Here is a 69,212-nt window from a genome sequence, read left to right on the forward strand (position 1 = left end):
CCCACCCCCGACACCAGACCGTTACCTTCATTTTTTGCATCTTCTGCAGGAATTGTCCCAAATGCAGCAGCAAGTATCCGACACCTCCGTGGTCCTGTCCATGGACAACAACCGTAACTTGGACCTCAACAGCATCATTGCAGAGGTCAAAGCGCAGTATGAGGACATCGCCAACCGGAGCCGGGCTGAGGCTGAGGCTTGGTACCAAAACAAGGTGGGGAACATGAATGACAGACTGGTTTCTGGGGTTTAAGGGGCACCACACTAACTGGTGGGAGGCAGGACTGATGGAGGAATGAATTTATCTTTCTGTGCATGTTGCAATAGACTCCTGTGTACAGATCCCCACTGAGTGCTTGTGGACTGCTACCCTTGACCACCCTTACATGTTCATGGTGGAACCAAGGGACGAGATGCTTAAATGCCTTGACTTTGGGTTCACAGTCTCTGGTAGATCTGGCCTTAAACACAGAGCACTCCTCTTTCTCTTCCAGGCTCTTAATAGTAGCAACCCCTAGGTGCTCTATGCAATGCAACAGCTGCCTTAATATATATTAAGGGCAAATGTTGTTATTCCATAGGCAGGCTGCTCAAAGGAATGTGTCCCCTTCCCCTTAACCTTCACCCAGAGCTGTACTTTGAAGCCCCCTCACCCTCCCAAGCCCCGAAGTGCCTAACCAGCACTCTCCTTTCCACACACCAGTATGAGGAGCTCCAGGTCTCCGCTGGGCGACACGGGGACGACCTGCGCAACACCAAGATGGAAATCTCAGAGATCAACCGAGTGGTCCAGAGGCTGCGGAATGAGATCGAGAGCGTGAAGAAGCAGGTAAGAGGGGGATGCTCCTGCAGAGCAGCTGCTGCGTGAGGCAGGGCAGGTGGGGGGGAGATGGTGGTGGCCAGGAACCATGAAAAGAGCCAATCCCTGGTACTGCAGCAGGGCTGGAAGGCCAGGCTTTCACCCTGCATTAAAGAGGACATGGCAAACTCTGTGTCTGCCCACCAGAGGAGGTCCCTCAGTGCAAGGATGTGCTGTGATAGCCACTTTCTTGCTGGGGAAGTAAATTGTGATCTATTAAGCTACCCCATCAAAGCAAAGAGATGTAGATGCCTCTTGTTTTCTTGGGGGACACGATTATGGCTGCCGTCACCCACCCTGTGACACCTTCCTGATGGCCCATCAGGAGCTCTCACTGCCATCTGAAGAGCCACCAGCCAGTACCAATAACACTATATTTATACTCAAGAGAGCACCTTGGGACAGCCCAAGTTGAACAATTGTCTGTTTTCCTTGCTTTCAGTGTGCCAACCTCCAAGCAGCCATCGCTGAGGCAGAGGAGCGTGGGGAGCTGGCCCTCAAGGATGCCAAGGCCAAACTGTCTGAGCTGGAGGATGCTCTGCAGAAGGCCAAGGCAGACCTGGCCCGGCAGCTCCGTGAGTACCAGGAGCTCATGAACGTCAAACTGGCCCTGGACATCGAGATCGCGACCTACAGGAAGCTGCTGGAGGGAGAGGAGAGCAGGTGAGGACAAACGCATGGACCTGTTGCTTGCTGCTCTTCAGATCAGGGCACATCTCATTGGGCTCAAATAGAGAACTCTTCGCAGGGAACTGGAGCACCAGGAGGTGTAAAACAAGGGCAGAGAGAAGGGTATTTTAGCTTTGAGCTTAGAAAAGGAGCATTTCTCCAGCTCTTGGCACCTGATGCTGTAACGAAAATGAGCATTGCCACCTTTCACCCATGACATAGACATACCCCACCAGTCTCCACTGAAGGCCACAACAGTCTAACTAGATGATCCCAGTGGCTAATGTTCTACCTTGCCTGAGTTTTGCCTTTGTTGCTTACTTTCCCCTTCCCCAACAGGCTTGCTGGAGAGGGCGTCGGAGCCGTGAGTGTCTGTAAGTATCTCCCCTCTTTCCACCCCTGCTCACTCAAGCCCTGCCATAAGGGTGATGGATAGTGCATGATCCCCCACCTTGGATGGGTGGTCCTGCGCCATCCATCACCCCTGCCACCAAGGTGGGGGTCCTGCAGCATCCATCACCCCTGCCACCAAGGAAGGGGTCCCTGCACCATTCCTTGTGGGATGGCCGGACCCTGACATTGTGTCTCCCTGCAGCCGTGGTCAGCAGCTCCAGCGGGATGGGCTACGGTGGCGGCAGCTCTCTGGGCATGGGAGGAGGTTTCGGTATGGGAGGCGGTGGTGGAGGCTACAGCATGAGCAGCGGCTTCGGAGGAAGCGGAGGCTTCGGTGGGGGGCTCAGCTATGGTGGAGGAAGCACCTTCAGCTCCGGGAGCAGCCGAGGCGTCAGCTCCAGCACGGGAGGCAGTGTGAGGATCGTTTCCAAGACCACCACTAGCAAAAAGACCATCAGATAAGGATGCTGAGCACAGGAACCCCCTCCGCGGATGCTGACGACGTGTTTCCTGCCTTCGGAAAGCAAGTGCTGCCCTATGGATCGATGGTGTAAATAGCTACGCTAGACCCTCTCCTTCCTCCGTCCTCATCCCTCCACCTACAGGGCAGTGGGGGGAGACCAGAATCCCACCACGAGAATCTGGAGCATCTTTGGCTAAGGCATAGGTTGTAACTGGTCACCGACAGGGCTTTGGGGAGCTGTGGTGGCCCTCTTTCAGCACAGTCTTTATTCTTCCCCTGCTCTCCTTCTGGAGTCGCATTTAAAGCAAAGTGGGTGCACTTTGTTGAATGGGGATAACTGCGTTTGGTTTCACTCATCCTAAAACAAGGGTGACAGCCTTGTGAATCCTCAGTCCTGGGTCCGCAGCAATGAAAACAGCTCTCAGATGCTCTGAAAGCCTCTGTCCACAACCCACGTTACAACCTCCAAATGTTGTCTGCAACTAAAGATACTTTTTTCCAGCCCCTTCTGTTTTCTCAGGCACCTGTGGGAAAGGTTATTGCTTTCTGTGTGTATGAATGATTCCTAACACTGATTCCTAACCCCTTGTCCTCATGGCTACAGCCTCTTCACTTCCACGCCTACCATACTGTATGGTCCAATAAAGAGCATTTGTAATTTTTAAAACCTGATGCTTTTTGGCTTTTCTTCTGCTCTGGGTATTCCCGTGTGCCCCAGCCACAGTGGGGACTCTCTGTGGGCAGTACCTGAGAAAGGAGCCTTGTCCTGAGGAAACAAAACTCAGTTTTGGGACTCAGGCTATGGGATAGGCTGGGGAGGGTGGAAAAGAAGGTGGACAGGAGGGTGGACAGGAGGGTGGAAAGGAGGGTGGAAAGGAGGGTGGAAAGGAGGGTGGATGGATGGAGGATTAAGGGACAGGGAGGAAATCTGCCTCAGAGCTGAGCCAAAAGCTGGATGAATCCCACTGTGGTGAACTGCAAAGCTGCTTTTTCTGCAGGAGGGAGAGAGCACAGGGGAGTGGGGAAAGGAATGAGATCACCAAAGGTTCAGCTGTGATTCCTGAGTTGACACATGGAGGGCAGAGAACCATGGAATGGTTTGGGTTGGAAAGGACCTTAAAGCTCATCCAGTTCCAACCCCTGCCATGAGCAGGGACCCCTTCCACTGGAGCAGCTGCTCCAAGCCCCTGTGTCCAATCTGGCCTTGAGCACTGCCAGGGATGGGGCAGCTACAGCTTCTCTGGGCACCCTGTGCCAGCGCCTCACCAGGTATCCTGAATGCTCCTCTATAGGGGATGTTCTGGGGCCTGAGCTTCATTTTGTATGAACCTGAGGCCTTCCAAGGTGCCCCCAGCACTCGGGTTCCCAGTCCCCATCCAGCCCCCCTGGGGAGGTTGCAATGACCTCCCTGGATGGAGGGCTCCAGCCAGGCTCCTATGATGTTCCTGGGCATCCCCATGTTCCAGCTCCCTGTGAGGCTGTAGGGCCATGGCAGCAGTGATCAGGAAGCACAGTGGGAGGTGGGAACCCAATGAAGGCAGGAGCTGGAGCACGACTCAAGAGTGAGGAAAGGGGCCAGGGTAGGAGGGGAGCAGATGAGAAAGAGCCTGCAGCCCATTGGGGATGCTGATCCTAAAAGGAGACTGGTTGGTATCCACCAACCTACCCCTAATTCCCTGCAAACTCCATATACACCCAGGTAGGACCCCAAAGGAGCAAGAGGAGAGGGGGACATCAGCCATATCTTCAAGGCAAAAGCACCTTGTGCTCAGCATGCCGGAGCTCTTCCCATATGGAAATACCTGAGCTCCTGAGTCAACCAGACCCATCCCCAGAGGTGTGCAAGCACCGGACAATCCACTATGGTGTCTCCAGCAGGTGGGGGCCCAGAGCAAGAGAAAGGGATGGAGCTGCCCTGCAAGGGCTTGAAGCCCTGATGGTGAGGTTCACCCCATGATCATCCCATCCAGCACATGGGAAGGGGCAAGGGAATTACAGCTTTGTAAAGCTGGGGGCTTACAAGAAACCTGGCTTGGAACAAGGGATGCAGGGACCGGCCAAGGGGAATGGCTTGAACCTGCACGAGGGGAGACTGAACTGAGCTCTTAGGCAGAAGCTGTTCCCTGGGAGGGTGCTGAGGCGCTGGCACAGGGTGCCCAGAGAAGCTGTGGCTGCCCCATCCCTGGGCACAGGGGCTTGGAGCAAGCTGCTCCAGTGAAAGATATCCCTGCCCATGGCAGGGGTTGGAATGGATGAGTTTTAACGTCCCTTCAAACCGTTCCATGGTTCCATGAGTGGATACACTTCCCAGGACACAGGAATAATCCTTGTTTATCTTACCGACTCTGAGAATAGCATTGGGCAGATTCAGTCTAACAAGGAGATGCTGTACTTCACACAGGTGCTATGGCTCTTCACAAGGAAACTCGAACCAGGAGCAGCACTTGGTGCAGGATGAAGCCAAGTGCAGGCACAGAGCTGGTCAAGAAGAAATGGGACTTCCCAGCAGCACCACTTCCAGGGCTTGGTTTTCCTTACCGGGAGAAAAGATGTACCCTGGGGCTGGGAGAAAGCAGGAGATAGAATCACAGAATCAAATAGGTTGGAAGAGACCTTTAAGATCATCAAGTGTAACTGTTAATGTTGCTACACATCATTAATTAAATCATTAATGATGCTACAGATGCTCTGCTGCAACAACCTTCAGTGCTGAAAGATCTTGCTTTCCACATGAAGCTTAGTGGAGATCACAGCCCCAGCAGCCCTATTCAGGGCTTCAAGGAGTTAAAGGATAGGGATTAAAGGTGATAAAGATAGGCTCAGGAAGTATTGCAACGCAATTTGGGACATTTGGCTTTCTTTGGGTATCACCAAATAAGCACCAGTGCTGCCAGCAGAATAGGATAATGGAGGTATCAGCTCATACCCACCTATGGTCAGGAGCTCTTTTGAGATGGAACAAGCCATAATGGGAAAGGAGACCTCCCTGTTCTGTATAAAGCATCTGGCAACAACAGCAATAATGAAGGCAAAGTTATTCCAAACGCCTGAGCTGCATCAGTGTCTCCGTGCTAGCCCAGAAAACAATTATCTGGAGAAAGCAGGTCACACCTACACTTCAAAGTCATCGCTAGTTATAGCTGACTGGCCTCCAGATACTGCTGGGAACAGGCTCAAAGGACTGCAACACCCATCGCGGGGCAACACCTATGGGAAAGCTTCTGAGGAGTTCATCCTAATTCATCCCTTCAGGAAATGAGATTCAGGAACACTCAGCTCCTGCTCAGGAGGTCTCCCAGAGGTGCCCATCCACACAGCACATCCATGTGGGGTGCATACAGAGTCCTGTGGTCCCCCATGGAAAAAGCTCAGGGTGACCAGCAGGGCTTCATTAACTTTGGATGAAATAGTAAATTACGGTCAAAATGAGTAGGGTTTGAATTTAGGTTAGCAGCCCAAGTTTAACCCAAAGGCTTTAATTTAAGCAATTAACCTAAATTACAGCCTTGGCTTTACTGATAATTAAGCTGAGATTAGGTAGCACAGGTGAACCAGCGCAGGTTAGTAAAACACGCTCTTCTTTTACAAATGGGTGCATTTTTGAAAACAAAACACACAGAGGCACTTCCAAAACCTTCAGCCTTGTCTGAGAAAGGGCATCATCCATCATCAGATGAAGGTAGATGCTGGAGAGGAGCAGCAGTGCAGAGAGATGGAGAGGAGGGGAGGAAGAGCTGTTGGAAGTATCCTCTGTTCAGTGTCTGAGTGCAGAAAATGGTTCACATTTCTCACTCAAGGGGCTGGAGCTGCTTTTATTGCCCTCATAGAGTCAGAAGTTACTTTTTACCTTGGTATCAGTATGATGTCAGGACCAACCTCAGCCAAGACTTTACTCCCAGGTTTACAGCATGGGGTAAAAGGGACCTCCTGCCTCTTAGTTTGGGGCTTGCACCTGCTGCTGCGTGCCCTCTTTGCTGAGCCTGGTAGGAAGAAATGACGAAGAGAAGGGAAGAAAAGGGATTCGGAGCCTGCTCAACCTTTCAGAGGTCCTCTGCTACGTCAGGGGGGTTCTCTCACGGGGGGACCTGCCCAAACACAGCTCCCTTTGTTTGGTTACGAGGAAGAACTACAGAGCAGCTTGAGTGAGCACAAGCGTTATCCTTTGATGGAGGAGAAAGTCTGTATCAGAGCAAGCTATCTGCATCAGAGCAGCAAATTCATTACATGCCTGGAGCTGCAGGGTGCATGGGAGACACTCCCCCAGGAGCTACCTGGAAACCCTGTGTTTCATCAACAGAGCAGGGTGGGGGCCCCCCTTTGCCATCACCCCATACCCCAAACCTGTAGCTACAGCTCCTTGTGCTCACAGTTCTGCCTTTTGTAATTACCTCTCAAATTCCTTCCAGATGAGTGACAACCGCATCACCTCCACCCTAGCGCAAATGTGAAATGGAAAGAAATTAATTTCTTTTTACTTGGTTGGAGGACCTGTCTTATTACTATTATTAACAATGGACTCCAAAGCACTTGGTGTATTCTTTAGCCAAAAAAGACAAGTTTCATATGTAAAAGGAGCCTGGGGGGAAAAAGGAAAGTACTGACGCATCACGCTGTTAGTAACCAAGGGTGGGTTTCAGCCTGGCCAGCTCTGCACACCCTGACTCAGCTATCTGGTCTACCTACGTAATGCTGGTGAAAGTGGAAAACCATTTTCAGGGGCCTCTCCATCCCCTGCTTTAGGATGGGAGAATCTGCGGTTTGCTGGTGACCTCCATGGACCGCACAAGAATACAGAACAGCTTTAGTCAGAAGAGTTAAGTGAGATGGGTAGCACCTGAGAGAGCAACTCCTGAAGGAGCCACATGCATTTGAGAAGCCTGGCAACTTGCATCTGCCTTTGAATATCCTGCTGTTGAGGACTTACATTGATATGAACCAAGCACACTTGAATCAATCTCAGCCTTTGAGTCATGAAATCTGCCCATTGGTGGGCAAAACCCTAAGGCTGAGCAATAATCCACTGCCTTTTGGATGCAGACCTGTTGGTTGCAATCCATTTACTCCCAGTTCCCATGGGTGCAAACATGCAGGCAGCCAGACTCAACGAGACAGCCCCGCTGGGCAAAAAATTGCAGGATTAAGCCCTTCCTTACAATAAAAGCTCAGTCTTGTAATAGACATGAAAATAAACTGACAACTGCTATTTATTCCTCCTTCATTTAAAACTCCATTGCAAATGCAATCCATCTGAAAGAAAGCAGCTGGAGAAACAGCGGGGAAACAAAGTGATGAAATTCCAATATCTGGGAGTTTCTTTTACCCTGCTACTTTGCGAGATAAGGGCAGATCAAAGCCCAACACCCCTCCACCGTGGCAATTCCTCAATGTCACGTTATTCCTGTGCTGCAGCCTGCAGACAGCACGAGAGGAAGCTGCTGGGGGGGAGATGAATTCACCTTCTCATATAAAATAAATGATGAATCATCTTTTCCTGAACAACCTGAAGCACAAAGAGGGCCAGAAGCTGGCCCTCAAAATGAATTATTCCTCACATTTTTCTACTTGACCTGTTACTCCAAGTGCTTGCCACGTGAAATGCGAAGAGCAGTGCTGAGAAAGGAAAGATCCAGGGTGTCTCACTGTGTCCCAAGCACTGCAGATCCAGGCTGAGGGAATTCTGCAGAGCACATTCCTAGTGGATTCCAGAAGGCAGGATCACACTTTCAGATGTGCAGTGCTGAGAGAGCTGATTAAATGCCTGGGAAACTACATTGTGTTTATAAACTGTGACTTGGGAACAGCCCCAGAGCACTCCATTTCCATAGAGCCAGTGGATTCAAAGCAGTTCCCATTCCCACAATCTATCCTGCTTTTTCTTTTGTTTGGTTATTTGCATCCTGCTAAAATATGAAGGTCCAAATCTTCAGACCTGAGGTACTGACACAACTGTCTGTGATTGACAGAGCTCGATGGCAGATGTCGAAATCCACAGATGAACAAAAGACCTCGTCAAAACCTTTCATTTCACTCCTGTATTTCTTTTTAGTGTATTTCTATTCAGAAGAATAAGAAGAATAAATCTGCAGAAGCAGGAGGGAGCTGAGCCTTTATAGGGACAGAAGCAAAGCTATTTCTGCAGGTAAATTGTGGTGGATGGAGGGGACCATGCAGCACACATCCCAAACCCCAGCGCAGAACCATTTACTACAGGGCTTGCTGTAAAACACTGCTCTGCCAACAGAGATCCCTTTCCTAAACCCCAAGGAACTGCAGCTTCTCACAGCCCTGCTTGGGAACAGAGAAGGGGCAAAAGCAATCCTGAGGGATGAAGTTTTCAAATGAGAGAGGTGTTGAGTGACAGGCATTTTGAACGGTGTTTTCCTCCCTGCGCCCAACATGACTCATTGCAACTTTCCAATGCTTTGATATGGCGAAGAGCCTGGCTGTCTACAAAGGCAGCAGAAGGCGACAGTTATTCCCAAACAATACCACTGTTGCTCAGAACCTGGCTATATTATTTCAGAAGGGCGTGTGTGCGGAGTGAGTTCATTCTCCAGAATGCTGTTGGACATGCCAAGCTTAATTAATCAGAAAGATGATCCACCTCATCAAACCCATCCCAGTCTCATACATACATAAAAGGGCTCTCCCGAGCCCGTGGAGAGCACAGGTTCATCTTTCTCCTTTCCCTCCTACTCCTTGCTCCAGGCCAGCACCTTTGCTCCTTTACTCTTGCTGTAGCATCCATCCCAATCCAAAAGCCAGCAATGTCTCGCCAGTCCACCGTGAGGATTCAGAGGGGAAGAAGTGGCTTCAGCGCTGCTTCAGCCGTCATCCCAAACACGACCCGCACCAGCTTCAGTTCGTGCTCTGTCACCCGGCTCGGAAGCTGCAATGCTGGCAACGGGTTTTCTAGGGTTGGTGGTGGCTTTGGAAGCAAAAGCCTCTACAATGTTGGAGGATGCAAGAGGATCTCTGTGGCTGGAAGGGGTGGTAGCTTCTATGGATCTGCAGGTTTTGGTGGTGGTAGTGTGTACGGTGGTGGCTTTGGCATGCCAGGCTATGGATATGGTGCATTTGGTGGTGGCATGGGTGGCCCTGGGGGCATCCACGAAGTCTCCGTCAACCAGAGCCTTCTGAAACCTCTCAACTTGGAGATTGATCCCAACATCCAAAGGATCCGAAAGGAGGAGAAGGAACAAATCAAAACCCTCAACAATAAATTTGCCTCCTTCATTGACAAGGTGAGACATGAGCTTCCCTAAATATCTTGTCCTGATTTTTTTATGGGGATTCTCTTCTTAGCTGCTTTATGATCAAGAAGGAATAGAAATGAGGAATGAGACTGGAAGATGCCCAATCCCTGGAAACTCCAGGGAATGGTACCTGCTACACAGTGGTTGCTATGAATTAATCATCCAGTATTAGAGGTCCTCCTCATTTGCTGCTTGACATCTCATAGGCAGTGCAAAAAGAAAGCTCTAGAAGACAATCCCATCATTCTGGAGATACTGGGCTCTCTCCACTGGGCACTATAGGAGCCTAGACAACAGTTTTTAGGTGGTTACAGTGAGATGCCAGTGACCCATCTAAAATAACCAAGACAGGAATTACATGAATTGGCATTAGGCAAAGTAAGCTCATTGCTTAAATTACCTGAAAGGCATTTAAAGGTATCACTGCAACAGTACCAGCTTGTTTGAACTGTTATGAAACATGCTTGGAGAGCATGTTTCAAAGTAGAAAAATCTGATCTGACACTGTCTGTCCACTTCATTTCCTTGTTAACTGTATTAGATGCACAAGAACACCTGCTTGATTTCTGCTCCGGTTGAGCAGCTCCTCTTTGGTTTCAAGGAAAACACTGCATCATTGTGGAGCTTTTGTGGGGTGGGGAATCTATATTGGAAGGAGGGAGAAATTGTACTTTACTATTGGGTTTTTAGCAAAAGTGCAAACCCTGTCTTGCTCCTTATCTCATTTTCCATGCAGCCTTCACACAAAGTACATGCACCTTACCTTGGTTCAGCAAGTATGGTGAAAGAAAATCAGCAGTTGTTCCATAGCTTGTTTGCAACACTGAGCAGGGTCCTGCAGCCAAACAGCAAATTCCTTCTTCTAGCAGAGGAGAATTTGGCTATGAAAATCAGCTGTGAAGAGTGTTTCAGCACCTCAGCTAATCCTGAGATCCTCCATTTGCAAGGAAAGCTCTCCGTAATCTCTGCTCTTTCAAAGCATCTTCAGGATATTTCTACTTGCAGGTCCGATTCCTTGAGCAACAAAACAAAGTGCTGGAAACCAAGTGGAGCTTGCTCCAGGAGCAGGGGATGAAAACAGTGAAGAACAACTTGGAGCCGCTTTTTGAGACGTACATCAACAACCTCAGGATGCAACTGAACAGTTTGCTGAGCGACAAGGGAAGGCTGGAGGGAGAGCTCGTCAACACACAGTACCTGGTTGAGGATTTCAAGAAGAAGTAAGTTTACTGTGCTAGCGGTCTACTTACCTGTGTAGGTGCAGCCTTTCTCCATTCAACATCCTTAAGCCAACCAGGGGATCCAGGAGAGAGAGTCCAGGACACAGGAATTCCCAACAGTGAGGGTTGTGACATTTTCTTGAGATAAATGGTAATGCAGTCACAGATCCAAATACACAAACACTTAGGGAATTGTTTCGAATATGATCAAAGAGTCATTAACTAAATTGCCTACTGAGAAAAAAAAGAGAGAAATTACATGGTAGGTCTGAGAGTTCCAGGACAGCTGAATTTGCCTGAGAGGCAGGAGGAGTCTGACTAACGGCCAGAAATAGGAGAAAAGAATAGATTCTTTCAAATTTATTTGATGTACTTGTTTTAACTAGTTTAGCCTAGGAACGTGCTCATGGTCTCTTATTCAGGTGCTCTTTAGGAGAAAAGACCATTGTATGCAAAATGCTCTTAAGGAAGTTCATTCCAGCAAACTAAAATCACCTCTGTCTGTTACTTGCCTAAACAAATGCTCCCTCTGCCTCCCTCCATCAGGTATGAAGATGAAATCAACAGGCGCACGGTTGCAGAGAATGAATTTGTGACACTCAAGAAGGTGAGAGAAAACAACAGAATACCGTCTGATTAATATTGATAGAGCTCTGATCACCTATTCAGTCACAAATCCATCCATTCAGATTTCAAAAGCCTTTCCCTGCATTGTTGCTACAGGGATGTGCTTGTTCCTGACCTGTTAATAGGAGTTTAAGGCACATAACATAAATCTCTCATCCTCCAGGATGTAGATGCTGCCTATATGAACAAGGTGGAACTACAAGCCAAGGTGGATGCGTTGACTGAAGAAATTAATTTCCTGAGAGCCCTCTATGAAGCAGTGAGTACAACCCCCTCCCAAGCCATTTCAACCCTCAGTTAAGAGTTTCCCCCTGAAACCCTGTAATTTCTTCCCCCAGGAGATGCTAACTCCTTTACCTCTTTAGAGTTACATCAACCGTCTTAGCTGGCTAGATAACAATCTGTAGCCTCTGCCAGGTCTGCACGCTCATCTGAAAGGATGAAAAGGCATCTCTCAATAGAATGAGCTCACCTAATCCTCTATGCACTTTGCAGGAGCTGTCACAGATGCAGACGCAGATCTCCGACACCTCTGTCGTTCTCACCATGGACAACAACCGAAACCTGGACCTGGACAGCATAATCTCAGAGGTCAAAGCACAGTATGAGGACATCGCCAACCGGAGCCGGGCTGAAGCAGAGTCCTGGTACCAAACCAAGGTGAAGAATCTGGGGGTTTCCGTGCTGTTATCTTCATGTCTTGTCTTGAACAGATAAAGACCGACTCTTCCAAGAAAACTATCTCAGATATTGCATCTCACACAGCTGCTAGTCTCAGCTCGAGGAGGGACCTGTGCTTTCAGGCACCTGGATGACTCCAAAAAGGATGGATTTTCCCTTGGGTAATTGTTCCTCTCTCTGTGACAGTACGAAGAGCTGCAGGCTACAGCAGGCAGGCACGGGGACGACCTCCGCACCACCAAGCAAGAGATCTCCGAGCTCAACCGCCACGTCCAGAGGCTGCGGTCTGAAATCGACAGCGTGAAGAAGCAGGTAAAAGGCAGCAAACCCCACACTTTAAACCAGTTCCTCTTGCAAGGGAGAGGGGGGGAAATGTCAGAGCAGCCTGGGCAAATTCTGTTCAGTTTGATGCTTTTTCTTGCAAAAAGAGAAGTGTCACTAAAAATAGTTAATCTGCAGGGGCTGGAATAAAACCTTGTGATTTTAGGGTAGATAAAGATCAGGTCTAGGTCTGATATGGGGAATTTGACTGGGGGTTTCTCTTCTGCAGTGTGCCAACCTGAAAGCGGCCATCGCAGACGCTGAGGAACGTGGGGAGCTGGCCCTCAAGGATGCCAAAGCCAAACTGGCCGAGCTGGAGGATGCTCTGCAACAGGCCAAAGCAGACCTGGCCCGGCAGCTCCGCGAGTACCAGGAGCTCATGAACGTCAAGCTGGCCCTGGACATCGAGATTGCGACCTACAGGAAGCTGCTGGAGGGAGAGGAGTGCAGGTGGGTAGGAAACACAATCCTTCTAGTCCTGATGATGGAGAGGCAAAGCAATGAGAGCACCGGAGATGCTCAGCATGCCTGGAAAGCTAAACAGGGCATTGTGGAAGATTGTCCTTGCTAATGGACATCACATTGCAGGAAGCATCCCTGAATTAGAGCAAGTTTTTCTTTTTCTCCCCAAGATGTCTAGGAAATATACCCTGTTTCCCTCACACACACTGTCAACAGACTTCTCATTCTCTTACCTTGCTGTTTTCTGTCCCCTAACAGGCTGGCTGGAGATGGTGTCCCAGTGAATATCTGTAAGTCTCTAAAATACGTGCAATTACCTTTTTTAAGCATTAATGTGCCCATGCCCAAAGAAACTGAGAGCTTCTCCTCCTTCTTGCAGCCGTGACCAGAACCACTGTGGGGACAGGGTACGGAGCAGGAAGCAATCTCAGCATGGGAGGGGGAATCTGCAACATGGGGAACAGCTTCAGCTGTGGAAGTGGTCCTGGGGTTACCACCACCACCCTTGGGGGTGGCAGCAGCTCCAGCATGAAGTTTGTCTCAACTTCCTCCACCAGAAGAAGTTACAGAAGCTAAAAACCTCCTTTCAGATGCCTTCATTCACCAGAAAACACCTTAACATTGGCCATAGTTGGGGTCAACAGAATGAGGGCCACCTAAACCCTATGTCTTGTCGCACAGGAGCCTCACCTTAGGAACCCTCTCTCAGCTGTGTTGTCTCGCACGCGTTGTGTAGGGCTCTGCTATTGAACATGAGTCCAAGTGTTTTAAATTGGCAGCTTGCTTTTTACAGCTCAGCACTTTTTGGCAGGATTTTGTATATAAAACGTGTCCCGTGACTGTTTGTCTCTTTTCACTTTCTGGTGTTTGTCTAATAAAAATGCATATGTAATTTATTCTATTTTGTGGGCCTTTTAATTAAAGACATGGAACAGCAAATGCAAATGCAGAAAACAAGCACTTTTCCTAGGGCTCTGCCCAGTGAAAAGCTCAGATTTTTGCTCCTCATTCACACCTCCATTAACAGCCAAAGCACACCAGCACAGCTTGGCACCAAAGGGAGGTTTGCTGGTGCTTTCAGTGTTCTCCCTGCTGGAAGCTAAACACAGGGCACGCCAAGGCAAGAGCCAGGTACAGGGGAAAAGGTCTAAGATTCATTTACTATGCAGGTCCCAGGCAATGCAACATCCAGCAGCCTGGCTCCCAGGGGGTACAAAGGGCAGTGCCAGGTGTGTGATGTACCTGCATAAACTTCTAACAATAGGGAGCTAATTACATGGGGAGTCAGAGCAACCACCCGACTTGTTTGAGTGTATCAGTGCATCTCAAAACCCCTTTTACTGTGAGCTGAGTGCAAACATCTGTGGGTTGAAAGCACACCCTTTCTGTTCAGAGCACTGGCCACGCTGGTTTAAGGTGCTCACCTTGGGTCTTGATGCAGATGCTCCTTCTCCTTTGACTATAAGCAGGTGGAGGATCTGGTCTATGTGCATTCAGACGCTACACTGAGTTACACATTACTCATCCAATAGCTGTAAAAAGTATCCAAGAACGGGGTACCTGTTGGAAAGTGAAAGTCTTCAAGATCCAATGTTTCTTCTCACTCCTAGAACACATTGGAGACAAGATTTTGCTTTGAGAAAGTGGAGGAAAACTGGAGGAGGTGTAGCAATTTTAGATGTGGTTCTGACTAATGGAGAGAAATTAATTGAGAAGCAAAAGCAGAGCATCAACAGGCTGAAAGCTACAGAGACAGATCTCACTGCTGAACAGCAGTTGGACAAGTAGATAAACAGTCCTAGCTCTCACCCCATGCTATTCAGTAAGTTCAAGTAGGAGGAAAATACTCAAAGAGATGGGCAAGTAGAGGGGAATTGGCAGGGCCTGAATGATCAAGAGTATTTGGGTTTTCCTTCAAGACCATCAGTTCCTATAATGTTCTGGGATGCTCTGATGTTCCTCTCTGTATCCCTCTGGTAATCTCCTTCCCAAGAACTTGCAGGCTTGGCTATGTGTCTGCTGAGACTCTCACTCCTGCTCCACCACCTCTCACTGCTGAATGCTCATAGCAGCCTGGGCAGCATTAAATAATGGTCTTCCTCCTTGCTGCCCAAACACACTCTTTAACCAAAGAGGATGCAATGCATATAGCCAACAGGCACATCAGACGGATGCCACCCATTGCATCAGCATCTGCGTTGTAACACAGAGATTACAAACCTCTTCATCAAGCATGGGAGAGGCCAAGGCCAGAATATTTGCTCTCCCAGGGCATCCCTGCTTAAGCAAGATACAAAGACACCCTGGCAAATGTTCTCATCTTTGGATACACAACCAATGTATAGCTGTCCTTGCTCCAGAGCAGGGCTCTGCTCACAACGTACGTATCATCTGCATCCATCCTGCTGGACAAGTTAAACAGATGTAGTAATGACCTGGGGCTTGTATTTCAGTGTGAGAGGACAGCCCTTGTTAATTCTAGCACAGCCCAGATTAAACCCTTAGTCATGATGAAATGAATGGTGTTTGCACTCAGGGGCTTGAATTTGCAGTGCATGGAAGGAACTGATTGCTAATTGTTACCCATAACATTTTTATAGAGCTCTTTACAACAGGCAGTAGCTTAATCACAGGAGCTCCCCTCTTAAAATCTGCTGCTTGTTGTAACACACAGTAGCTGAAACACTCCCAGAACAGTTATTTTAGCTTCTTTCCAGGGTATGTAATGGAAATAGTAGAAGAATAGAGAAGAAAATAATGCAAGAGGGTGGGCAAAGATGAATCTGCAACAACCTGCTCCCTACCCAGTGCCTGCAAGGGTCTTTCTAATGGCTGGGGAAAGCTGTGACTCCCCAGCAACTCTACAGCCGGCTGGTACCTCCTTTGGTGATGGTCAGCAACAAGAGAGATGTACCCTGGCAAACCTGATGGGCTGCAGGGTCCAAGAGAAGGGTGCCCATCCCTGGGCATCCAGATGAGACCCTGGGAGTGGATTCCCAGCACCTTACCTGCTCTTGGATAAGTGCCCGTGTGTGGAGTTGTGCTGGTTTCGGCTGGGATAGCATTAATTTTCTTCACAGTGGCTGGTATAGGGCAATGTTTTGGATTTGTGCTGAAAACCCAGGGCTGTTTAGTTATTGCTGAGCAGTGCCTACACTGAGTCAAGGCCTTTTCTTCCCCTCACCACAACCCATCAGCTGGAGAGAACACAGCCAGGACAGTTGATCCCAACTGACCCAAGGGCTATTCCAGACCATATGGTGCCATGATCAGCATGTAAAGCTGGGGAAGAGAAAGGAAAGGGAAAGGTGTTCAGAAGGATGGCATTTGTCTTCCCGTTATGAGCGATGGAGCCTGGGGATGGCTGAACACCTGCCTGACCATGGGAAGTGGTGGATTAATTCCTTGCTTTGCTTTCCTTGTGTCTGTAGTTTTTGCTTTACCTATTAGATTATCTCAACTCATGATTTTTCTCACTTTTACACTAAAGATTATCTTCCCCATCCCACCAAGGGGCTGTGTGGTGCTTAGCTGTTGGCTGGGGTTTAACCCTGACAACAGTGTTACCATACAGCATACACCAGGCAAGTCAAAACACCGTAGAATCATAGAATAGATTGAGTTGGAAGTGGCTTTCAAAGCTCATCTAGTCAAACCCCCCTGCAATGAGAAGGGACATGTTCAATCAGATCAGGTCACTCAGAACCACATCCAGCCTGGCCTCGAATGTCTCCATGTGTCTTTCTCCAGAGAAATGCACTGTTTGACTTTTCCTGGGTGCTATGTGGAATGAAAGGAGTTGGCTGGGAACAAGGTCATAAGCCATGATCCCAAGCAGTGAATTTCCTTGTGAGTAAGAGATATCAGAGGGAAAAGACAACAGGAATGGAGCAGGAAGCCTGGGAATAGGCTTCACACCGTGTAGAGGCAAGGTCATTCCATGAGTCAGGAAACAGCCAAAAGATATGTGAAGGTGAAGCCCTGGGAAATTGCTAACTCAGGTTTTGTGTCGTCACAGACAGTAACTCCCTCCCAGGTCATGCTCTGATATTTCATCATTCATTGTCAGTCTGAATCAGAATGAAAAGTAGGCACTTTTCACAGGAAAGCTTGAAAATACCATTCATAGAATCACCTTCCATGTGCTCCCCACTCCCCAGCTGGTTTTTGATAGTTGATGGTCCAAGACTTCCACTAATGCCCCATAACTTCCCCTCCATCACTGCTTTCTCCCATCCACATCAGTTCTGGTTGAAATCCCATTTGGGCATGAGAACAAGAGTTCAGCATTTCCAACAAGTCAAGGCCTGAGGTGCTGATGCTCCACTGGGGTTTACTCAAAACCACAGCAGCAGGAAAACATTGACCCACAGTAACAGATTCCTCAGACCACACCATGAAATACCCTGGGTTTATGCAACAGAGAGATTGATTCACCCCTGAAACAGAGATGAGCGAGCGCTTGCCCAACATTGGGAACCATTGAGGCAGAGGTGAACGGAGGGAGTGGGCTGTGAGCAGGGGTTGAGCAGGAACTATTTAGTGTTTTCTCAGATATTTCAACAGCCCCATCATGACTGTCATGAAAAAATGCAACCCCTGCACTTAGTGAGTGCTTCCTCCGTGCCTGTGCTCATGGTGAACTCACTGGCTGCATTGGGCTGGGTGTGCCGAGCCCGGTTAATCAGGGAGATGAGCACCACGCCAGACCCATCCCCAGCTAGTAAAGGGTATAAAAGGGCCAGTCCCAGCCTGGGGGAGCACAGCTTTACCTTCCTGCCTTCATCCACTTCCTCCCTGCTTAATTCTTTCTACCACTCTCACCCTGCTCACCTCAGCTGCCATGTCTCGCCAGTGTGCTGCAAGGAACCAGATCAAAACTGGCTTCAGTGCTGCGTCTGCCTTCATCCCGAATGCCAGCAGCTCCAGCTTCTGCTTGCGTTCTGCATCCCAAGGTGGAAGCTGCAGTTCCACTGCTGGCTATGGAAGATTTGCTGGAGGGTTTGGTAGCAGGAGCCTCTATAGCCTTGGTGGATGCAAGAGGATCTCCGTAGCTGGAAGAGATGGTGGCTTCTATGGACCTGCAGGTTTTGGTGCTGGCACTGGCATCCCCTGTGGTTTTGGTGGTGCAGTTGGTGGTGCCTTCGGGTTTGGCGGTGGCGTGGGTGGCCCTGGATTCCCTGCTGTCCCAGCTGGGGGCATCCATGAAGTCTCGGTCAACCAGAGCCTTCTGAAACCTCTCAACTTGGAGATTGACCCCCACATCCAGAGCATCCGCAGGGATGAGAAGGATCAGATTCAAACCCTCAACAACAAATTTGCCTCCTTCATCGACAAGGTGAGACCTAAGATTTCTTGGTTAAGCTCTGTTGATTCTTCAGTGGGGAAGCACGAACAAGGGCAAGTTGTATCTTTATCAGCAATTCTGCTACTCCTGTGCTGACACTTCTAACATCAGCAGCTTGGGAATAAGAGGTTTCAGCTTTGAGACCACCCAACCCTTGCATTAATGCTGAGAGGAGACCAGCCAGTACTGGGAAAGTGATGATACAGGATGTAAGGAAGCAGAGTTTGCAAAGACAGCAGGAATGTTAACATCAGATGTGCAATGCTTCCTTGCTTGTCTAGATTGTCAGCTGTTCCCTGAGCCCTAAGAGTCCCCACCTTTCAGCAAGCAGGATTGTACCTTTCCTCTCTAAGGAGAGCCACCCTAAAATCACTGTTTGTGAAACACCTCCTTTCTCTATCCAGGTCCGATTCCTTGAACAACAAAACAAGGTCCTGGAGACCAAATGGGCCCTTCTGCAGGAACAGGAGAACAAAACAGTCAGAAACAACATTGAGCCCCTTTTTGAGACCTACATCAACAACCTTCGGAGCCAGCTGAACAGGTTGCTGACCGACAAGGAGAACCTGGGAGGGGAGCTGAACAAGGTGCAAAGCCTTGCCGAGGACTTCAAGAACAAGTAAGTCCATTCATGGTCTGCCTAGGGAGCAGGGTGGGCTGTGACAGAAAACAGCTCACAGTTGCATGTGTGCAGTCAAACAAGGGATACGTGCTGATACGATCTTCTGAGTAAGGCCCAGGTTAAGCTCAGTATCAGACACATTCAGCCTCACTTCCCCTGGCTGAGTCACAGGCAGAAGATTTTGGGGCTAAGAACCCAAGGAACAAAACCATACTAGCCCAGACCAATCCTCCCTTTCCATCCTGCAGGTATGAAGAGGAGGTCAACAAGCACACTGCTGTAGAGAATGAATTTGTGATCCTGAAGAAGGTGAGTGCAGGCACATTGTGCCCCCCAGCCCCACACCAGTATAGCAAGATACACATTCTCCAGCTTTTCCTCTGTTTCTCCAAACCCCACGTCATTACTGTGATGTTTTCCCTCTTCTAGGAAGTGGATGCTGCCTACATGAACAAGACAGAGCTGCAAGCCAGGCTGGAGTCCCTTGTGGAGGAGATAGATTTCCTCAGAGCCCTCTATGAAGCTGTAAGCATTTACATCCTTCTCCCAGTTTCCAATGCCCAGGCCTTCCTTTCCTCCTGCAGAAGTTCAGGACTGATTGTTTTCCATTCTGTTGCACTGAATAACTCAATGCTTCTCCCATTTCACCTTCTGTCTTAGCCCTGCCTGAAACCACCTTGGAAGAATCCCTTTGTCCACCCAGATCTACCCTCTGACTTTGGGGGTCTCCTCCCTCTGAGGAACCTCACGTCTGTAACTCACCGAAATACCCACTGCTTTGCAGGAGCTGTCCCAGATGCAGTCACAGATCTCTGACACCTCTGTTATCCTGACCATGGACAACAACCGCAGCCTGGATATGGACAGCATCATTGCAGAGGTCAAAGCGCAGTACGAGGACATTGCCACCCGGAGCCGGGCAGAGGCTGAGTCCTGGTACCAGTCCAGGGTGAGTGCTAGGGAAGGCAATGGGAAAACCATGCTCCCTCCTCCAAATCCCCATGGAGATATGGGTCCCTCCTTGGTTTCTATAACACAGGATGCCTTCAGATTCAATAACCCTATAAAGTTTGGAAGTGCCAGCTTGGGATTGAGAACACAAGCAAGCTTCTGAATGCAAACACCCACCCGTTCTAAACCCAGTGTATTTTACCTTGACCGACTGCTCTCTCTTGGTGACAGTATGAAGAGCTGCAGGCTACAGCAGGCAGACATGGGGATGACCTCCGTAACACCAAGCAGGAGATCTCTGAGCTCAATCGCCACGTCCAGCGGCTGCGGTCTGAAATCGACAGCGTGAAGAAGCAGGTAAAAGGCAGTGGGAATGGCTAAGACTTACCTGCTGCTGTGGTCTAACCTCTTGGTTGCCCAGCCAACACCAGGGAATAAAACTAAACACGTCTCGGTGAGTTCTACTGGATCAGGAATGAATATCTCAGTGCAGCAACATCACTAAGAGTAACTTACTGCATCAGTAAAGGAGACATTAAGAGGTGTGTGGTTAGCTTAAATCCAGGCTGTGGCCTGTCTCAGAACATGAATTCAGTGATCATTAAGATCACACCTATAGATGTCTACCAGAAGGCTTCTGCATGTAGATCAATCATCATGACCTCAGGGCAGGAGGAACTGGTCTATGCTCTAGGTAAAGAACACCATCACCACTTCTCCTCCACAGTGTGCCAGTTTGCAGACAGCCATTGCTGATGCTGAGCAACGTGGGGAGCTGGCCCTCAAGGATGCCAGGGCCAAGCTGGAGGAGCTGGAGGCAGCTCTGCAGAAGGCCAAGACAGACCTGGCCCGGCAGCTCCGCGAGTACCAGGAGCTCATGAACGTCAAGCTGGCCCTGGACATCGAGATTGCGACCTACAGAAAGCTGCTGGAGGGAGAAGAGTGCAGGTAGGGACAATGTGATACCCCAGTTTCCAGAGGTGCAGTGGAGCTGCAGACCTTTGGCGGGTTTAGACTTCCCACATTCACAAGACCTGAAACCTGTTTAAAAGCAAGCCATTGCCCATGAGGATGAGCTGCTTGGGAAGATGTTAACTTTGCATCTTCCACCAAATATTCCATGGAAATCCTGCCTTTTTCAACCAGCTCCTGTTCATGGGTTCCACTTGAATTCTCACTGGCTCATTTTGCTCCAACAGGCTCTCTGGAGAAGGTGCTGGCACGGTGAATATCTGTAAGTAACTTCTAAAGAGAGTTAGGTAACTTTTACATTCACCTCCCTGCCACTCAGACCCCACTGCTTGTGGATGATTCTAAAGAGAGTGTTTTCCTCTTGCAGCTGTGACCAGAACCACTGTAGGATCAGGATATGGAAGTGGAAACTGTCTCAGCTTCGGAGGCAGCAATGCTGGTGTTGGAGGTGGGATCTGTGCTGGAGGAATGGGCTTCAGCTCTGGAAGTGGACAAGGAGCAGCTGGGTCATGCCAGGCGGGTGGAAGCAGTTCCAGCATCAAGTATGTCTCCACCACCTCTTCAACCAAGAGATGCTACTAAAGCCAGAGATGAGCACTGTTAGACAGTGTCTGCCTGGTGTCCTCTCATTTTGTGTGCAATCCTTTCCCTGTTACCTGAAAAGATCTGGAAGTAAAAGCTGTCCTTATTTATGAAACATGTCATGCTCCTGTTTGTTCTTTGACCCTCCAAAATCCTCATTTCCCAGTGTTTGTCTAATAAAGGCAGATGGAATTAAATCTGTCGTATATGCCTTTTAATTCCAACTACTTTGTAGAACCTTGGGGAAAAGCATGGTTGACAGAAGGTAAAAAGAAGCCATACAAGAGTTGAGACCTTTCCTTGCACTGCAACGCCATGGACACCTCTTATATCCAAAAGGAATAGAGTAGGTAGATATTCAATATCCATATGTGTGAGCAGAGTGTTGTAGCATTAGTATCTTCCGCAGGATGGGGAAATACCCACTCCTAGCAGGTACTAGAGACAACATCCCTCTATCTTCATTTCCACATTACTGCATCTCAGCTTTTTCATACCACCTCGATCGTGTCCAAACCCCTGCAATTGCTCAAGGTTTTGTGTGATGAGTCATGTAGGGATAAAAATCCAGGTTTTCCTGAGAAAGCTCATGCTGTTCTGTACATGCACCAGCTGCAGGGGCTAATAAAATACCCTCACTGCCATTACCATAATTAGAAACAAGAAAGACCCATTAAACCACCAAACTCACCTCCTTTGGGAAGAATAATGTCCACAGACCTTGGCTGTGAGATAGTTACAGACCCTGAGGGAAGGAAGGTTCAGTTCCCTTCTCTGATCTCTGACACAAACCAAAGCTTAAGAAACCAATAAAAACTGAAGGTGGTGAGATCACCCCAGCAGATTGGGCTGGTTTGGTCTCTGCCACAACCTTGCCGAGGGACTAAAGCACTACAGGTAAATGTGGTGCTCATCAGAGGCAAGCTGACTCCTAATGTAAAGAGAAGGTGGTTCAACAAACACCAGTTTGTCATTAATCCTCTAGACCTAAGCACACCACCACACTACTGGAAAGGAAACATCTCATCCTCCATCCTTTTCAATGCCTGCTCATCTTTCCCTGGCATCTCTGGACCCTATTCCCATTGACAGCAGCAGAACTGATATTTAGCTGTTATTTAAACATAACAGCATCAAACAGCCACCTGATGACCTGGACTTTTGACAAGTCACACTGTTTTCTCTCTGAGGGACCATGTACTTCTAGCTATCTCATCATCCAGCGTTTCAGCTAAGCAAAGCATCCAGGCTGCTTTTGCAACCAGCAGAAAGACAGAGGTACATCCCAAATTATCACCTCTAGGAGAAGCACCTCATTGCAGGTGAAGAGTTGCCTGCAAAGATGAGTGCAGACCAAGACATCTAAGCTTTTGCCTGCATCAGGACACATTGCTCCTATCCTAAGATGGCTGGTAACCAGGGAGCAAAGCCAGTGTTTTCTATAGGAAAGCCCATCAAACTGGCACTTCCATCATCTCCAGATTGCCTCTTGTGGCAATATCAACTTTAAATTCAATGGGCACTGACACCGTTAACCAAGTTTAAAACAAGCCCAAAGGGAACTTCCAGATGTAAATCTTCTTTCCCCCCAACAATAATTCCTGCTTTGAAAAATATAGGTTAGAAAATCTGGTTACTTTTATGAGCCTGCAGGTTGCCAGCCCGTTGCACTTGGTGATTAACGGGTTGGGGAAGGTGGCCACATGCCAGCATAGCAAACCAATGAGCTCAGCCAACAGAGCTGCGTCCTCTGTGAGCAAGCCCAGCTCTCCAAAAGGATAAAAGGCAGAGGGGACTCCTGATCCAAACTCCCAAAGCCTTCTACTCATCTGCCATCTCACCTCATTGTTCTCTGCTCTTGCCACCAGTGAACAATGGCACAGTCAGTTGTCATGAGGGCAGGAGGACTCACTGAGGGTTTCAGTGCTGCTTCTGCTGCTGTGCCTGTTGACTGAAGCAGCTTCAGCTCCATGTCCGTGTCTCACAACAGTGGTGGAGGCATGGGATGGATCAGCAGTGGTTTTGGCAGGAGGAGCCTTCATAACCTAGGGGCAAGCAAGAGGATTTCCATGAGTGGAGACCATTGTAGATCAGGACACAATTATGGGTCAGGTCAGGGTGGGTTGGCACATGGAGTTGGTGGAGCTCGGTTTGTGTTCTGAGGAGGATGTGGCCCTGGAGGCATTCAAGGGGTCACCTCTTGTACCTCTTAACTTGGAGATTGACCCCAACATAGAGCGCAGCAGGAGGAGGAGAACCAAATCAAATCCCTCAACAAGAAGTCTGCCTCCTTCATCAACAAGGTAAGACTCCTTCTATCTCATCCAGCCTGGCTTTCCTGTCATTGCCTGTAGAGTGGGATCAGGATTACCCTCAATTTAATCCCAAACCCTTGACGCACAGCTTGTTACCTCCATATCCAAACTGTCTACACAGCTCTTGGTGTCTGAGCCCTCTGGGCAGGCTGGATATGGTGCAAATGAGTTTTCCATGTTTCTTTGCAGTGACTATTGCTCCTGGTTTCCGAATCCTCCTTCCAATGATTTTTTTGTTGATGTGCCCACCTAAAGCCCACTTTAAATTACAGAAACATCCCCTACCCTCCACCCCCCCCACCCCCCCCCCCATTTAAGCCCCCATCTCATGAAATTGAGGCAGGTTTGGAGTCGATGATCCCAAATGATCTAAATTGTTCTAAGTTTCAGGTGCAGTTCCTGGAGCAACAAAATGAAGTCCTGGAGACCAAATGGAGCCACTTGAAAGACCAAAATGTTGGGAAAAACAGCCTTGAACCCATGTTTGATGCATACATCAGCAACAAGAGGAGACAGCTCGAGGCTCTGGGAGGGGATAGGCTGCAGCTCAGCTCAGAGCTGAAGACTATGCAGGATGCTGTTGAAGACCTCAAGAGCAAGTAAGCAACACAGAGAGGAAGAAACTTCCACTTCTTCTTCACTGGTTACAGCTCCTGTGTAGTCATTTTAATACAGACCAGGATGAAACTGAATCTTAATGATACGATTGAGCACTCCGAACAGATACATTTCTTACTGGTGTGGGCTCCTTTCCAGGACAGAATTGTCTAAAAAGAAAGATTAATTATAAGTGAGTGCTTTTGCTTGAGTTTTGATTTAATTTCATTATTATAGCATCCCTTAGCATCAATGCATTAGTTGAGATAGTTTTAGCGCTTCTGAAAGTCAGGAGTTGCTTCCAGCCCACTGAAAGCCACTGAAATCTTGGGTTTCAGCTCAGCTCCTGAACCCTCAAGGCTGTTGGGAGGAGGTTTTCCCTCCCTCATCCACTCTTTGCACTCTGCAAAAACATCTCAAGTGTTCTGTCTGCTACCATGCCCACGAGGGATGCACAGCTCAGTGACTGTGAATAAGTAAAGAGCTTAAATTGTCAGTCTGGAACCAGAAAAACCAGAGAGGAGAGCTCAGCACAGGCTGCAATTCAAAACAAGGACACGCGCATTCTGCCAAAATCCCTCTGCTCTCCCTTTCTTGGGAGATCATGTGTGACACTTTCTGCCTTCACAGCAGTGCCTCTAGCCCCAAAGTAGCATCGAAACAGGAACGACTGCCCTGGGGAAGGGAAATCATCATCCACAATCTGCTTTGAGATGTCTGACGGCTCTCTGTGCCTTCAGAAATGTTTGACAGAGAAGAGGACACAGATTTCGTCCTGTATCAGTTTGGCTAGGTAAGACCTCAGGGTCTGCTACAAGGGTGTGAAGGGGGCTACAAGGATGCTGCAAGGGGGACTCTTCATCAGGGTCTGTAGCGCTAGGACAAGGGGTGATGGATTCAAACTGAAACAGGGGAAGTACAGGTTGGAGATAAAGAAGCTCTTCCCTGGGAGGGTGCTGGGATACTGGAATGGGTTGAATGGAGAAGCTGTGGCTGTCCCATCCCTGGCAGTGTTCAAGGCCAGGTTGGACACAGAGGCTTGGAGCAAGCTGCTTTAGTGGAAGGTGCCCCTGCCTGTGGCAGGGGTTGGAGCTGGATGAGGTTTAATGTCCCTTCCAACCAAAACCGTTCTGGGATTCTACAAGTCATCCATCTGGACTTCCTCAGTTCATTCTAGGATGAGACAAATGGCATTCCAGAGATAAATGTAGCTGATGGAGAAAGACAAAAGAAACCCCAAAGAATAAAGCTTAACCAAAATAGTCAAGTTCCAGGTAGCTGACTTGAGATGAATCCCAGCTGTAAGCACAACACTGCTATCAGTTACCTGGGTCAGAGAGTGTCCTTCTCATCACATTGAAAACACATTAGCGCAGTCTGGACCAGCAAAGCAGCAACAGAGATGGTTCAGCTGAGAAGAAACCCTTGGGTGCACCTTGACATCAGACAAGAAATCCTTTGACAACCAAAGGCCACATCATACGAGAGGTTCAGACTTTAATACCCTGCCTCCATGTGTCAAAGTTCTGGCTCCTGAGCAGGGAATCTTTGGCTAAAAGCTCAATTACATCACACACATCCCTGGGCAGGAAGCATCAACTCACGTTGTGGCAACAATGCCTACACCAACCAAAAGGACGTCACTGCTTCTGTCCCCATTTCCTTGGAATTTCTTCTTCCTACCTTTATTTACTTTAAATTCTGTGGTTCCCAAAGCATTCCTCCTAATGCTCTGCTCTTCTGAGTCAAATACTAATCCATGTGGTAATTAAAAATTAGATATATGCCAAATTAGTTTTCCTCTTTTATGTACCTAAGAGATTAGAGATCTAAATACAGGCTAGAACTTTGCTTAATGGGAATGATTTTAAGGGTTGGTTACTCTTGAAATGAAGAAATCTTTCCCCATGAAATGGTCATGAAGGACTAATGTTTTATTAGCTGCACAGACTCCTTCCTTTGAACTCCTGTCTTTCATCTCCCCCATTTACCCTTTTCATCTGAGCAGCTATTGCTGGGTTTTACCCTCTCCCAAGAGCAGGACCACACACTGTTGATGACCCAGACCTTGGCTCTCCTTGCCCAGGCCATCCTCTTTGCTGGCCATCCCCAGCCCTCCCAAAGCCACTGCTTTTGGGAGCTGGCGTCAGAGATCCGGGCTCTTCTGAGTAACAGAGGTGTGGTGGGGATGAGCTCAGCCATGGCTCCACCCAGCCCTCCTGGCCTGGGAAAACTGGGAGAGGACAAAGCTCCTATTCACAGCAAGAACTGGGAAGGTAAAACGTGCCTTTAATGAAGGCCTTTAATGCAGCTTCTTTAGATGGCCTCCTGCCACCACCTAGCCCAAGGGTGCTGTCTTTCTATCACAGTCAGTGAGATACACCTATCTAACAACGCTACATATAACATATGCACCAACATAGCAAGGACATAGCATCATTTGGTTGTTTCCTCCAAAGATCTATGCATCGGTGGTAAATTCACTCCAGGGCTCTCCAGCTCTACCTACATGCAAAAATGCAGCCTTCATTTCCATACAAGGGCTTGGCTCTCTGTAGCCTCTAATTCCTCACCCACCCAGTACATACCATCTAAGCCAAAAGACCATGTAACCTGCAGGTTGTTAGACCTTGTCTCAGCATCGAACCATTCTATGTTCCACCTGCCAGAGTGAGCAGGAAGTAGAGATAGGGTTAAAAATAGAGGGAAAACAAAAAGGAGGAGCAGCATAAATTTTACATAACCTGGAAAAAACACCTCTGGTTTAACACCTTTTGTTCTTGGCTTTTTCGTTTTTCCTTGCTTTTTATGGAAAGAGGAGGTTTGGACAAGACGTGCCAAAAATGTAACCAGCTCATTGCCTCTCATCTTCTGCTCCCATTGAACTAGATGAGTTTTATGGTGTTTTCTTCAACAAACTGCAGTCAAATTTACCACGAGCAGTGTGGGCTTTCTGTGCCAAACACACCTCAAAGTGTAATTTTAGAGCAAGGTTTAGATTTGCCATAGGCACTCGCTGTCACTCAGAGCCTCCCATCTCCTCCTCCATGTGAGCCCTGGAGAGGAGGTGGGATATTGGAGACAGGGATCACAGAGCAGCAATACCCAAACTCCTTCTGCACAGCCAACAGGGCAAGACCAGAAGGTGGGGATGGTTTCACTTGGCCATAAACGCCTACATTTGAGCCAGTCAAAGGACAGAAACAGACTGGTGTGGGTCAGATGATTGGTTTCCCAGTAGCACCTCCTTCTGAGGGACTGAAAGCGCTCTAGGCAGTTGGCTGGAGTCATCTGCATTGCAGGAGAGCTCCAAATGGTGTTTTAAAGTCAGGAGAGGTGGATCCCACACATCAGAGCTAAGCTTCTGGAAAGGCTCGTTCCAGACCTGCAGCTTGCGCAGGGAAAACAGGAGGGATTTCTCTCCATCCCCTCCCTGGAGCAGCCAACAGAGCCACCAGGCCAAGCCCTCCACAGGGATGCGATCCCAGGGCAGTGGGATGCTCCAGAGCTGAGGTTTCTGTTGGGTCAGCAGGTCGAAGCCAGGCTGGCTCAGACAAGCTGAGCTCTGCTCAGGTCTGTAACTAAAACCCCAAGAGATAAAGTGAGAAGCCAATACAACCTCTTCCATTCCATGGGAGATGCAGCTCTCACATGGAGCAGCTGCTCTCCAGCATCCAGGGCCCAAGCATGAAAGATGCTGAGCTCTCCGAAAGCCTTTTAGGTTCAGCTGAGCTGGAAAATCCTTCCCTGCTTCCATGCCCCCCTTTGTGTACCTGTTTTCTGCTTGTAGGTACAGGCCAATAGAGCTCTAGCACCAAGAAATCCGCTTGTGCAGGTCCACTTCTGGTCCTGAGGGAGTGGAAAGTTTGGGTTTGAGGCAACCAAAATCAGAGAGGTCAAAGAAAGAAAGAAAAGAGTGAATTATTTGGCTAACAAAAGGAGCGAGTCTGGCTAAAGGCCAAACTCGTGTCAACCCAAACCAGCCCCAGTGTTTGTATCCCTAGAATACTCCCAACAGTTTAACTTGGATTCTTCTTTTCCCACATGTAAAACAAAGCAACGCTCCTTCCCCCACTCCCAGCGCCCCACAAACATCAAAAGATTGATTCTGTTTCTCTCTTTCATGCTTCCTATAAAAAAGGGAGGTTTGCAAATGCAGCTTTTATGGGGCCAGGGATTCCCTCCCCTATGCAGCCCATAACTCAATAGGTGTGTGTTTAAAAGCAGCTCAGATCCCTGTTCAGTGGTGAGTGGGATATTACCAACCAACCCACGCTCATAAACATCTTTAGAAAACAGACTTTGGGGCTGGTTGTGCAGCCAAAGCCTGTTTTCCTGGGACAGAAAGAGGGGAAAGCTCTCCCTGCAGAGGGTTTCTGGTCACACTAATGCACGTGTTCCCTCCTGCTTTCATAGGATGGGTTGGGTTGGAAAGGACCCTAAGATCATCCAGATCATTTCAGCTTCTCCCTCTGCCTCCATTCCCCTTCAAGCTGGTGTCCACATCCTGCCAATCCATCCCCATCTGCTCCAGAGCTGGGAGCATGTGGAGTTTCAGCCCTGGCTCTGCTGTGATCCCAAGACAGTGTGAGGAAGTGGTGGTGTGATGATGGCTGGGATGCTCGGGCAGCAGAAGCCTTGGTGTCATTGCAGGTTGCAAGCCCAAGCTAGTGCAGTTGTACTACAGCTAGTGTACCAAGCCATGGTACAACTACAGCCCCTCAAGCATGGTGTTGGCCTACAGTGGATCTGGCTTCTGCTGCAGGGTCAGCGGAGCCCTGGGGTCTGGACCCATTGCCAAGGTCACAGTCAATGAGCTCCAGCCCCTCCAGCTGGAGATGGACCCAAGCCTTTATTCTGGGAATTACCAGCAGAAGACCCTCAACAACAAATGTGCATCCTTCATTGATAAGAGATGCCCAGTGCAGAGCCATAGAAAGCTGCTGGACAGCACATCTGAGACAGGGAAGGCATTTGCCAAACTGCTCACCAGTAACAACAGCCAAAACTTGCAGCCTGACTTTGCAGACAGGACCCATTTGAGCTTCATGAGGACATTTACGCCACCATGAGACTAAAAGGGAGCCTTCAATGAGGGCAAGAAGGTATGTTCATGCTCCAGGAGTATTCTCGCAAATGGCAATCAAGCTTTGCTGTTACATGCAGAGAACCTGACTCTAAAGCCCCATTTTTGTACCATTTGAACCCTAACTTCAGTAGAATCACCTCTGATTTACCCCACTGGGAACACACCACATCTCCTTATCTCTACACCACGGAGATCCACAGGAAAAACACCTCCAGTGCAGACAAGTGATATCCCTGCTGCTGTGCCCAGGGAATCCCTCAGCCCCAAGCATCCATTTAGGACACCTCTATTAGCGTGCAAATGGACAAGAGCTGAAGCCTGGACATGGATGGCATCGTCAATGATGTCAAAGCTCAGTATGACACCACTGCCAGAAGCCAGGCAGATGTGGAGTGCCACAAGGTGAGTCACAATGGGCACTCACAAACACAGTTATTCCTCCTTCTAAGGGCTCTGCTTCCTCAGATTCCCAAATTTGGGTTGAATAAGCTTTGTAAGGGTCTGCTTCCTGAGCTACCTGCTCCGTGCTCCCTATGTGTGACACATCCTCTGTTCACATCTTCACACACAGAACTGCTACTGTGTGCATGAGTCATTCATGTCCCCCAGTCACAAAGGTTTGTCCTTCGAGCCCAGGATCCGGGACTGTGGCTCCAGAATCAGGGAGTAGGTTTAATTATTGACTCATCTCCTCCCTCTGGTATTTGTTTTCATGGCGTTTTCTCTCTCCTAGGTATGAGGAACAGAGAGGAACCAGGGGCAAACACAACAGCTTGCAGAGCACAAAGGATGAGATGATGGAGCTGGTGATTCAGCGACTGGAGAGCATGGAAACACCAAAGCTCAGGTGTGGATGACTCAGGAACAAGAATGTGTCAATTGCAATTCCCAGCCTGTGGCTTTCCAAAACCCCTCCACTACAGCAAGGGAGCAATAAAGCCTGTTTTGATGAAATACATGTCAGCTGCTCAGCTCCAAGATGTGCCTGTATCCAGAGCACAGAGTAGAAAGGTTTATTACACCTTAGAACTGAACTACCATCAATGAGAACACACACATCAAAGCAAAGAGACTTTGGGATAGAGAATCATCCCGGAGTTAGAGGTTTCCCTACAGAACAAAGAGCAGTGGATGAATACAGAGGCAGGGTCAAGATCTCCCAACTCTTCAAAGTGGCAGTGATGAAAATCTCCTACCTGCAGAGATCACACTGGAAGGAGCCACTGCTGACACCAAGGAGCATGAGGAAGTGGCTGTCAAGGATGCAAAACGCAAGCCTCCGAGCTGGAGGTACCACTGCAGAAGGCAAAGCAGGACATTGGGTGAGAAGCAGGAGCTCATGACCATAAGGTGCTCCTGGACAACCTACAGGAAGCTGCTGGGTGGAAAGGTGTGCGGGTGGGTGCTGGTACAACCCTGCAGGGTGCTCGCAAGGAAGAAATAGTGATGCATTAACCCCAAACCATCTTTCCCAGTCTGCTCGATGACCTCTGTGATTGCAGCAAATCCCACCAAGACCCCACATCCCAGAGAGTGGCACATTCCAAAGCACTTCCCAGCATTTATGGACCCAAATTCCTTACAAACAACAAGCAAATGTAAGTAAAGCACAGAGAAACACTAGCGCAGGGCTCAAAAGCTTTTAATGCACTCAGGCACTTGGGTCTTCCCCCAGCTGGAAGATCGTGCATGAATAAAGATGGTTCGTGTGGCTTGTAACCACTGCCTAGGGAAGGGGAAAGAAATGCAGTAAACAAAACTAAATCACTGGTTTGAAGCTTCCACCCTGCTCCTTGAGAACACAAACCACGCCGGCCTCCCACACCGCGGCGTCAGCCCCATCCCTGCGCTTCCAAGGACCGGGATGCACACATGCGTGTGCCCGAGCCCTGACACCGCAATGAGAGCAACGTAGGAGGTGAAGGGCTAAGCCTGACCCTGCCCTAAACAAGGTGGGAACCCAGTCTTCAAGCTGAGGAATGAGGGGAGGAGGAGACGCCACTTTTCAGGGGATTTGGCCAATAGACGCCTCTGCAGAAGTGTTCCAAGCATTGGTTTCAATAGCAACTAATCAGCAATTCCCCCAGCAGCAAGGGATGGCGTTGGGAAACACCATCAACCTGCAGAACAATCACCCTGAGGAGCAGATGCTGACTTGGCATTTAAACACGTTGCCTTTTTACAGGCAGAGCCAACAAAACATTGAACACTAACCTGCCTGCTTGGTTCTGTTTGTTAATTCCCAGTACATTCACATTTCTCACTGTTAGTTTTTATTAAGGAGCAGGTTGAGTCACATTCTCTCCTTTTGCAAGCAAGATTTCCTTTGATAGAGCAGCATTTTACCTTTGTCAAGTCTCATTTCCACTTCACCCAACCCAGTGAAAGTTGTATGTTCCCCTTTTTATGCCCATAATTCACCAACACAACCCCTCTATCCATGCCTGCCCTGACCTACCAACACTCTTCAGACCTTCATGGGGTAGAGCTGCTGCTGTCCCCTCTGGCAGGCACAGTGCATGCTGATCAGTTCACATGCTTTGCATCACAAGTGTGGAAGTCTCATGCAGCCTCACCCCAGTTTCCACCGAATAAAAGGAAGAAGGTTCTGCACTGTGGTCAGAGGGAACCTGCTTCCAGCACATCACTGCATCCACCTCTCTCCCACCACTGACCATGTTCCGTTGTTCCTGCAGCATCAGCTCTGGCCGTGCTGGCAGGAACTTGGGTTCTTCCTCCATAGCTCTTCCCAGGAACCGATGTAGTTTCAGCACTGCCTGGTGTCACTGGGTTGGTGGCATAGGCTACTGCAGCTTGGGTTACTCCAACAGCAGAGGTCTTGGTGCTGTGGCAAGCTCCAGGCCCAGAATGGCTGTTGGAAGGTGTCCTCCTCTAAGATATGGATGTGGCTTTGGTGCAGCTGGCGTGGGGTTTGGCTACAGAGGCTTTGGCTATGGGGTTGGTGGAGTCTCCAGACAGTGCACCATCATACCCATTGCCATCAACAAGCAACTGTTCCAACCACTCAGACTGGAACTCGATCCCAACGTGCAAACGGTGAAGAACCAAGAGAAGGAGCAGATCAAGACCCTCAACAACCAATTTGCTTCCTTCATTGACAAGGTGAGCAGAGAACCCCTCCCCGACTGAAGTCTGCAACAAGTGAGGTATCTGGCATGGGAAGGGCATGGAACCCTTGTAAGATAACTCATTCTGAAGGCAACTTGCTTTAGGGTGACAGTTGAGCACCAGGGTGGGTTTGAGCCCCTGGGGAAGCTTTAGTGCACAGGGAGCATTGCCCTGATTTCTAGGTCATCAGCATTCCAGTTACTTCCCAGTTCCTCTCCACACATCCCAGTTTAATGCGAAACTCCCATTTCTAGAAGTACTTTGGGGTTTTGTGCATTTCCACAAGGGTGGCCCAGAACAGAAGCTGCTCATTAGGAAATGCTGCAATCACGAGCGCCAAGAGCACATCTCACTGTTGTTGCATGGACAGTGGCTCAAACAGGCTCTCAATCCTCATCTCATTTCCTATTTTGCTTACTGGGATTTAGGTCCGATTCCTGGAACAGCAGAACAAGGTGCTGGAGACCAAGTGGAGCTTTCTGCAGGGTCAAAATCACAGCAAGAACACCATCACACCCATGTTAGATGCTTACATTGGGAGCTTAAAGAAGCAGCTGGAAGCACTGGGGAGCAACAGAGCCCAGTTAGAAACGGACCTGAAAGCAACCCAGCAGCTTTTAGATACCAACAAGAAAATGTAAGTAAAAACCAGAGAAATGGGAGTGGAGAGCTCAAAATGTTATTCAGGATTTGTCAACAGGCAGAGACTGAACATTTTATAGCAGTAAATGGTTCCCAGAGCACTAGCAGGTAGATGGAGAGATCTGCAAATGATCTGGGTACATAAAACAAGGTTTCAGTTTATGGAGATGGAGGAAGAGGAGGTAGAGCCTAGGGTGACATGGTCTAAGGTGAGGCATCACTGCCCATGGCAGGGGGGTTGGAACTGGATGATCTCAAGGTCCTTTCCAACCCAAACCATTCTGTGATTCTATGTTCCTCTTCCAGGTTCTCTTTGTGTCCCTCCTAATCCAAGACATTAACATTTAGAAGCATTCAACAATTATTTGCTGTTGCAGAGGTCAAACGAAAACAGCTCCACAGCAACTTTATGGAGACACAGAAACCTCTCTGAAACAAGTTTGCTTTCCCATGGGCAATGGAACGAGATCCCAAAACACCGTTAGGGAAGAAGGAAAATAACGAGGAGTTTCACTTCTTGAGAGGAGCCCTGCAGAAACCCAAACAAAGGTGTAATTGCACTGCATGCAAGTGAGATCTCCCTTTTTCCCACGCAGGTACAAGGACGAATGCAGCCAGCGGCCCTGCACCGAGAGCAAGTTTATTGCCCTGAAGAAGGTGAGCAAGGGGCTGTTTGAACTCTCCTCTCCAAGCTCAGGTCTTTGGGGTGATTTGTTTCCCAACACACAGAACAAGTACAAGCAGGAGCTGGAGCTTGGCTTCGCTTGAACTCAAATCAGCAGCAACGGTGTAATTGGGACTTGGCGCATGGTCACGGTACCAGCACGCAAAGTCCCTCAGCCCAAGGGTATCCCTGGGTCTGCTCACTGACAAACTTCCTTCTCCCATCCCCAATGCGTCTCCAGGACGTGGATGATGTTTTCTTAAACAAAGCAGAGCTGGAAGCCAAGGTGGGAAGCCTGAAAGAAGAGGCTGAACTCTTGAGGAAGATCTACAAGGAGGTAAGGTAGTGCTCAATTCCTCCAGCATCCTTTGCATCTCCCAGCTGGGTTTTGAAGCTGCTGATCCCAAAGGAAAAGGGAAGAGGGGTAGCACAGGGCAGTGGTCATCCCTTGGGTGAACAGCAATTCATCTTTGCATGGTCCAAGTGGGACCAAGTTGCACAGGGTGGGTGACACCACTTGGGGCTGGGCTGGCAGCACCAGCATCTCCTACCAGCTCAACCCCATGTCACCACCAGGAAACCCACCAGCTGCAGGCCCAGATCTCTGCTACTTCAGCAGTCATCAAGGTGAACAGAAGCCAAGATCTGGACCTGGGTGGCATCGCTGCAGATGCGAGGGCTCAGTACGAGGGCATTGCCCGCAAGAGCCGGGCAGAAGCACAAGCCTGGTATGAAAGTAAGGTGAGAAAACCTGGAGAGGGAGGGTTTGGGTGCAGCTCCTCTCTTCAGACCAACTTCAGACCCAGATAAACACCATCCCCCCTCCAGATTTACTCTGATTTAACTCAAAGCGTGTCCTGGGACATCCTTTGGGTTGTTCTAGTTCAAGGAGCTGCAAGTTACTGCAGGCAGAAACACTGACAGCCTGCGAGAGACAAAAACCAAGGCAGCTGAGCTGACACGGAAGGTCCAGAGGCTGAATGGAGAAGTCAAGAGCATCAAGGACCAGGTGAGCACCAAGACCTGGTGAGACCAAGAGCAGAGAGTGAATTGCTATTCTGCTCCCACACCTAGTTTAAATGGTGCTGTAGCACATCCCATGAGCTGGGACCCTGCTGCTCCAATTAGAGCTGCATTAAAGCCCAGCTCATGCAGTACATGAAGGCAGATGCAGTTACAGATGTTCCCCTGCAAACAACATAAGGGAGCACAGAAACTACAAGTCCAGCTCCCTCACACCCCAATAGAAGGGACTGCTGGGCTGAATCCACAAGCAGACTTTAACCCCATCTCCTGGTAATGCATTAATCACATTTGAAGGCAGCAAGAGACAGCCAAGACTCACCATGTCCTGCTCCTTGCAGTGCACCAAGCTGGAAGCAGCAATGGCCAACGCTGAGCAACGTGGGGAAACATCCATCAGGAATGCGAAGCAGAAGCTGTCCGAGCTGGAGGATGCTCTGCAGCAGACCAAGGCAGACCTGAGCTGGCAGCTCCGCAAGTACCAGGAGCTCATGAACGTCAAACTGGCCCTGGATGTTGAGATTGTCACCTACAGGAAGCTGCTGGAGGGAGAGGAGAGCAGGTGAGTGATGGGATCATGGGACCATAGTATAGTTTGGGTTGAAGGGACCTCAAAGCTCAGCCAGTTCCAAGCCCCTGCCATGGGCAGGGACCCCTTCCCCTAGAACACTTGCCTTGAACACTGCCAGGGATGAGGCATCCAAACCTTCTCCATTCAACGCATTCCAGTGTCCCAGCACCCTCACAGGGAAGAGCTTCCTTATCTCCAACCTGAACTGCCCCTGTTCCGGTCTGAACCCCTCACCCCTTGTCCCATTGCTCCAGTCCCTGATGAAGGTCCCTCTCCAACATCCTTGTAGCCCCCTTCACACATTGGAAGGCTGCAATGAGCTGTATGAGGCTAAAGGGCTTTGCATTTGAAGACAGATGGACAATGTGCCACCCTTTCCCATTCTTTCCAGGCTCTGTGCAGAAGGTGCCTTCCCCATCAGCAGCTGTAAGTTGCAATGTTCACCTCCTACCAAACTTGGGCATCTTCTGCCTTTTCCCCAGGTCATTCCCTAAGCTGAAGCCCAGCTTTGCTCTGCCTTCCACAGCACTGAGCTGCAGCGACAATGGGAGCAGCAAGAGCACGAGGAGCTGCCACACGAAGGTGATGCCCATGACCAAGTCAGCCAGGAGCAACATGTAAAGAGCTGCAGATGTGGAAACAAAGCAGCACACATCCCTTTCTGCCAACACACAGCAACAGCCAGGCCAGAGCCAGGGGACACCCAGCTCCCCAAGACTGCCCATGCTCCGTTCCATGGGGATACCAAAGGCCTTTCGGGTGCTCGAGAGTTTTGCTATTTCTGCTAAGGAATTCAGGAGCAGGAAGGGCTAAAATCCCCCTCATCACTCCCATTATGCAGTTAAACCAAGATGCCTTTGGTGCAGTTCCTGGTCTTTCCACTCCTACATTCCAGGATTAAAATGAAGTGGGAGAGAGGATACCTTCAACCTAAAGGCATTTTCATTACAGCTTTATCCATCCCAGTTGTTTCCACAGATCCCACCTTGGATCAACAGTAGCTGACCAATAGCTTCATCAGTCAGGCTTTTACATTACACACACCCTGGCAGGAGCAGAGCTCACCTAAAACAGCCTGGCCTGCAGCTTGTCTGCACACTGCATTGGTTCCATTATTTGCCCCAAAGGATAGATTTCAAGGGCTGTTGCTGCTTGAAGGCAGTTTGCTTATGTACCTGTTTTGAAACTCACCCTCAGCTTTCCTTTTTCTTCTGGGTTCTCAATGCTTTGGCTTATCTGTTGCCATAAATTCCACCGTAACCAAAGGGTCTGGGGGCTAAACTCTGCTGTCAGGTAAGAAAAGGGCTGAGCATCGATGTGCCTGTCCCTAAGAAACAAAGCTCCTCTGTGATCTTGTACAAGGGATCCAAACCCATCCTTAAGTCCACAGAACTAGCATCTCATAGTCATGCAATACCTAACCCATTGAACTGCTAGAGAAGGACACAAACCCTATTGGAAGGAAAAGGGGGAGCAGTGATTTATTTCTAATGACTACAGATTTTCTCAATGGCTTTCATTCTATCTTTAGTCTTGCATCTCTAATAAACTGGCACAGCAACTCAGTTCCCTTCATTCAACACCTGCATCTGGGGCAAGGGGGGTTAAGTCTTGTCTCTGCTCCAGGATCCCAAATGCCAAAGCTCACAGGGGTCTAAACCAGGCACAGACCAAGCCCTCCATCCACTGGGAGCTCTTCCTTCCCTTCCCAACTGCACCTCAGTGGTTGTCCATAACTCCCAACCTTTGCTCTCCATGGACATGAGCAGCTTTGCAAGGAGAGGGTCAGACCCCGTCTGCAGAGCAGCACCGAGGTGAAGGCACAGCTCTCCTCTTCCTCACACCCACATCACACAGGGAGCAGGATCCCTTCCACCTGATGCTGTTTCTGATGCTCTCGTGCCAGTGAGGCACAGAAACGGGTGCTTCCCTGGTGAAACATCTTCATTAGGACAGGGTGGAGATCCAAAGGACTTTCCCCCAGGAAAACCAAACAAACACAAGCATTTGAGGGCACTGACTAAGCAAAGATGCTCCATGGATTTGCATGAAGCTAATTGAAACTCTTTATTACTGTCACCGATTGCTAAATCCTCTTAAAACCATCCCCTGAGTGCCCCAAGCTGCCTGGGAACACCTCAAAGCCAGGGACCAGGAGCTGCTGGATGGGTTTGCAGCCCCTTGTCCTTCCTCACACCCTGGCACTCGACCAGCCCCACAGCAGAACAGACCCAACCCCAGCCCATGCTCCATCCCTCATGATCCAACCCCAGCCCATGCTCCATCCCTCATACCCATGCCCAGGCTGCAGCTCTGGTCCAAGAGCACAAACTCCCATCATCACCCATAAGGAGCAGAAAAACCTCTTCCCATCTCCAGTGCATGGGGTGTTGCCCTTTATAACCTCATCAAGGCAATCAGGCTTCCAATGAGGCTTCCCAGGTGGAAGCCTTCCCAGGAGAGAAGTTGTTCCCCCCCCCCCCCCCCGCCCAGTGCAGCTGGCCCCATACTGGTTCAATGCCATTTAATTCCCTTTAAACAGCAGATGAAAAGCTCCATCAACCTCAGAGCAGGGTTTTAGCCTTAGGAAAACTGATGCAAACGGAAGCAAACGCAGCTTAAACACTGGGGAACTGAATAAAGCTCCCCAGCATCTGCAGCCTTCTTCCCAGGCCTGCTTGCATCCAAGTCCTCACCTTCCCCTGCCTCAGTTTCCCCACGAGGAAGAGCAGAACTCACCTCCTTTGTAGAGCCCTCTGACACGAGTGGCCACAACAGCATTGCCAGTGAGCTCAGGCCTGTCATTACAATAGCATGCATCCAACCTTGCCCCCTTTGGTGGTGGTACAGAGGAGCCACAGGGGTTGATGGATGGAGCAGAGTTGATGCATCTTGCCAAGCATCCCCATAGGAAACAGCAGGGATGGTCCAGCCGGAGCACAGCATCCATCTGGGATGCTTCACTGGAGGAAACCAGGACAGGTCCTAGGAGCAGAGAAATGCAGAGGCCAGGAGCAAGCACCAGTGGCACAAACAATCAAAGTCTGATTTAAAGCATCAGATAAAAACTGATCAAGTGGAGTTGAAGAAGTATCCCAATAACCATAACAGGTTGCCTTCACATTACCCAGCTTCAGTGTGCACTTAAGCCCAGGACCCCACCGTGTGCTGGGCTGCACCCCCACAGCGTGAGCAGCAGCTCAGGGAGGGGATTCTCTCCCCACTTGCAGCACTGTGTGCAGTGCTGGTGTCCTCAATGTAAGGACATGGAGCTGCTGGAGCAAGGCCAGAGGAGGCCATGAGGATGCTCAGGGGTTGGAGCAGCTCCCATAGGAGCCAGGCTGAGAACATTGGGGCTGGAGCAGAGAAGCTGCATGGGGACCTCAGAGCAGCTTCCAGTGTCTGAAGGGGGCTACAAGGATGCTGGAGAGGGACCTGCATCAGGGACTGGAGCAATGGGATGAGGGATGATGGGTTCAAACCTCCATGGACTCACAAAGACACTTCCTGGTGTTCCCCACATTGTGCAAATCTCCTTTTCCCCAGCATATGTTGTCCTGGGAACAGGGAAAAGCTGCAGCCACCCAGCCTGCACATGCCCCTTCCTGCACACACGGATTCAAGCGATGGAGCCCTCCTCATCACTTGTTGTCCTGCATCTCCTCACTGCTGCAAGCAGCAGCAATCAGTGGCACCCACTGCCAAACCCACCCGGGCAGAGCTGCCTTTGAGCTCTTCATTTCAGGGCATTTGATTCAGTTTGATTTCCTGGCCACAACACAAAAGCTGTGAGCTGGGTGCTGATAGCAGAGCTCTGCTGGGCACCCTAATGCCTCCCTTCCTTAGTGCCATGTGTGCAGTGAAACCACACACAGGCTCAGCACAAGGGGCTGGGTGGTGCTGGGCACCAGAGGAAGGGGATCTGGGTACTGCAGAGGCAGGTAAAGCATCCTTAGAGGATGCACAAAGCAGCCTGGAGGCATCAGTGGCTCCAAACCCTCTGCCTGGCCCCACTGGGGTGATGCTTTGAGCAACACCAACCAGGGCTGGCCTCACGTCTGCACCATGGGTCTATGAGAGGGGTGGGAGCAAGCACAAACCCCCCGGAGTGAGTCCTCCTCACCCCACGGTGCCCCAAAAGGAGCAGGAAGGAGCTGTCCTCATGCAGCAGGGTCCAGGCTCTCCTTTCCAAGCTCTGGCTGTTGGCAAGGGGGTCTCCTCCAGCGCTCAGCTCCTCTGCTCAGCAGAGGAAGATGATGCTCGAGGATGGATTGGTCTCAGCTTCAGTCCTGACCAGGGGCTGGGCTGCATCCAAGTGCTTGAACAAACCAATGCCATCACCCAGATGATGCTCGAGGACAGATTGGTCCAAGTTTCAGTCCTGACCAGGGGCTGGGCTGCATCCAAGTGCTTGAACAAACCAATGCCATCACCCAGATGATGCTCGAGGACAGATTGGTCCAAGTTTCAGTCCTGACCAGGGGCTGGGCTGCATCCAAGTGCTTGAACAAACCAATGCCATCGTCCCAGTGCCCAGACTGGGAGCAAGCAGGTAAAACTCACCCAGAAACGGAAGACTGTGCAGGCAGCAAACCCTAAACCCTACCTCCAACCACAGCGTGGCACTGCTCCAGGGCAGCAGGCTCCGGAGGCAGGAGGAAGGGATAACACTGGGGGTTTTCCCAGAGCATCCAGGGCAGCACAGACAAGGAATGCGGCTGGCACGGAAGCAGCATGCAATAGGGAAACTTTATTAACAGCCTCATGACAAACTCCCAGACCACAAAGGCTTAAAACAGCAACCAAAGATGCCCTGCTAGGACATGGCTGAGCATGAAATGCAACGATTCTGTGCAGCTTCTGTGAGCTATTTATCCAAGAATCATTCCTACTGCAGTAAGAACCTGGCACAGGTCAGCTGAAGGCACATTTGGGCAGGAACAAGGAACTATTGGAATGATGCATCAACAAATCACGCTCTTCCCTACCTGTAATAGACACCTGATATCACTTTGAAAGACAGGGTGGTAAAAGAGACATTCGGAGATGGGGAATGTTTCACTTCATATCCCTTAAGCTTTGGGCTTCTTTTAAGAAGAGGGAATGGGGTGAGGAGCTTGTTTAGGAGTTACTTGGCTATAAAGAGCCTGAAAGTAATCTGCCTGCATTGCCTTCGGTGAGAAAGCAGCTTCAGGCAGGGGAGAATCACAGAGCCCCATTTCTGAGCCAAGAGAACCCCAAAGGTTTTGGTAAACGTTACCAAAACCAACCCAGGCTGCAATCCCAGCAAGGGTTGACCTGTTCTGAGGAGCCCAAGGGAATGAAATCTTCCCCATCCCAATCCAAGGCAGATAATCTCCTGGTGTCTCTTCCAAACCCACAGCACAAGCGTGGAATTCCTTGCCACTCAAATGGTTGCTTTGCCATTCCAAGGGTGAAATCCAGCCCTGAGCAGGGGGTACCAAGCACACAAGTAACAAATGTATTATCCCACCTGCTTCACCAGATGGATTTCACCCTCCAGGCTTGAACCTGCTCTCTGTGCAATGGTTCCCACCACGTTCAGGAGTGCAGGATCAAGCCTGGGGTGATGTGGCCGGGGCAGGCACTGCTGTTTCTCACCCCAATTCCTTCACCACTGCCCAAATTGTGCAGCCAGTTTGTCCTAGGAAGGCAACAAAGACTTTGCTCTCTATGGTTTCCCCCTCCCATGTAACGGGTACTGCTGCTCTCCCATCCGAGAGTTACTTCCTGAAGCTTCTCCTGCTGGATGAGGTGGTGGTGACCGTGTAGGACTTGGTGGCACCCCCGGAGGAGAAGCCGAGTGCTCCGCTGCCCATTCCTGAGCCCAGGCTGAGGCCTCCTCCCAGCAATCCACTGGACCTGGCAAAGCCACCTCCGCCGCTGGAGCTGACCACGGCTGCAGCATGGAGAGAAGGAAACCGAATGTGAGCAGCAGGAGCTTCAATCCCAGTTTGGCATCCCCAGGAAAGGGCAGGAAACTCCCTCTGATCCCTATAAAACACTCATCTCCTGCTACATTTTTGCCTGGAGCATGTTTCCCTGTGCCAAGCCAGATGCACCTGAGGGCTGAGCAGTCTCCCATCACCAGCTCTCAACCTGGCAGCATGGAGAAGCCCGCATCAAACACATTCAGCTCATCTCTTGGTGCACCAGAGAGGCTGTGGGCATGTGGTTCACCAGCTACAAACAGCAAGTAAGTGGATGGGAAGTAGAGTCACTGGTTTAGACCTGCAGACAGCACCTCCAAGACACCAGCATCTCTCCAATGTCTAGGCAAGGTGAGCACCCAATGCTTCCCAAGCTGGAAAGACACCTTCTAATGTCACCTTGGCACTAACTTCCAACCCAGGCGATTCATTTCCTCATTAGCACATATAAAAATGGGAGGAAAGAAAGAGCAATATTGCCCCAAGTTCAGTTTCCTACACAGGAGCTGGAGCTGAAGCCTGCCCCGGAGCCAACAGCACTATCAAGGTCTGTCTTGGGGGGCTCCCATTTAAGAAGGGGTTAACAGGGCACTGAGGCTCCTGCACGCAGCCCCAGCTGGTCCCCACCTGCATTTGCTATGGGTAACTACCAGAGAGTACAAAACCAACTCACAGATGTTGACGCTGCCAACTCCATCACCAGCCAACCTGTTGGAGAAGACAAAACACAAAGGCAGAAAGGAAGAGGCCAGGTTAGACTCTGCATTACTCAGTGCTCCCCCAGGGCTGAGGGTGAAGACAATGGCAATGAGTTATTGCTGTTGTAAATCATTCAAACAAGATACGTGTGCCATCCAGCGCTTTGCTCCGGCCCTACAGTTACAGCTCTGTTATCAGCTGGGGAGAGGGGGGGCTGAAAGAGCACAGCAGCTCTGTCCTAATTCCATAGGGATTTGAGCCACTTGGGAATTTCCTGCCACAGCACTGAACAAAGGATGGAAACAACTCTCTTTCCTTCTTTGGATGTTTCCTCCAAGAGCATCCTGTTTTCCCCAGGACTTGCCCCGATTTGGCTCTTCAGCCAAAGCACTTTCAGGACCAAAACCCCACTGAAACTGCCCAGTCCTCACTTCTGGAATTCCTTGCAGGAATTGGGATTGTGCCCTCGCAATGTCCCAAGCAAAGGGAACAGAGGGTTGGACCTGCCCCATGTGAAACCCACAGCTTGTCCTCACCTGCTCTCCTCTCCCTCCAGCAGCTTCCTGTAGGTCGCGATCTCAATGTCCAGGGCCAGCTTGACGTTCATGAGCTCCTGGTACTCACGGAGCTGCCTGGCCATGTCCTGCTTGGCCTTCTGCAGAGCTGCCTCCAGCTCCTCCAGCTTGGCCCTGGCATCCTTGAGGGCCAGCTCCCCACGTTCCTCAGCCTCAGCGATGGCTGCCTCCAGCTTGGCACGCTGTGGGGACAGAGCAGGGGAACATCATGGGCATCCCACCTCCTTGGTGGAGGACACTGCTGCCCATGGACTTCTGACCATCCCTAGGTGCCTGCACAGCCCTGGAGCCTTCTGCTCAACGGAGATCCCTTGGAATCCATGCCTACACACTGGTTTGGACACTGGATGGAGAGCAGCTCATCTCAGTGTGTTCTTTGCATAGGCAGACCCTATTCTCTCCACTGGCTATGATTATGGAAGACTCTTCAGGGGATGCTCAGCCCACCCACACCACACACAACAAGACAACACTTGGGGTTAATGCAAGCTCAGGGTTTCTCTCCTATTTATTATGCCCCAAGAGCTTGTTTGGTGCCAATTGGTCTCCACCAGGCTTTGATGTGAGGCAAGAGCAGACCTGCAGTTAACAACCAATGCAGACCCAAAGCATCCCTGTGGGGCCACATCAAGCTGGCAGCCCTAATGCAGCCTCAACTGTGCCCCTGCACCTCCACAAAAGCCCTGTGCTTGCCAGGGAGGCCTCACAATGAACACATGTACTTTATACTCTTCATCCATTATTCAAGGCAGCTGCCCCAGGTCAGCTCTTGGCTCCTGAGTGTGCATTGAAGCCTCCCTGCCCTGAAACCAAACAAGCAGGCGAATGGATGAATCACAATAGCTTATCTCCATCTTTGTGCACCCTGGTTATTCACCAGCAGCCTCCAGCCCTCAGCCATTCACTTGCCCCAGCCCTTGGATGAAGCGATAAGGGCCCTGCCACAAGCAAACACAGCTCCCATCCAGCTGTATCATTCCCTCCCGTGCCCAAACATGGTGCTCCCCAAGAAGGGAGTGGACAAAGATCCCAGAAGCAGCAAGGCCCAAGGAATGTGTGGGGCCGAGAGGGAGGCCACACACAGCAGTGCCCTTTGGAGACGGCTCTGCATCACTCCCCTCTGCACTACCCCCCTCTGAGCCTGTGGGCTCATCTAGAGCTATAAACATATAGACTCTCACCTATAGTTCAGCTACATAGAGACTCTCACCTATAGTTTAGCTGGAGAGAGAGAGACTCTCCCCTACAGTTCAGCTACATAGACTCTCACCAATAGTTCAGCTATATAGAGATCTACCTATAGTCCAGTTATATATATATATAGACTCCCACCTAAAGTCCAGCTGTATAGATACTCACTTATAGTTCAGCTATACAGAGACTCTCACCTATAGTCCAGCTATAGATACATATAGACTCTCACATATAGTTCAGCTATATTGAAAGACTCACCTATAGCCCAGCTATAGATACACAGACTCTCACCTATAGTCCAGCTATATAGACAGACTCTCACCTATAGTTCAGCTATAGATACATATAGACTCTCACCTATAGTCCAGCTATAGATACATATAGACTCTCACCTATAGTCCAGCTATAGATACATACAGACTCTCACCTATACTTTAGCTATATATACATATAGACTCACCTATAGTTTAGCTATAGATACAAACAGACTCTCACCTGTAGTTCAGCTATAGATACAAACAGACTCTCACCTGTAGTTCAGCTATAGATACATACAGACTCTCACCTATTGCTCACATCACATCCTCACCTGGGCCTTTGCGTTTTCAATCTCCCCCTGCAGCCTCTGGATCACACGGTTGATCTCCACGATCTCGTTCTTGGTGTTGCGCAGATCATCCCCGTGCTTCCCTGCGGTGACCTGCAGGGCCTCATACTGCCATAGGGAACACAGGAATGGGTCAGAATGGCTAAAACCCCTCCCGGCCATGCCATGCGGATGCATGGACTAACAGGAGCCTTTCTGTGTCCCAAACTCACCTTGCTCTGGTACCAGGACTCAGCCTCCGCCCGGCTCCGGTTGGCAATCTCCTCATACTGTGCTTTGACCTCTGCAATGATGCTGTCCAGGTCCAGGTTTCGGCTGTTATCCATAGACAGCACCACTGAGGTGTCAGAGATCTTGGCTTGAAGCTCTTGAAGTTCCTGGCAGTTGCATTAAAAAGAGTACCATTAATCACTGGTTTTTGGAAGCCAATTAAAGAGAGAATCCAAGAAGAAAAGGGAAAGGGAGGCAGCTAAGAAGAATTCAACCAAAACACTCATTAATCAGAAGGAAACCAACTGAATCACATCAACCTTGCAAAGCACAAAGTAAGCGGCAGCAGAAATGAAGACAGTTATCAGCCACATGCTGACAGCGAGGGTGGGTTATCCCATTCCTGAGATAAGAGCCCAGCATGGAAAGCTTCATCCAAGAAATGAGCATCAGCTCCACAGCTATGCAAGGGCCAAATTCCACCACCCCACCCAAGGATGCAATGTGTCCAGTTCAATCAGTCTCTTACCTTGCAAATAATGGGTAAGATAAAGGAATCTGGGACAAGGAGCTTTCCTTTCTGTCCCTCTCGCAGCACACAAACACACCAGCACACCCCAGCACTACAGCCCTGCCTGTAGCACATGGGTTTTCCATGTTTTCATGCTAACAGCACCAATAAATCCATTTCACATCCCAGTTAGGGAGGAATCACTGTGCCAGTTCACAGAGCACTCCACTCGCAGGGCTGGTTTTGCTCACATAAGGGAACACTCTGTGTCTCCATCACCTCCCTCATCCCTGGAAGCAGCACATTCATTCTCTCAGCCACCAGTCACTGCTCTCCCCTCACTGCTGGTGCCACACTGCAGCAGCCACCCAAAGCCCAAAGGAACTCACCGCTTCATAGAGAGACCTCAGGAAGTTAATCTCATCCGTGAGCGCATCCACCTTGGCCTCCAGCTCCACTTTGTTCATGTAGGCAGCATCCACGTCCTGCAAGAGACAGAATCACATTGAGTCCACCCAGCCTTCACAAGCAGTCATGAGCCCACCATGCTCCCCAAGCTCTCTATGTCCTCTACCCGAGGACCCACCATGTCCTAAAAAGGGCACTAAATGCTGCTGATGTGCAGGATCCCTTCTGTTCTGCAGATCCCTGGAACTATCTTTGCAAGCCCAATGCCAGCCTGCACCTAACCCTAACCCAGCCTTGGGAAGTGTTCCAAAGATACAGCCATAATCTAGGACATCCCTGGGATCTGCAGTGCTTCCCAGATAGACTGCAGTGCCTACCGAGGCAGCCTTTAGCCAGAAAGGAGAGCTCGAGTTCTTCACCTGCATGTCTCTAGGCACAGCTAAAAGATGAGGGGACAGCAAAGCAAATGCAGGGACAAAAGGGGGAGAAGGGCTATGAACACCCATGGGGAGCCCCATCAGACATCCCTGCACGCACCTTCTTGAGCACCACAAACTCATTCTCTGCTGCCGTGCGCTTGTTGATCTCATCTTCATACCTGCCAGGGAGGAAGGCATTGGTGAGATGTTAGAGCCTGGGGAAAGGGGAAGCATCACGTCAAGAGTTACCCTGAGTGGTTTTAGTCTCCCTCCACTTCTGTCTTTGTGAGCAGCCTCAGCAAAGCCTTTCTCACCCCTGCTTTCCCATATTCCTTATTATTCACTGTGTTTACAAAGGTTTCTGCTCCTCATCCTCACTCGTGGATGGCTGCAGGACTGCAGTGTGGGTCCTGAGGCTCCCGACTGTTTCACTTACCCCTTGAGAGAACAAACACAAAAGCAGGAAGGGATGCCAGCAGGTTCAACCAACTCCTCTCTGCTGGTCTAAGCAGCTGCTGATGCTGCTTTCACTGTGCACTTCCTTATTCCAGGCATTGGAGAACCCTTTGCAGGTGTCCATCACAGGCCATGGCCCTGGTACAACCGAGTGTAATGACCCTCATTCTGCACAGAGTGGCTCTGCTTCAAAGCTGCTTCTAGAGCTGGCTACAAGCCCTCTTCAGGTGGTCACCTTTAGAGGTAATGAGCTAGATGCTGAGCAGATAAAAACCATGCTCCGTTGGCTTCACAGCATCACTACTTTGCTCCTGGCTCTCGGTGCCTGCCTTACACCAGCTTATGTACAGCCACTGCTGAATCAAACAGCAGGATCCTGCTGTAGGAATCTGGAAAGTCATCCAAGGAGCAGAGCAGGAGCCACCTTCTCTGGTTGGGAATTCCTGTTCCCAAAGCCAGAGCACTGCTCTCTATTTACACAGCCCCTGCATGGCTAGAGCTGGCATTTGCCTTCCCTTGAGCCTTCATGTGCCTCCTGTTCTGCTCCGCACTGGAAGCTTGCCCATCCCACTGCCATACACGGATGTTGTCCAAGGAGAACAAGCTGCATCTATTGCTATGGCAGAGTAATATGTGACCTGGAAACGATGTGCCCGTGCTGCACAGGCACAGCCTGCAGGGCAGAATGGACAAGCAGGGATAGGGAACAGGCCTGAATCGCTCTAGAAGGGCTTATGGAATTCCTCATTTCCTGAGGGAACCCTGACTAAGCTGCCCGACCAAGTGACAAGTCATTCCACACTCTCCAGGAACTCCCAAGGTGATCCAGAAGCCTGGGGCACTCTCACACCCTGGCATGCCCTGCACCAAGCCACGTGGGCAGAGGGAATCCAGCCTGCTCCTACCTTTGCTTGCTCTAAACCACACCCTTAGGCAATGCAATTCCTGAGTAAGGGACTGAACCTCATCCCCTGGAGCCTGGTGCGGATAAATCTCCTCCTCCCTTACCCCAGATGTGAACTGAGCATCACTGAGTAAACCAGACATAGGAAAAAGAGGCAACAGGCACAGGAAGTGCATTCCCAGTTTGGGAATTCGACTTGGAACATGGCATTTCCTTCATGGAAATGGGGAGAGGCAGGTTCTGAACTCCAGGTACTACCTCGCTCTGCTGCACGAGCATCTTAGGCTCCTGATCTATAGAATCCAGAGGGGTTTGGGTTGGAAGGGACCTTAAAGCTCACCCAGCTCCAACCCAGCTCCAGGGACCCCTTCCCCTGTGTCCAACCTGGCCTTGAGCACTGCCAGGGATGGGGCAGCCACAGCTTCTCTGGGCACCCTGTGCCAATGTCCTACCACCCTCTTATAGGGAAGAGCTTCTGCTTAAGATGTAACCTAAACCCTGTTTCAGTTTTAACCCCTTTTCCTATTACTCCATCCCTGATAAAGGGAAATTCCTGTTTTACTTCTCGTAGCACAACCAGGGTCTGGTTTTACATGGACCTGTAATAAGGAATTGCAGGAATAAGAACGCTCCTCTGCACCTCACATTCGTGTGCCCTGCAAGTAAAACGAGGGCTGCAATTCCTCTGGGTGCAAACCAGCTCCTTGCAGGGATGAAACCTGGGGCTGAGCAGAGCAGGATCAGGGGAAACACCATTGCCATGAGCCTCCTTGGGAATGGCTGGGAATGACCTTCCCTAAGCACACTCCGGAGGTTACCAGTGCTGTTTGTTTGCAGTTCCTGCTGGATCCAGTTTGCCAGCTCCCTCTTTGCTTTCTTTCCTTTCCTATTCAAGGCATTCACTGGGTTGGGCCACGCTGGGACAAAGGCTGCTTTCTTCAGGGGACTCCTCCCAAGCCACACGATTGGGACTGAAAAGCAGCTTCCAGGTGGCAGGTCCCCTGCTCCATTTCCCTGCCCACAAAGCTGAGCTCCATGGGCTTCCTACAGAGCCCCAGGACAAAGGCATCCCTGAGGAGACCCCAAAGGGGATGGAGCCACTGGAATCCTGTAGGAGCAATCCAGGCAAGAAGCCAGGCACTCAGACACCTGACTCATGGCTAGAAAAGTCTCCCCCCCCCCCAGCAAAAAAGCTGGAGACATCTCTAGAAGCTTCTAACTACAGCTACAACTGTTACACCAAGCCAAGTACACCATTACACCAACTACACCATGACACCAACCCAACTACACCGTTACACCAACCCAAGTACACCGTTACACCAACTACACTATTACACTAACCTAAGTACACCATTACACCAACTACATCATTACACCAACCCAAGTACACCATTACACCAACTACACCATTACACCAACCCAACTACACCATTACACCAACTACACTTTTACACCAACCCAAGTACACCATTACACCAACTACACCATTACACCAACCCAAGTACACCATTACACCAACTACACTTTTACACCAACCCAAGTACACCATTACACCAACTACACCATTACACCACCCCAACTACACTGTTAGACAGGAAGGTGACACATTACTTGGTCTTGAAATCCTCAACCAGATCCTGCATGTTCTTGAGCTCGCCCTCCAAACGCCCCTTGTCGTTCAAGAGCCCATCGAGCTGCCGCCGCAGGTTGCTGATGTACGTCTCAAACATGGGAGCAATGTTACTGCGGGTGGTTTTCTGGTCCTGGAGGAGGCTCCATTTGGTCTCCAGCATCTTGTTCTGCTGCTCCAGGAAACGGACCTGGAAAACAACACTGGGGTCATTTGGGAAAGCAGGAGGAAGGGGGAGCTGCCTTGGAGTTGATCCTGAGGGATAGAGAGCCTGGGGATGGGAGCCACTGTGAGGGGGATAAAGACCAGGAGGGAGCAGTTATGATTCCAAGGCTTTGGATGAACTTAAGATAAGGAGATTCTGCTTGCTCGACACTTGACAGAAGCCATCCACAGACCTCAGACAATCACCCCCACTCCAGGTCTGGATTCCTTGCATGTCGAGGATGCCAGAGCTGCAGTTTACACAGGCCATAGGATCAATCAGTGCAAGAGGCTAAAGCCACAGGGTGCAGGGCAGTGCAAACACAGCAAGGTCTGACTTACATCAAGGCCTGTTCTACTGGGAGGATTCCTCTCCATGAGACCCCCTCCTCCCTGCATTAGGTAGAGGTGTGCTTGGGTGCAGACTGGATCTTTAAAGCCTGCACCTACATTATGGACAATAGCTAAATAAACCAAATAAGCTATTGCCCACCCACATGATGGGCAATAGGAGGGACACACTAAATAAAAGCTCTTTCCCATCCACATTATGGGTAATAGCTCAATAAAAGGGGTACAAAGCAGGCCTAAGCAGGGCAAAACCCTTTACAGAAGGCCATGGGTAACTCCAGAGGGCTTTAATGGGAGTTATTGTATTGCAGCAGGCAAATCACACCAGGCTCCCGAGGACCTGATCCTGAGCCCATCCGTGAACCCCCCCCCCCCCCCCCCCCCCATTGGATTAAGTGAGCTTTGGGCCAGATTTGCTCCCAAGCCCTCACCTTATCAATGAAGGAGGCGAATCTGTTGTTGAGGGTCTTGATCTGCTCCTTCTCCTCCTTGCGCACCCGCTGGATGTTGGGGTCGATCTCCAGGTTCAGGGGCGTCAGGAGGTTCTGGTTGATGGTGACCTCCTGGATGCTGCCGGTGCCGGGCACCGCACCGAGCCCCATGCCCCCATAGCCGTATCCAGAGCGGACGCTGTAGGAGCTGCTCCCCCCGACGGACACCCGCTTGCTGCCGGAGCCCAGGCTGTAGAGGCTGGAGCTGCCGAAGCCCCCGGCCCGGCTGAAGCCGGAGCCACCCCCGAGCCCACGGGTGGACGAGACGGTGCTGACCCGCACCTGGCTGATGCCGGGGCCGGCGGCGGAACGGGAGCTGAAGCTCACGGAGCGGGACATGATGGGACCCAATGCCTGGAGGCTCCGGGAGCGCAGGGAGTGAGCGGCTGCTGCGGCCGCTTCCCCTTTTATCCGTTAGGAGCGCAGGGCTTGGCCCCAGGGCAGGAGAGGAATCGGTTTACGGCGAGGAGCTGGGAGTGCCCGGCAGCGCCCACCCCCTGCCTGCGGAGAGAGAGGAGGGAAGGGACAGGGAAAGGATGGGCAAGGGACGGACAAGGAACAGGGAATGGATGGGCAAGGGACAAGGAAGGGACAGGGAAGGGACAGGGAAGGAACAGGGAATGGATAGACAAGGGCCAAGGAAGGGACAGGGAAAGGATGGGCAAGGGACAGGGAAGGGACAGGGAAGGGATGGACAAGGGACATGCAAGGGATGGACAAGGGACAGGACATGCCTGGCACTTCCCTTCACCTCCACCACAGGGGATGCGACCCTGGAGCCCATGGTAAGGGTTGTGATGGGCCAGCTCCAATCCCTCTGTTCTCAAGGCTCCTCCGTTCCTCTGCACCTGCCTAAATGAAGGTTGAAAGCAGAAGGAAGATGCACTGATCTGTAACTCTCCTGCAGTAACACAGCAGGAAAGAGGGAAGAGGCCTCAGCTTAGTGCCTGGTCCAGCTTAGTGCAATACACAGCAAAGCCAGCTTCAGCCTTGACCACCCACCCCATGCTCTGGCAGCAGCAGGGCAGATCAGAGATGCCACTGCTGGCCCTGGGGTTGCTTCCTCTCTCCTGTTCAAGTTAACATCAAGGTGGTTTAGGCAGGCAGCACCATGCAGCCAACACACTGGTCCATGCTCCAAAGGACACAGGTTTCTGCTTAAACTCCTGTGCAGGAGAGGCAGAGACCAGAATGAGCTGTATGGGCTAATGCAGAAGCCTGGAAGGGACTATCAGGTTGTAAACCCTCCATGACATTTCAAAGTCTGGCCTGGATGTGTCAGCCTTCATCTCTTCCCCTCATCAGGACAGCAAGATAGTGCTGGCTGCACGTCCTGCCCACAGCCTGTTATAGGCATGCCCTTGCTTCCTTGTGGGAGATGGAAGCTGGATGGAGACTCTGCTTACTAAAGGGAATTCTTGTTCTGAAGAACCACTGATTTTAGGTAAGGATGAGCCCGAATCCCATTCAAAGCTGAAGTCAATGCAGGAGAGCCTCATTCACCTTGCTGCTATGCACTCCCCACTCCCACTATAACAGCCAACCCAGATTCCCGGCACCCATCCTGCAAAGGCAACATTCCCCATTGAAATCCGGTTTCAAGGCAGGTTAAGTCAGAGCAGGATCCGGCCGTGCCGAGCTGTCACAAGCAGTTTGCTTGTGTTGCTGGGTGCCATGGTGACACTGCATAGTTTCACAACCCAGCAGGCTGGTAAATACTTCCAAGCCCATTGAAGTGACCTCCAGGGATTCAGGTTTGGTGGCTGCTGAAACACCCTCTTGGGGGAGTGAATGCTTTGACACTGTTGATGTGGGGCTGTTGTGTTTGGGGGCACAACAAGCCAGCCTGCACACCCAGAACAGCCCATCACTGTGCACCGATGCTCACAAAGCCAATGAAAGAGTCACAGATGCTAAACCCCTCCCTAAAGCCTTGGGGAAACAAAGCGAGGTCCCAATTCCAGCCCAGAAAGCACAGTGGGATGGAGGCAGGGAATCAAATGTGGTCCTGTCCTAAGGGAAGAGGAAGGAGGCTTTGCAGGGAGCAAACCTGTGTGTTAAGACCATGCTGAGCAGTGACAACCCACTGCTTCCACACCTGCTGTCCCTACCCCATGGCTACCTCTGGCTGTGTCTTTAGAGAGCGGTGTTTGGATTGAACCCCTCCTGGAGCAGGGAGTGCCCCTGGCTCCGGTGTTTGCACAGCGCAGCCCCGGTTTGTGATTGCTGTTCCCAAGTGCTTCGGCACTGAGTCATCTATTACTGAGTGTCCCAGCACGGAGCAGGGCTCAGGATGGGGGCATCATGATAGCACTGATGGGGGTATCACCATAGCACTGATGGGGGTATCACGATAGCACTGATGGGGGAATCACGATAGCACTGATGGGGGCATCACCATAGCACTGATGGGGGAATCACCATAGCACTGATGGGGGCATCACCATAGCACTGATGGGGGAATCACCATAGCACTGATGGGGGCATCACGATAGCACTGATGGGGGCATCACGATAGCACTGATGGGGGTATCACGATAGCACTGTTGGGGGTATCACCATAGCACTGATGGGGGAATCACCATAGCACTGATGGGGGCATCACCATAGCACTGATGGGGGTATCACCATAGCACTGATGGGGGTATCACAATAGCACTGATGGGGGAATCACGATAGCACTGATGGGGGAATCACCATAGCACTGATGGGGGCATCACAATAGCACTGATGGGGGCATCACCATAGCACTGATGGGGGCATCACGATAGCACTGATGGGGGAATCACGATAGCACTGATGGGGGAATCACCATAGCACTGATGGGGGCATCACAATAGCACTGATGGGGGTATCACCATAGCACTGATGGGGGTATCACGATAGCACTGATGGGGGTATCACCATAGGGCTGTCAGAAGGACACTCTCAAGCTGTCGCTTCCACCACCACCTGCAGCCCTACAACCTCGTATGCTGTGCTTGCAACAACCCCTTCCCGGATCTCCATAGCCTCCATACAAAACATCTCTAATTCCTGTGACTCCAGAGGGAACTTCCCAGCTGCAGGCACCATGGGCGCCAGCCTGATGAGCCCTGCTCGAGGAGGTGGTTATCTCCCAGGAGGTTTTATTGCTTTATGTACTGCTGCTGCCTGTGTCACTCGGGCTGTAAAGCTCCATATAATGACGCAGCTCTTTGGAAAGCTCTTCCGAAAGGCACCAGCAGCCTGGGCCTTTGTTCCAAAGGTTGGTACCTCTCCATAGTTATTGCCTGGCAACAGGAACCCTCCTGCTATAACTCGGGGCCTTACATCTCCCTAGGTTCACCCATTGGTGTCTTTAGTGCTCTGCCACTGCCTGCTTCCAAAACACTGCACTGGCTCATTTGAACCTGGTGTGATTCCCCTGTTAATGGGAAGTCACCCCTTTCACTGGGGAAACTGAATGGGGTGAAGGAGGGGATCCTGCCCCTCTGCTGTGCTTGCTGAGACCCCACTTGCAGCCCTGGCTGCAGTTCTGGTGTCCTCAATGTATGGACATGGAGCAGCTGGAGCAAGGCCAGAGGAGGCCATGAGGATGCTCAGGGGTTGGAGCAGCTCCCATAGGAGCCAGGGTGAGAACACTGGGACTGGAGCAGGGAAGCTGCATGGAGACCTCAGAGCAGCTGAAGGGGGATACAGGGATGCTGGGGAGGGACCTGCATCAGGGACTGGAGCGATGGGACAAGGGGTTATGGGTTCAGATTGGAACAGGGCAAGTTCAGGTTGGAGATAAGGCAGAAGAAGGTGCTGAGACGCTGGAATGGATTCAATGGAGAAGGTTTGGATGCTCCATCCCTGGCAGTGTTCAAGGCCAGATCAGACAGAGCCTCAGGTGAGGGTTGGAACCGGATGAGCTTTAGGTCCTTTCCAACCCCAGCTATTCTGTGATCCTAAATCTTCACCTATTTCATGACCAAGCAGCTTTTCTGAGCACTTGAAACCAGCCTGGGGCCTCTCTCTGCTCCAGTGCCCTTGGCACGCGCTTCAGTATTGTTCATGCTGCAGCTTCATGCACCTCCACACGTGGAAACTGCATCTGACTCTCACCCTTCCAGCCCTGCAGCTCAGAGAGCCTCAGGCCTCGATCCCATTGAACATCTCCATTCACCAGCTGGAGGCTGGTGGGACCGGTCCCACCTGAGCTGCACTGGTGTCTTCCAGCTACACCTCTCTGCAGCAAAGCAGAACAGCTTTGGTATAAAGGGAAGCATCACTGGGACCGGCAGGAAGAGCTGGACACAGCTTGCCTGGGGTGGCAGAGCCAGCTCCATGCGACTAATGCTGCTGGCACACTCCTGTCCCTCCAGGAGCTGTGTGTCACCTCTATCTGCTCTGTTGGGCTCCTTGCTGCATGGGAAGGTGCCTGCTGCTGGCCACGTATCCCAGCACCAGGAAACACCTCTTTGACACAGAACTGGCCACGCTTGTTCTGCTCCCGAAGCCCCCATAAAGCATCACTCTAACCCTCAAGGTGTTTAGATAACAGCACACACGTTCCAGTGAGGCTGTGGTGAGTGGGGTCTCTGCTCCCAAGGAACAAGGGATGGGACAAGAGGAAACGGCCTCAAGCTGCACCAGATCCTATGAACATCTCTGTGCCTGACACACGGTGGAGGCATCCCAGCTATGGCCTTTCCCCCTCCTCCAGCCTGTTTTCCATTCATCTACAGCTGGGTTGTTTCCCCTCTCCCCCAGATTACCAGACCTTACAAGAAAACACGAAGGAATAACTATAAATATCGTTCTAATTATGTATAATCATAATTACACGGATAATTTTTACATGAAAGTTGAAAGTCACTCCCACAGCTAAAGCCTGAAGGAAAAACAACCAAACAAACACCTTAAAACACCACAATTCCCAGCGCTGGGGTGGAACCACAGCCCTGGCAATGCTGGGCTCAGGTCTTCTGGAACCACATGGATCAGGAAAGAATGGAAACCCCATGTTCTGTCCCCACAGAAATCCCCCAGGATTGGGTGCTGGGGTGTTGGAACAGGCTGCCCATGGCAGTCACCATCTCCAAGTGTTCATGCACCATGTAGGTGAGACCATGGGTTAGTGGTGCCCTTGGCAGTGCTGGGGTGGTCTTAAAGGTCTTTTCCAACCCAATTCTATGACTCTATGACTTCTGAGTCCTGCCCATTGGATCTGTTGCTCTGTTCAAGTTCCTGCCAGCTGAGCTGATCTAACTCACACAACACAGAGCAGGCAAAGTCAGGTCACATCAGAGTCCAGCTATCTCAATAACAGGCTGGCCAGCCTCAAAATACAGGGCAAGCATATATCCATCCTCTGGCCATACTTCTTCAGCCTCCAGCCATCAGCTGCTTCACCCTTCCCAAGGTGGAGGCTGCATCCTGACCAGCATGTTTAACCACTGCTGATGCTCCTCTCCCCATTACTGCTCCACTCCTTGGTTAACTCAGCCCTGCTCACTGCACCCCATGGCCATGAGGTTGCACATGGTGTGAGGAGCTCTTCCACTTAACTCACTTGCAAACTGATGTGTCCCATTCGGAGAGGATGGAAGCTGTGAGGTCACCTCCCTGCAGTCAAGGGAACACCAGCTCACAGGAGCTGAAATCAAAGCAGTGCAATGAGACTCAGCACTATTGCAGGAGTCCATGGGCCTGATTCATGTCTGGGTTAAAGGATAATGCTGCCAGGTGAATGGAGCGAGGAAGGAGAGGGATGACCCAGCACAGTCATCAATGAAAAATGCTCTTATCAACCCTCTGTTTTGTCTGACACAGCTTGGGCAGAGTCAATGGCACGATGCCACCTTGCACCGACCCATCCTCCAAGCACAGGGAGGATTAAGGTCTTCCTTCCCCCAAGCATCCACCATGGCCCCCATCCCAACTCCCTGCACAAGGCAATAGTGCACAATGACTGTGTTTCTTACTAGCTGCCCCAACACAAACACCCATCTTCACCCTGGTGCCTCCACGGGAACAGAGATGCTCCACGGGAACAAAGCTCTGGCCCCACTCCCAAATTCCAAGAGCTTTTGGAAAATCAAAGCTGTCCAAACACATTTGTCACCCCAAAGAGCTCCTGAGGACGGAAAACAACCAAGGAAAACACGGAGCTGTAGGTAGTGATTTAGAGATCAAGTGTCCTGCAGGCAGGAAGTACGTGGGAGAGGCAGGAGTAAAACCCGTATCACCTCCCTCCGCTCCCTTCACACTGAGTGACACGTTGCCAAACATGGGATGGGAGTATTTCCTTGAGCCTTCAGGCCATTGGACTGTAGAAACCCCATCACACTCAGTGTAAAGTGTCCTCCTGAGGGTGCTTTGTGTTATCCAGGTGTGCCAGAGCCAGGACGAGCACTGGGGATGTCACACCAGGGATGTGCTCCATGCAGGAATCCAACACAGTGTAAAACTGGGAGCAGAAGTAAAGGGCAAATCAAATGCACACAACTGATTTGCCCCAGGGATTTGATTAACACCAGGCTCTCTGCTTGCAGAGGGTGTGATCCAGCTCGCAGGGACACAAGGGGTTTTCCTACCATTGCAAACACAGGAAACGCAGCCATAAGAGACTCAGGCTGCCAAGCCCTGGGCTTCAGTCCTTCCTACCCCCCTGCTCTCACACCAGCCTTATCTCAGCACTTGTATCTCAGCCAGCAACAGTGCTCAGCACCCAGCTTTAAACCCAAACAGCACGGAGCTGGATGCTTCCAAATGGGAGGCAAAAGGAAGGCACGAGCCCCTTTTCCTTTGGTGTTCTCCCAGCCTGGGACTTGGTATCAGGTTTTACAGTGCGAGCAAAGGGCAGGATTGCAGCCTTGGACCTGTCAGGGAGCCCAGCCCTGGGTGCTGATGGCAGCAGAGGGTGTGGTGGGTCTGGCAGGCACCAGCACAATCAATGCATTCAGCGATGACAATAATCATCATCATCATCATTATCTGCACCTTCCCACATCCCCTGTGACATGAACAGGGCCTGTGGGAGGGGAGGGAAGAGCAGGTCCAGCATCACATGGATCATCACCCCCAGCCATGCTGCTGCTTGGAGACTCCTCCTCCAGCCCCAGCACCCGTCTGCACCCAACAGCCCCTCAAAGCCACCTCCAGCAACAGGACATGGAGCTGGTGGAGCAAGGCTGGAAGAGGTCATGAGGATGCTCAGGGGGTGGAGCAGCTCCCATAGGAACCAGGCTGAGAACATTGGGGCTGGAGTGGGGAAGCTGCGTGGGGAGCTCAGAGCAGCTGAAGGGGGCTACAAGGATGCTGGAGAGGGACCTGCATCAGGGACTGGAGTGATGGGATGAGGGATGATGGGTTCACACTGGAACAGGGGGAGCTCAGGTTGGAGATAAGGGAGAAGCTCTTCCCTGTGAGGGTGCTGGGATGCTGGGATGGGTTGAATGGAGAAGGTTTAGATGCTCCATCCCTGGCTGCCCCATCAAGGCCAGGTTGGACACAGGGGCTTGGAGCAGCTGCTCCAGTGCAAGGGGTCCCGTGGCAGGGGTTGGAACTGGATGTTCTTCAGGTCCTTTCCAGCCCAAACCAGTCTGGGATTTTGATTCAGTGTGGGATGAGAGAGACCTGGCAAGGAAAGAACAGGGAAAGGAAGAGGAGAGCAGTGCCAGGAGTGAGACCAGCTCTGTGCGATGCTGAGGATGCTGCTTTACCGGGTCTGCAAAGAGGCACAAGGGCCCTTGAAGCCAGGACCAAGCTCCCGGTTCCCTGCATGCACCCAGCATGAATCAGTCGGGCAGGATTTCACCCCAGGAGGTAAAAACCAGGATGAATCAGTTCTGGTCCCAGATTTAAAAGGGATTAAGCCTCACTCCTGGGCTCAGTGCTGGCATTGCCCGAGCACACACTCACACACGTGGGGTTGTGTGGGGCCGTCGCATGGGCACACGCAGCAGCCGTGCTGCATCACACAGCTCCCTTAAAGCCAAGCTGGAGCAAAGCAAGTGGGTGATCCCTTCCCTGTGCCTTATGGGGCTGGCTTAGCCCCATGCCTGTGCCTTCTGCTCGTTCTGGACCTGCTGAGCTATGCTACAGGGCACAGTGTTTGATGCCAGCCATCCCCTCGCAGCCACGTTGGGATGGATGCGGCTCCGGATGCTGCAGTGCTGAGAGCAGTTCCCCAGCCCCAGGGGTAACCCAGCACCAAACCCACCCACTGCAACTGCCCCTCCGAGCAGAGCCCTGCTGCTCTGCACCCATGTGCAGGGGTTGGGTTCATCATGTAGGAAGCATGGAGCGAGACAAACCACCCCAGGAAGGCTGAGAGCCTGCTATGCATTCATACTGCAAGCGCTGGTGGCACAAGGCAAGAAGTGGGAGACTGAGCTCCAATTCAGCTGTGCCCATGGCAGGGGGTTGGGTCTGGGTGATCTTAATGTGCTTTCCAATGCAAATTACCCCTCGGTTACACAGCAGCTGCACCCAGCAGTGGCACCATCCCCATCTTCTCCATGCCTCTGTTCCCAGCTCATGATTCCCACCTGATGCCAAATGCAGCAGGAGCCCAAATCCCTGTTCTCACAGGGGAAAAGAAACACCCAAAGAGATCCCACCTCCAGTGCCATCCCTGCAATGCCTGGCTCATCCCATACCTTCATTTGGGGAGAGAAGCCAGTGCAGTGGGATCGCTCTGATCAACCTCCAGTGCCCACCTTGGGACCAAGTGATCTGCAGTTCCCAACGCAAACATCCACCTTCTATGACTTTGATGCCTTAGGTCTTAAAGATCCCAGTGGATTTTAGCCTCAGAACCTCGTGTTGCAAACCAGGTAGGTGCCTTCATAAATATCCACGCAGCTCAGTAAGAGCTGAAGGCTCTTGGTACCCACTGACACACAATACATCATTATAAGAGCATGTGAGAATGACAGACAATGCAGAAACAAACTGCCTAATTACAAGTGACAGAGCCAGATTGGAATCAGTGGTGGATACTGGGTGCTGTCAGAAAGGAATGAAGTCACTTGCTCAGGTGTGGATTGAGAAACACACACAGTAACTCCTCACGTTGCGGGGCTCAGTTACACTCTTTGGGATGTTGAGAAAGGAGGAGCCACTTGCCAAAGTAACAGGACAGGTTCCTTTGGGGAAGGAATTGATCCTCAGCTCCATCTAAACCTGCCCTGGTGCAGCTTGAGGCTGTTTCCTCTTGTCCCATCCCTTGGGAGCAGAGCCCAGCCCCATCCTGGCTCCATCCTCCTGCAGGCACTTGTAGGGAGCCATCAGGTCACCAATACCCAGTGCAGGGGCACAATCCTGCCCTGGCCCTGCTGCCGCACTGGTGCTGAGCCAGGCCAGGATGCTGGGGTCTGCCTGGGCACAAGCTGTTCATGCTCAGCTCCATCCATCCAGCTCCTTTCCATGAGCAGTTTCCAGCTGCTCTTCCTCAAGCCTGCAGCATCCCATGGTGTTGTTGTGGCCCAAGTGCAGGACCTGGCTCTTTGCCTTCTGGAAGCTCATCCCATTGGCACAGCCAATGGCACATCCAGGAGGATCTCACAGCCAGAGCTGCTTCCCCACAGGGCTGGCTGGTACCACTGGTATCATAGGTCCAGTGCCTAGGGAAGGAGCCTGCAGCAGGAACAGAAGCTCTCACCACGGCTCCATCACTCCAAGCCTGGCTTTTCTCCCAATCCCTGAATTTCCTGGAACCTACGAGAGCAGGAGCACAGAGGCTGGGCTGGAACCTCCCTGAGCATGAAGCCGATGTGGGCACGTCCCGGCCTGCCTCCCAAACCCTCCTGTAAATGCCTTGCAAGTGACGTCTGCTTTGGGAAGTGATTGAGGCAGAGGGTTGAGCTCCTCACTGTTGCACCCAGGAATGCAAAAGGAGGAAGGAGGGAATGGGGCTGGCAGGAGGAAGGGGATGGGGATGGGATGGGGATGGGGATAGAGATGGGGGTGCGGATGGGGAAGGGGATGGGGATGAGGATGGGGATGGGGATAGGGATGAGGATGAGAATGGGGTGGGGGTGGGGATGGGGATGAGGATGGGGTGGGGATGAGGATGGGGATGAGGATAGGGTGGGGACAGGGATGGGGATGGGGTGGGGATGGGGATGAGGATGGAAACGGGAATGGGGATGAGGATGAGGATGGGGTGGGGATGGGGATGGGGATGAGGATGGGGATGGGGATGAGGATGGGGCTGGGGATGAGGATGGGGATGAGGATGGGGGTGGGGATGGGGATGCACAGGCTTCAGTCCAATAAAGTATTGAAAGGAGGAGATGAAAACAGAGATTTGACACTAGAAGGGTGGGTGGACATGGAAAGGAGAAGTGAGAGAAGGAAGGTGGAGTGGAGCTGGGGAAGGCTGCAGAGCTCTCCCCATCCATCCCCCAAACCAGGGTCCATGCAGACCCACACCCTGGGATGCCCCTGCACCATACCCTGATCCCAGCTGCAGCACTCCCCTCCGTGCCCATCCGCTGTCCCTGGGGCTGGGGAGGATCACACAGGGAGAGCAATGGGAAGCCACATGCGTGTCATAATTACCATGCAGGCCTGTGGTCACTGGCGTGGCCCTGGCTGTCCTACCACAGCACTGGCCTGGGCTTGCCTCCAGCCCAGCCCAGCACCTTCCCTTCTCCTCCAGGCACTGCAGAGATGGGCTCAGGATGAGCTGAACCCAAGTGTTTCTGCAAGCAGAGCCCCTCACCACAAACCCAGCTCTGGGACCCCATAGAACCAACCCATCTCCAGCCTATGCCATGAGCCTCTCCCATCCCAGGATAAGGGCCAGCAGCCAAAAGAAACCCAAAGCATTTAACAAAGCAGATCCTCTCTTTACTCTGACTTAAGCCTGAAGTGAACTCAGGCTCTTTGGAACCAGGAACTGCAGCTCCCCTGCCTTGTCCTCCCTGTGGCCACAGCATCAGCCATTCCCCTGCAATGTGTCACTTGGAACAACACAGGGATGTGCCTGCAGCCGCTCCTCGCGTGCCTGCTGAGGATCAAATCCTGCTGAGCCACTGCCCCACAGCTCTCTGCAGCCTGCAGCCTGGCTCTTGCTTAACCTGAACCATTCCGATTCCTTGGGGCAAATGCTGATTCCTTGTTTATGCTTCATGCATTGCCCAGACTTAATAAACAGCAATTACTTATGGGAGCTTGATAAGCCTATTACTCTGCATATACACGCTGAGGCAATAGCCCTAAAAGGTGATTTTCCTGATGGCAGGAATAAACCTCCATGTACCAAGGGAAGGGTGACAACACTCTCTAGGTTTGCCTCCCAAAATGCACCCTGTGATGGTTTAAGTCACCTTGTGCCCATCCCCAAACAACCTACAAAGCAACCACACTGCAAACTCAAAGCCACGCATTGCTTTGGTCCAGACACGTCCAGAATGGGAGATGCTGGGACCATTCAGCATCTTTGGATGGTGAGGACTTCATCCTAATGGATCAGGAGAGAAGCTGGACCAGGCTGCAACTCTGTGGGAGCAGGACACAGCAGTGCAGCTGGAGGTGACTGGAGCCTCCATCACACCTTCCAGAGCCTTCTCCACCTTGTTGCCATCTTGTCCCCATCCTTTCTAAGCTTGTTCTTGCTGTGTGGCCAAGAAGGCTGGCGCCGAATGGCAAAGCCTGAGTTTGGAGACCAGCCCGTTCCACACTGAACCAAATACCTGGTCAAGGAGGAGCATCGAGAACATCAGCAGGAAAGGGAGAAACATCCTGACTCAGCACTGCCTCTCCCATAGGGCAGGGAAGACAGCAAGGGAGAGAAACATGCAGCAAGGCTTTGGGTGCCACCGTGTCCAGCAGCCTTCCCTTCTCCATCCTTGAGAACACAACATGGGATGACAGGTTTCTGCACCACGAGAGCAAAGAGCTGTATAGAATCACCATAGAATCATGTCAGCATCAGGTTGTTGGCCATAGCCATGAAGCAATGCCCTGGCTAGACTGGAATTAGAGTGCCCCTGGAATCCCCCTGGATCCCATCTGTGGGATAAGAGGAGCTTCAGCTTTGGCACCTAGAAAGGTTGAAGGAGGTTAACGCTCTGTGCAAGCTCTTCCCACACATCCCCACATCTGCCAGCAGAGATGACCACTTCAAACACCTTCCTTAGAGGTACTGCAAACGACACCCATCCTGCTGGAAGGAGGCAGGGCTCACCTCCGAGTAGAGGGGCACCAGTGCTCCCACTGAGAAATGGCTTTTCACCCTCCATTCCCAAACATCAAAGGCAGCTTTAACCCTAAACCATCATCCTTCTGCATCTTTCTATGGCAGAACCTCCAGCATCCGACCATAGAATCATGGAATGGTTTGTGTTGGAAGGGACCTTAAAGCTCAGGTCCCTCTCCTGCATCCTTGTAGCATCCTTCAGACACTGGAAGCTGCTCTGAGGTCTCCACACAGCTCCTCTGCTCCAGCCTGAACAGCCCCAATGTTCTCAGCCCCTGATCATGGTCTCCTCTGGACTTGCACCAACAGCTCCACATCCTTCTTACGCTGAGGATACCAGACAGGATAACAGACAGGATGGGGGGTGTAGTACATGATGCTGTGCAGGAACTGGGCCTCAAAAGACATCAAGAGAAGTGTTACAATCACATCTGGAGAGGGTTTGTGCCATTCTGCATTGGGAGATGCTATTCCAGACAAACCAGGCATCCTCAGAGGCTGGATCCTGAGTTACAGATTTCATTTCCAGGGGTGAGGAAGAATTGATACCAACAGGAGAAAGGAGCAGGAGTGATGCTGGGGCCGATGGGGCTGCAGATGCAGTGACCTGCAGTGCTTTCCCTGCAGCAGAGCTTCCTGGCATCTTCCAACATCTCATCCTGCACCATCCCACCCCACTCGGTGCGGGGCTCTGCTCCAGCCACCAGGGAACTGAACCAGCACAATTCCACCTTTATCTGCTTCCCTCATAGGGATCCTTCCATCCCAAGTGCCCTCAGTACCAGCTGAAGCAGGGAACCTGCCAGGTGACCCCATGACCTGATGCTAATCGGGAACACTGATGTGCCTGCAGCCACAAGCCACAGGCAAGCAGCCCACGGGGTGATGGATGCTGTCAGCTCTGCCTGCAGGAGCCATGGGTTTCACCAGATCCCAGCCATAGGTTTTGGGTTCATCCTGAAAATAAGATGGAAACTTATGGACATTGAGGGACAGACGTATTCACATGGGTCATCGGGAGACAGCTTCCCTGGAAAGGTGTTTTGGGAAGACAGATGTGTCCTTAAAGCACACTGCATTAAAACCAGGCTTGAAGAGAAGGTTAACCCTACTGGAACGGGTCATCTTCCTCCTGAAGGCCTTCCAAAGACAAAACCTATTGCCCCATCTGACACGTTTCTTGTTGAAGCAGGTCTGTGCCAGACCCAAGCTGTCTTCAGGGAAATTCCCAGTTGGTCCGGGGCAGAACCACACCATCAAACAGCAGCTTTCCCACACAGCTGGAATGCCAGATTCCAGCCAGGGACAATCATCTCCCTCCCTGGGAACACCATGATGCTAAAAAGAGGCAGACATGGGAGTTTTGTTGTGACTTTTCACATGAGACTGAGCTCAAGCAGGGAAAGGTCTGCAAGAGCCGTGTCCAGCACTGGTTTCCACCGAGGTCCAAACAGGTATTTAAGGGTGCGTTACCTGTGTTACCTTCATTAGAAGGTAGTGGGGTTTGGTGTCTCCAGTGCCAGCTTTTAAAGGGCTCTCGAGGAGCAGCAATGGAACAGCCAAGGATGGACGTGGACACTTCTGAACTCCACATTGGTGTCTGGAAGCTCTGAAGGTCTCTGCTGTTGCCAGACCAAATGACCAAGGAGCCTCAGGACTCTTGGTCCCCACACGGGGGGTCTCAGAAGCAGCTCGGTCACCCCTAAACCACCCCTGATGTGCCCATCTGATCAAAGACCCCAACCACCCCAATGCTGGAGATGCCATTCCCACTCTCCCACCCCCAACCAGTGCAGACGCTGCGACTTCAACCACCAAAACCACCCGGTGCCAAAACCACCAGGAACAACCCCCGAAATCACAGCTCCTCACTGCACACCATGCCTGGACACCAGCCAGGGGCTGAGCTCCAGCTCCGGGTGCCAAGCAGCAGCGAGCAGCCGAGCTCAGCGCCATCCTGCAGCACCTTGGGTTGCTCTCCTCACCATGTAAGGCTATGGGAAGCCGGTGAAATAGGGGCGAGGGATTTGTCGGTGCTGCCCGTGCCCTCACCACACAAACAAGCTCCCGAAGGAAGGAGGGTACAGACAGAGGAGGGGAAGGGAAGAAAAGAAGCCAACAGGTTGATCTGGATTACATCAACGGTTACACCCTCCTCCGCTTAATGAACATAGGAGAACAGGTGCCTGGAATTCATTAGCCAACCCACGAGCCCAGGAGACGGGAATTACACCGGCCAAACTCCTCTGCGTGCCACTGCTCTGCCTCCCTGTGCGGCGGCAGCAGCACGGCTTCATCTCCTCTTCATCCTCCCTTCCCCTCCCTTCCCCTTCCCTCCAGCTGAGCCATGACGAATCCCTGCACAGCCTTCAGCAGCGGCTCCCTCTCCTCCTGGGAGCTGTCAGGGAAAGCAGGAAGCACATCCCCGGATCGCCTGGGCCGCTGCAGCCCCAATGGCTTGGCCAGCAATGGCTACAGGGACGGTGGATATCGATGCTCCTCTTACTCCTCCTTCTCCATCGATGGGAGGCTTCTGGCCCCCGTGCACCTCGACATCGACACAGACTTCCAAGCCGTGCGGCAGCAGGAGAAAGAGGACATCAAGTCACTCAACAACCAGTTTGTGACCCTCATTGAGAAGGTAAGGTGAGCTACTGGGGACCACGGCGCAACTCAGGCACTGGGGTGGTGGTGGGGAAGCAGACACTGACCAGTCTCTTGTGAGACCTATCCAGGCCTTCAGCTAAGCATTGCCAGGCTCTGAATATCACCCTAATTGACCAATTAGCTCTTCCTTCAGTGCTATCTGCTTTACCAAGGGCCAGCATCACCAGGGGGTGAAGGGGCATCAGCAGCATCCCCTGGTGAAGGGGCATCAGCAGCATCCCCTTCACTGGACCCATCGCCCTGAGGGTCCCGGGGCATCTGTGCCCTTGGGGTCCCAGCCCTGCCTGAGCACCCACACCAGGGCCACAGAGCAGGGGCCTTGGCTCCCAGCATGGCCAAAGAGCGATGCTCAAGAGAGGTGGAACATCACCCCCAAAGCACAAAGGAGACCCCCCCCCAACAGCTCCCTGCTCTGCTGCTTCCGAGCCAGGAAAGTGCCACTTTCATGTCTGCAGATGCAGGAGGAGGCAGCAGGGTTTCTCCGAGGAGAACAGCTCATCGAGCCGAGGCAGGTTTGTGCAGAGCCCTGCTGCTCTGTAAACAGATGGTAATCTCCCGGCAGGATTGCTTCACTGCACCCCACAACGCAGGCCCTGGGTGCCAAGCTGCCATGGCTTGCCTTCCCTTTTATATGGCTTGGGTTTACCTCTCGGAGGACCTGAATTCACACTGGTTGGGGGGGAGCATCTCCACCAGCATCTCCCCATGGCTCTGTGTGTGCATAGGGGGTACCAGGGGGCTGCCTCTGCATGGAGGGGCATGGCAGCCCCCCGGGGGTGTTGTATGTGTTGTATGCACTGCAGGGCTGGTCCTTGGCTCTCCAGAGCAGGGCTGGTGTGGATGTTAACCCTGCTCAGAACGCAGCCCTCGGCAGGAAAGACAGGGGTAGGGACATGGCACAACCTGTACATGAGCCAGACCACAGGCACGAGCCTGTCCCATGCAAATAGGGATGGAAGGAGGGGAGAGCCTGCAGCTTCCCTGATGAACCCAGTCTGGTGGTGTGCAGTGAGGGTGCATTACAGAGCATGATGGATGGAAGATACAAACCCCCCACCTCAGCTGGGTGGCTTTGACTTGAGTGCTGGCAGCTCAGCTTCAAGGGGTACATCAACTTCAGCCTTCTGCCTCAGGCCCTCATTCCAGAGGAAAGGAATGGCACTTCCTCCTCAAAGACAACGTGTCTTTGGAATTAGATGGTCCCAAGCTTGAGCAGCGATTCCTCAGCTCACTGACCTCACACTGACTTTGGGAGTTTGCTGCTGATGGTTTTCCAGCAGGATGCTCCAGACATCCTGGTGTTCATTTCCCATCCAGATACAAGGAAAAGCCAAGTCACGGAGCCCCAATTTGAGGCCCTGAGCAGCACAGAGGCTCTGAGGACCAAGCTCTGGTCACTGTTTCTGTGCTCCAGCATCACTTTCCAGGCAACGAGGCCAGGTCTGGGTGATTCTGCTGCTGCAAAGCTCCTATCAGAAGACTCTGCAAGGAAGAATTCATGCTAAGGGGGATGCTGTGTAAGAAGCCAAGATGTAACAGTCCCGTGGATGGGCAGGGTGTGGGGACAGGAAAGAGACCAAAGACTTTGGGGAGGGAGAAAAAGAGCAGCCAAGGATTAGGAGCAAAGTCAGGACCTCAGACTTGAGGGTCAAAGATGGACTTGGAACAGCCAAGGCATTCACCTACCACCCCAACAGGGAAGCTGTTCCCTACAGCCAATCCCCCAACCTGACCCCAGCCCCATAAGATGCTGCAGATGGAGAGAAGGAATGGCCCAATTGGCTCCTGGTAGCCCTGGAGACCATTTACTTGTGCCACTTGTGATGCCCCTTCCTGGCTTCCCTGCAGCATCCTCCTCTGGTTCCCAGCCTCAGGTATGCATGGAGTGTACCAGGACAAAGCAGCCAGCCAGCAGATGGGACTGCTGGTGGGATGCCTCAGGATATCAGGAAGAAAGGATTAGATCTCTAACAGCAAGACCTGGAAGATCCCAACACTCACATCCCTTTCAGCTGAAAACAGCATCAGAGAGCTTGTGCTCTGCTTGGCTGCTCTCTGCTCCTGCTTCTCTCTGTTCAACCAGATGATCCTAAGGTCCTTCCAACCCCAACCATTGCATGATTCTGGGACAGACACTGCCTCCCACCATGTGTATCTGTGCAGTGTCAGCAGCTGGGAATGCTCCCTCTTCAACGCCACAGGTTAAAGGGAAAGCAGGAGGTCCAGGCCTGATAGCATCTGCATCCCATTGCTCCCCACACAGACACAGCATCCCCATTGAATCACCTCCATGACAGCAGGAAGCTGTTGGAGGCAGGTCCCAGAAGGTGAGTGAAGGAGCTCAGCTCCGTGGAGAGCATTACAAGAGAGAGGTAGCAATTAGATAATGAATTGAAGTTAGTCAAGAGCTTTGAAGATGGAAACTGTTAAACCCTGAGCATCCCTGCTCTGATGGTGAGTGCTGTGAGCAAGAGTGCCAGCTTCAGCAGACGGTGGCTGGATGAGGCCCTGCTGGATCCTCTCTCAGACAGGCACACGCAGACCTCACGTGGAGTCTGTAATTACTTTGCTTGTTCTCTGCAGTTCCCATAGGCCTTGTCTCTGGTGCTTTGCAATACAAACCAGGGCTCTGATTCATGGCTCAAGCTTCACCACGGTGTAATCCTGCACATTTGAGAGGAGCTCTCTTGGCTTGGGCCACTCCGAGGTAGGAAATGTGGCTTTCATTTGCCCTTACATCAGTGCATGACCTGAAGTGGCTTCTCAGCCTTTGCTTCAGCACGTTCAAGGCAAAGGGGACTGGCACTGAACAGGTCTTGGTTTTCAGTGATTTGATAGAAGGTGCTCGTTCATGCTGATGGGAACATGGTCTACCACGATATCCATGAGGAGGTGATGTGTAAAACCCCTACAAGTCCCCAGAACCTCATCCTCAGGCCTCATTTTCTCATTCTCACCCAGATTCTCTGCTGATTCCTTACTCAAAGGTCTCCACATCTGCCCTGCCAGGAGCTTTGACTTTCCTATTGGTGTTAGTAACATCTCTGAACCCTCTCCTGTAGGTCCAGTGCTTGGAGCAACAGAACAAGGTCCTGACGACGAGGTGGAACTTCCTGAAGGACCAAGACAATTCCCACTCGGAGTCAGACATCAAGGCCATCTACGACCAGTACATGAGCAAGATGAACCAAGAGATGAAGGCGCTCACCTATGAGCAGGAAAACCTGGAGTCGGAGCTGACAAAGGTCCTGAGCACCATGGATAACTTCCGGAGCAAGTAGGTGTCTCCCAGCTGGGTATCACACAGGGGAATGTGCTTTAAAGGTTTTGGTGGGCACAGACTGGGATGAACTTCATTCATCCTCTTATTCCCAGGAAGTGATCCTTACCTTGCTGTGTATCCAAGCCAGCATCCCACCCTCTTCCCAGTTAACTACAGATGAAGCCCCTAAAAAGCACAATACCAAAGAGTGCAAGGCATGAGGAATGCCCTGGGCCAAAGAGCAGCTCTGGGAGCAGTGTTATCAGGAACGACAGCCTCTGAAACACAGGAATGGTTCTTTCCCCACTCTTAGCACAAAGCAGGACTTTCCCCCCCAAATGGTTTTATGGATCTAAGCTATTTAGTGCTCACAAACATCCCGTCCTTCCCCCTTTGCCCCATCACATTGAAAACGAAACCCTGCTTTGACCAAACAGCCACATTTCAACCCAGAAAACCCCTTGACATTGAGGCAGACGGAGGCTGAGCAGAGCATCAGCTGCCATGGGCTTATCACTGCTCTGCCAAGAGCCTGGAGATGCTCAGATAAGAGCACTTGAGATGTGCCCTGCCTCATTCACCAGCACAATGCTTTTCTTATTATCACTGCCATTTGCATACCACAGATGAACCCACAATGAGAGACTTTCCCCTCCAGTTCCACCCATCTGCCTACACAGGAGCTCTGGAGTCTTCCACCTTCAGGTGGGGCAGAGCCATGGATGGGCAATGTCATAGCAGGATGGTTTGGACACTGAGGCAGGGACAGGCATCGCTGTAGGAATAACCCAAACCCGTTCCTGCTGTACAAAGGGATGCAGAAATACTCACGGTGCCCTCCCCAGAGGGAGGATTTAAAGCTCTTTGCAGACTTTGATTAAGCTCAATGGGCTGCAAGTGAGGGGAAGGACCAATAGCTCCACTTTAGAGATGTATTGATGGAGACACAGCAGTTAAATGTCTTGAGTTCACAGATCCAGCTGCTGGTGGAGCAGCAACTGGAACTGTTCCTTTAACCCTATGCTGAAATCCTTGTG

General features: G+C 51.2%; 6 protein-coding genes across 6 annotated transcripts in view; 5 read left to right on the plus strand and 1 right to left on the minus strand.

Moving 5' to 3' along the window:
* The window catches only part of LOC101871153 (uncharacterized), a 17,360-nt gene extending 14,307 nt beyond the window's left edge, over positions 1-3,053 (plus strand). Inside the window, exons 14-18 of the mRNA XM_034071603.1 lie at positions 50-214; positions 704-829; positions 1,302-1,522; positions 1,868-1,902; positions 2,124-3,053. Coding sequence (XP_033927494.1) covers positions 50-214; positions 704-829; positions 1,302-1,522; positions 1,868-1,902; positions 2,124-2,383 — 807 coding nt within the window. The 3' untranslated portion in view covers positions 2,384-3,053. The remainder of the gene's footprint in view (positions 1-49; positions 215-703; positions 830-1,301; positions 1,523-1,867; positions 1,903-2,123) is intronic.
* A 5,981-nt stretch (positions 3,054-9,034) lies between these two features.
* On the plus strand, positions 9,035-13,847 carry LOC101870985 (keratin, type II cytoskeletal 75). Its single transcript, XM_005141807.3, has 9 exons — positions 9,035-9,628; positions 10,646-10,860; positions 11,407-11,467; positions 11,651-11,746; positions 11,983-12,147; positions 12,355-12,480; positions 12,719-12,939; positions 13,210-13,241; positions 13,331-13,847. The coding sequence occupies exons 1-9, from the start codon at positions 9,152-9,154 to the stop codon at positions 13,525-13,527; spliced, it is 1,590 nt and encodes a 529-aa protein (XP_005141864.1). The 5' UTR covers positions 9,035-9,151; the 3' UTR covers positions 13,528-13,847.
* Positions 13,848-17,706: 3,859 nt separating this feature from the next.
* LOC101870809 (keratin, type II cytoskeletal 5-like) lies at positions 17,707-21,542 on the plus strand. Its single transcript, XM_005141806.3, has 9 exons — positions 17,707-18,289; positions 18,703-18,917; positions 19,169-19,229; positions 19,350-19,445; positions 19,705-19,869; positions 20,103-20,228; positions 20,599-20,819; positions 21,071-21,105; positions 21,211-21,542. The coding sequence occupies exons 1-9, from the start codon at positions 17,795-17,797 to the stop codon at positions 21,423-21,425; spliced, it is 1,629 nt and encodes a 542-aa protein (XP_005141863.2). The 5' UTR covers positions 17,707-17,794; the 3' UTR covers positions 21,426-21,542.
* Positions 21,543-31,945: 10,403 nt separating this feature from the next.
* LOC101873551 (keratin, type II cytoskeletal cochleal) lies at positions 31,946-37,030 on the plus strand. Its single transcript, XM_031042549.2, is given in 10 exon segments — positions 31,946-31,977; positions 31,979-32,549; positions 32,984-33,192; positions 33,794-33,854; positions 34,103-34,198; positions 34,438-34,602; positions 34,745-34,870; positions 35,226-35,446; positions 35,847-35,881; positions 35,982-37,030. Coding segments are annotated over 10 exon segments (1,611 nt in total). The 3' UTR covers positions 36,077-37,030.
* A 3,155-nt stretch (positions 37,031-40,185) lies between these two features.
* Positions 40,186-59,212, minus strand: LOC101870638 (keratin, type II cytoskeletal cochleal). The gene is made up of 10 exons (XM_005141805.3): positions 58,699-59,212; positions 50,009-50,569; positions 49,004-49,212; positions 46,148-46,208; positions 45,592-45,687; positions 44,694-44,858; positions 44,464-44,589; positions 42,642-42,862; positions 42,080-42,114; positions 40,186-41,375 (listed from the first exon to the last, which is right to left on the minus strand). The coding sequence occupies exons 2-10, from the start codon at positions 50,405-50,407 to the stop codon at positions 41,200-41,202; spliced, it is 1,488 nt and encodes a 495-aa protein (XP_005141862.2). The 5' UTR covers positions 50,408-50,569; positions 58,699-59,212; the 3' UTR covers positions 40,186-41,199.
* Positions 59,213-64,421: 5,209 nt separating this feature from the next.
* Positions 64,422-69,212, plus strand: part of LOC101873382 (keratin, type II cytoskeletal 80) — a 14,174-nt gene continuing 9,383 nt past the window's right edge. Inside the window, exons 1-2 of the mRNA XM_005141821.3 lie at positions 64,422-64,887; positions 67,976-68,190. Of these exons, the coding sequence (XP_005141878.2) occupies positions 64,594-64,887; positions 67,976-68,190 (509 nt within the window). The 5' untranslated portion in view covers positions 64,422-64,593. The remainder of the gene's footprint in view (positions 64,888-67,975; positions 68,191-69,212) is intronic.

Source organism: Melopsittacus undulatus, chromosome 21, assembly GCF_012275295.1.
Source record: "Melopsittacus undulatus isolate bMelUnd1 chromosome 21, bMelUnd1.mat.Z, whole genome shotgun sequence".
NCBI lineage: Eukaryota > Metazoa > Chordata > Aves > Psittaciformes > Psittaculidae > Melopsittacus > Melopsittacus undulatus.

Bases quoted from the DNA above. Each gene is read 5' to 3' on its own strand.
- LOC101870985 (XM_005141807.3), top strand. From the start codon at position 9,152: ATGTCTCGCCAGTCCACCGTGAGGATTCAGAGGGGAAGAAGTGGCTTC. The intron at 11,468-11,650 runs GTGAGAGAAAAC...CTCATCCTCCAG, and splicing joins AATTTGTGACACTCAAGAAG to GATGTAGATGCTGCCTATAT. The intron at 12,940-13,209 runs GTGGGTAGGAAA...GTCCCCTAACAG, and splicing joins CTGGAGGGAGAGGAGTGCAG to GCTGGCTGGAGATGGTGTCC.
- LOC101870809 (XM_005141806.3), top strand. From the start codon at position 17,795: ATGTCTCGCCAGTGTGCTGCAAGGAACCAGATCAAAACTGGCTTCAGT. The intron at 19,446-19,704 runs GTAAGCATTTAC...ACTGCTTTGCAG, and splicing joins TCAGAGCCCTCTATGAAGCT to GAGCTGTCCCAGATGCAGTC. The intron at 20,229-20,598 runs GTAAAAGGCAGT...TCTCCTCCACAG, and splicing joins TCGACAGCGTGAAGAAGCAG to TGTGCCAGTTTGCAGACAGC.
- LOC101870638 (XM_005141805.3), bottom strand. From the start codon at position 50,407: ATGTCCCGCTCCGTGAGCTTCAGCTCCCGTTCCGCCGCCGGCCCCGGC. The intron at 46,209-49,003 runs GTAATGTGTCAC...CCTCCCTGGCAG, and splicing joins GTTGAGGATTTCAAGACCAA to GTATGAAGATGAGATCAACA. The intron at 45,688-46,147 runs GTGCGTGCAGGG...TGTCTCTTGCAG, and splicing joins AGTTTGTGGTGCTCAAGAAG to GACGTGGATGCTGCCTACAT.